The 72089-nt window shown below is 37.6% G+C and overlaps 1 protein-coding gene across 1 annotated transcript; it reads right to left on the bottom strand.

Annotated features, from left to right (window-relative positions):
• Positions 1 to 34194: 34194 nt before the first annotated feature.
• Positions 34195 to 70703, bottom strand: LOC138308747 (uncharacterized). The gene is made up of 16 exons (XM_069249771.1): positions 70697 to 70703; positions 70328 to 70471; positions 69878 to 69969; positions 66040 to 66151; positions 64592 to 64698; positions 62438 to 62564; positions 61801 to 61921; positions 58398 to 58483; positions 54810 to 55015; positions 54394 to 54453; positions 53303 to 53464; positions 52240 to 52368; positions 51631 to 51745; positions 50624 to 50767; positions 40256 to 40425; positions 34195 to 35201 (listed from the first exon to the last, which is right to left on the bottom strand). The coding sequence occupies exons 1-16, from the start codon at positions 70701 to 70703 to the stop codon at positions 35034 to 35036; spliced, it is 1950 nt and encodes a 649-aa protein (XP_069105872.1). The 3' UTR covers positions 34195 to 35033.
• Between the last annotated feature and the right edge of the window lie 1386 nt (positions 70704 to 72089).

Genomic DNA, 72089 nt, shown 5'->3' with positions numbered 1-72089 from the left:
GGCAAATTTTCTTACTTTTAGCTGGCCCACTTCCTGTTTTCAGGTTTCACTCTCTGATCTCAATGAAAATTGGTCTATAGGGGTTTTAATTGATGCCGAACAACGTGCAAACATTTTCGTAAAGATTATTGTATTCCAAGATGGCCGCTGGCCCACACTTCCTGTTTTAAGGTTTCAGTCTCTGATCTTAATGAAAATTGGTCTATAGGGGTTTTAATTGATGCCGAACAACATGCAAACATTTTCGTAAAAAATTTGGTATTTCAAGATGGCTGCTGGCCCACTTCCTGTGTTTGGGTTCATTTCAGATCTCAATGAAAAATTGGTCTAAAGGGGTTTTAATTGATTCAGAAGGGGGAACTTTAGGTGAGGACAATCATATTTTATAAAGGACCAGGCTAAGACCCATGGGGATAGTACGGCGGAGGTCCAAACTGGGAGCATAGCTGAAATTTGGCTTTAAAATCTGACTCCTTATATTAATCCTTGAATGGGTTACAACCATATATGGATGAAGGGCAACCGAGTTTGTTCAACAAATGACATTTACCTATTTCAGAAACTTACATATTCAACTAAGGAGTTCCTTGTACTATTTATATTAATTGTTAAAGATGCTCCACCGCCGACAGAGCATAACTGATATTCATCATTTGAACAATAATAGGTGTTTGATTTTGTATATATATGTCTAATTAACACAAAAAATAACATAAAATAATTTAGTTTGCCTTTGGTGCACGCGTAATCATTACTTCATTCCATATAAGAAATAGTGCCACGGAATTTTTTTCGGGATGCAATTAATTATTTTTCATATTTTTAACTTGAAGTAAAATTAGAAGCTCAAATTTTTCAATGGTGGTTATGATGTAAAGTAAGTTACTTTTGTAACTGAAGAAAAATGCTTAATCGTCTGCTTCTGTTTTTGATAGAGAAAAAATACCATTTGTCAGCGGTGGAGCATCTTTAACCACTACTTTATACTGTGACTTTGTTGTTTTGTGCCATGAGTCAGATGACCGTAAAGGCCCATGGGCCTCTTGTTTATAATATCTTTTTACATACTAGTTTGGTATCTAAAGTATCGTAATTAAAAATGAAAATTGATTCAACTAATTATTGAGAAAGTACATACATTTTTGAATAGAGTACAATTTGAATTAGATTGTAACTTACATTTGTCATATCTCTAGATCCAGTATGAAATTAGTAACTGTGTTACTGTTGTATCTATTTTACAAGTAATTTTGTATAGTTTTCTACTTGTTACTGATTGATTTATTTATAAATCTTTCCTTGATCATGTATATGTCCGGTATTTTGCAGTTAAACATCATAGTGATAAGTGATCCTTTACCCGTAGTTGATGTAAGCTACATATACATTATAGTTAGAATTGCTTTGTATATTGATCCAATAAAATAAGATATTATCAAATTTACTACAATCTATACGGATTCACACAAAAGATTGTAAACAAAATTTCTTTCATAACCCGATATAGTTAAAAAAAATAGTGATACCTATGCTTGTAATTAATTTTTCAGACTACTTGATGACATAAAATACGTTTAAACGTACGATTCCATTGACTTTTCAATGGATTTTTTTTTCTTAATCAATACGCAACATCGACGTCTCTATTGTGACGTCATGATAACGACGGGTTTTCGCGCCATTCTCTGATCTTTAAGTATCTGCCAATCAGAAAGTCGGATTTACTATGAAAACAAATAAAAATTAATTATTATTATTACAAGCAAATAATCTTGGCCTGTCGGTGACTGATCATACACTCTGGAAAAAAAGTCTTTAAAAATGTTATTTATTTATATTAGAACTATATTGATGTCGTTTTGGACCAGTTGTATATCCCTCACATTATGTATTTCAATGTTTGCGTTTTAAGGTTAATGAATATAACTAGAAAATCAAGAGTATCCATGTCTACGCTGAGTAAGGTTTGTTTTTAAAGATAGCTGCGTTAACACCGAATAGCTGCGTCAACAACTGCGTGTCATCGGCGCGCGTGCTTTTGACGAATCAAGCTACGCTAGAGAGCGTTACTTCGGCGAATACACACAAAATGTCGTTAGTGAAAGAAATTCGCAACAGGGAGATGGGAGAGAAGAAAATACCTTCGATTATACAGCTTTGTATCAGATGGATGGAATCCTTGAAATGTGAAGGAACTGACTCATACAAAAGAAAAATGGAGAGCTGCAGAACTCATATACAAGTTCTATGCGTAAACTACAGCTGCCATTTTGCTTGCGAATTGGTGAAAAAGGTACACATGATAATAAGTAATACTATGCTAAGTAATAGTCATGTCGAAACGGCATATAGGAGTAGATACAACAGTTGATTGATTTAATAGCACAATATTATACCATCAACGTCGAAAATTCGCATGAAACACGGAGAAGTTGAGCATTTTCATAATCGTTCAAGCACTTAACAGATAAACCCGATATTTAGAAGATACAAATGTTTATTTACAGCCGTAGAAAATCGTTAATCGAAAACCACCCAGAAAAATAACATTGGAAACATATTTTGCAGGGATTTTTTCCAAACTTTCACAGATGTTAGAAAGCCTGTAAGACCAAGACTAAAATTCTAAATAAAAAAATTGAAACGAACAATAAGGGAATCGCATCATTACGCGAAAAGTGCATTTTTAAATGCGGATTAATGCCTTCATAAACACGTCGTTATATACCAACAGTTGTAATTACTTACAGAAAGATATCAATTGTGATATTATTCTTTGATGAAACTCTTTGTAAAGTACGAACACATAACACCACAATTAATACATATCAGTAAGGGCAGATAACTCTCGAATATTCAGTTATGGAATATCGCCTTTCATTAAGTCGTGATAATGCATTTTGAAAAGTGGTTATAACGCATTATGAAAACAGAAATCATGAAAAGTGAAATAATGCCCTTTTCCGTAACCGTACCAAATGAACAACGTCATAATTAAAAATCTTTCATACGCATATTGTATTAGACTATGTTTTGAAAAGCAAATCATTTCTCATTTCAACAGAGAAATTACTATTTACACAAGCTCTCATTCTCCATATTTCCTGGGTTACTATCACTGTCTTAATGTTCATTAACTGACTACATGTATATCATAGGCAGAATGAAACACTGAGTGAGATAAAAACTACGAAAAAAACGTACTGGATAGTCAATTATTATCGCTAACGTTATATTCAGGAATTACACTCATGGATATTCAAAACTGGCAAATCTGAAGCCAGATCAGGAAAAAAAACCACTACCCAATCACAGGTCTCCAGATACCTTCTTTGAAGATTACAGAGAAAGCTATGCATGACTACATATACTATATTGTCCTGGCTGTATCGTTATTCAATTCTTTTGATGTATATCAAAGGATCAAACCATTCCTGCCTTAATTTTGACATTCTGGTGGCACGCCCTTTTTAGCTCACCTGGCCCGAAGGGCCGGTGTGAGCTTATGTCATGGCGCGGCGTCCGTCGTCCGTCCGTCCGTCCTTCCGTCGTCCGTCCGTCCGTCCGTCCGTCAACATTTCCTTTAAATCGCTACTAGTCATAGAGTTCTGCATGGATTGTAACCAAATTTGGCCACAGACATCCTTGGGGGAGGGGAAACAGAACTTGTATAAATTTTGGCTCTGTCCCCCCCGGGGCAGGAGGGGCGGGGCCCAATAGGGGAAATAGAGGTAAATCCTATAAATCGCTACTTGTCCTAGAGTTCTGCATGGATTGTAACCAAATTTGACCACAAACATCCTTGGGGGAGGGGGAACAGAACTTGTATAAATTTTGGCTCTGAACCCCCGGGGGCAGGAGGGGCGGGGCCCAATAGGGGTAATAGAGGTAAATCCTTTAAATCGCTACTTGTCATAGAGCTCTGAATGGAATGTAACCAAATTTAGCCACAAACATCCTGTGGGGAAGGGGAACAGAACTTGTATAAATTTTGACTCTGGTCCCCTGGGGGCAGGAGGGGCGGGGCCCAATAGGGGAAATAGAGGTAAATCCTTTAAATCGCTACTAGTCATAGAGTTCTGAATGGAATGTAACCAAATTTGACCACAAACATCCTTGGGGGAGGGGGAACAGAACTTGTATAAATTTTGGCTCTGGTCCCCCAGGGGCAGGAGGGGCGGGGCCCAATAGGGGAAATAGAGGTAAATCCTTTAAATCGCTACTAGTCATAGAGTTCTGAATGGAATGTAACCAAATTTGGCCACAAACATCCTTGGGGGAAGGGGAACAGAACTTGTATAAATTTTGGCTCTGACCCCCTGGGGGCAGGAGGGGCGGGGCCCAATAGGGGAAATAGAGGTAAATCCTTTAAATCTCTACTTGTCCTAGAGCTCTACATGAATTGTAACCAAATTTGGCCACAAACATCCTTGGGGGAAGGGGAACAGAACTTGTATAAATTTTGGCTCTGATCCCCCAGGGGCAGGAGGGGCGGGGCCCAATAGGGGAATAGAGGTAAATCCTTTAAATCACTACTTGTCATAGATTTCTGAATGGAATGTAACCAAATTTGGCCACAGACATCCTTTGGGGAAGGGGAACAGAACTTGTATAAATTTTGACTCTGGCCCCCCGAGGGCAGGACGGGTGGGGCCCAATAGGGGAAATACAGGTAAATCCTATAAATCACTTCTTGTCCTAGAGTTTTGTTTGGATTGTGACCAAATTTGGCCATAAACATCCTTGGAAGAAGGGGAACAGAACTTGTATAAATTTTGGCTCTGACCCCCTGGGGGCGGGAGGGGTGGGGCCCAATAGGGGATTTAGAGGTTAATATTAAAATTCCTTCAGAAAAGAAACGATGAACCTGTATTCAGATCATTACTTGGCATTACAAACCAGGTGAGCGATACAGGCCCTCTGGGCCTCTTGTTTTTACAGTGATTTAGTATGCATAATGCCATATTCATTTGTATGTGAATTCCAGAATATATGAGGCCCCTTAATTCTGATTAAATGGGCAACGAATCGATTATTCACATATTGCACATATGTGCAGCGGATATTTGACAGGGGAACTTGGACGAATACCATGATGAAAAAAAATCATGGAATGTAACAAAATCCCGACGTTATCGTTACTTCACAATACAAAAATTGACGCTGCGTTTTAATTAAAAAAAATAATCCCTTGGAAAATCAAAAGAATCGTACGTGTATTTTTTTTACTTTTATAAAGTAGTCTGGCAAAATAATTATAAGCATTGATGTCACTATTTTTTCTTCTTCTAAATTTCATCGTGTTATGAAATAAATTTTATTTGCAAACTTTTGTGAGAACCGCTACATTGACGCAGTTTGCAAACAAAATGTTTTTCATAACCCGAAGAACAGAAAATTAGTGACATCGATGCTTAAATAATTATTTTTTTCTTTATTTTCATATCAAATCTGGCTTTCTGATTGGCCAATACTATTTTGCATACCACTATAATTAATTTTAATTTGTTTTCATACTAAATCCGACATTTTGATTGGACGAATCTTTTACTACGAAGAAAAAATCCGAGAATGGCACGGACGTTAACATAACATCACAATAGAGACGTCGACATTGCGTATTGATTTAGAAAAAATAATCCATTGGAAAAGCAATGAAATCGTACGTTTACACGTAACTTTTTTACGTTATCAAGTAGTCTGGCAAATTAATTACAAGCATTGATGTAACTATTTTTTTTTAACTTCATGGGATTATGAAATAAATTTTGTTTACAAACTTTTGTGAGAATCCGCTACGCGATATGATATGAAGAATAAGAATATGCCAATCAAGTCGAAAAAGTCTGATTTAGCATGAAAACATAAAAAAAAAATTTGGCCTAAATGAAAAATACAAAAAAAAAATATATATAAATAAAAAAAAAAATTACGAGAATGGCGCGAAACCCCAAAGTTATCGTGACGTCACGATAGAAACATTGCCGCTGCGTATTGATTCGGAAAGAAACCCTAGGACAAATCACTAGAATGGAAAACTTAAAAATAATTAGAAAGCATTGGTAAGAAAAACATATATTACATTTTTTTTGTGTCGCCTGCAACGCAAGGGCGATACTTAGGTATCACTATGTCGGCGTCGGCGTCGTCGGCGTCCGGGAAACGGTTTCCGTGCCATAACTTAATTATTTATTTACCGATTTCAACCGAATTTGGTATAATGCTTTATATCAATAAGATCTTTAATGAGTTCGATAATTGTCAAAATCCGTCAATATTTGCAAGAGTTACGGGACTTCAAAACAGATAAATCCATGGTTTAAAATCGTCAAAAACATAGTTTCCGCTAGATATAACATTGGTGTTTATTGTCCGATTTCAGCCACATTTGGTGTGTTGCTTTTATTCAATGAGATCTTAGATGACTTCGATACTGGTCAAAATCCATCAATAATTGCAAAGAGTTACGGAAACTTGATACCTTCACTTAATTATTAACAATATTTTCATCTGTAAATAACTATTTTTTGTGATGATGTGCAGGCGACACACCACTTTCGTGGAATTCTTGTGCATTCTATTAATCATTATTATTTTCATGTATTTCAATTTCAGATGACCAAAATTGTCTGCAGTTCAGACATGGACGTTCTCCTGGATGAAGTACTCTGGTTGGTGAGCGAGGCTATGGAGGAGTGGATTAGCATGGAGTGTGTGGATATTTATATCCCACCTCCCATTCATGGCCTTTGTCCGTGAACTTTTTTGCCGCCTACGGCATGGCAGATACAATATTTTTGCTTGCATTCTTTCTCAGCCGTAACCATAAAAAAGTGTTTTAAGGTTCCAATGCAAATGCCATATTACCGCTCTTAAAGTTTATGTAAAAATAATAGTGTTTCATTACTGTGATTAGCAGAAATTGAAGGAAATTCAATTACCACCATTGATAAGAATTTTTGCAGCAGAATTATAATACTAGATTATCTCCCCTAGTTTGAAACATGTTATAAAGACAAAAAATATGAAGCAAAGTCTAGTAGGTACTGTATCGTGTTCATGACAATTGTATGTCATCATATGTGTCACCACATGTAGAACGAGTGTCATACTAGATATTGTTATTCATGAAAAACAAGAGCTGACAGTTACTCTCAGGATTATAGTCATGTTTTTTCTACACTGTATATAATTGAGCTATAATAAATTTGATTTCTTTGTAGATGTCGGAACTACTTATCGGAGGTTTCTGGAGTGACATGCCAGCCAAGAACTGCTAATAAATGTTTAACACCTGTAGAATCAATGTCTGTTTTAATTTATAAAAAAATGTGTTTACATGTATATAACATATGTCTTCAGTGTTTTTATCATATATCATATAAAACCAGACATTGATCTGTAAATGTATATGAAAAACAAAGATGGACCGTACATGCTTCAAAGTTCTCTATTTATAAATATATGCACTGCTGACAAGAAAACAAATCATTGAATTGAAAACTTAAGGCATCTATTTGTGGAATATTTGTGTTATTACAGCAGAAACTCTGAAAAGCATGTACCGAGGTTTTTATTTTTCACCAACGATATTATAGATATCAAAATCACCAATTCACGTCATATATAATGATGGCGTCGTATCATTGATGATGATAATATCCCGTCAAATAACTACAATATCACATCATATAATGACGAACTCTTATCATTAATATGAACTTTAATAACATAAGGCAGTTATGGCTGTTCATAGTTTTACGCAATGCAAACTACTGTATTCTTATAGCGCGTTTAGCCTAATACAACATTTGCATAGATCTCATCTTTCAAATCCAAGCTCATGTTAACTTCATTTCCAGGAGATTAATTTTCTTAATCGGTATAATATGCAAGCAACACAATTGATTTACAAACAATCTAAATAATTAAAGTTAAAATTGAAAAAAAGCTTACCTTTGATACAAATAACAACAAAATTGATGTTCTTAGACGCTTCCGTCGATTGCAAAATCTTGCATACGTGGATCAGAAATCTTGCACATGCGTGATTCGAAACTCTGCACATGCATGAATTCGACTTATTACACATGCGCAAATAAGAAAAACGGGCAATATTATACACTCTTCCTTTAATCTATTGTCAATATGCGTACAAAGAGATAAGTTAGATGAATCAGCATTCATAAATAAAATATTATGTTAAGTTATTCAAGATTCAAAGATCTTACAAAATTGTATACAACATTTCATTAAATATTATTCTCATAAAGCGTAAGGTATGTCCATCCCATGTGCAATACAGTTACATATAACGTAATATACATGTAGTTCAAAAAGTTCAATTTTTAAAATTAATGATCTAAGGCTCTTTACTACACCTCCTTTTTCTGATAAATGAAAACTTCTGCGTCCACGGTAAAACATAGTTCATTGTCAAAAGAGAGAGAAACAATATAGGAAATTTGACAGAGTTATTACAACTTTGGTTTACAATGTCGGCATATAGTTCGCTACAACTATATTAACTTGTATGAAACAGTAGCTTGGGAAGGACATGCACAATAATAAGTTATTGCGTGCGAACGCAATACTATTGCGCTTGAACACAGTGGTATTGCGAAAGTAAAAGTATTGCGCGTGAACGCAACAGTAATTGAACGCAAACTTATTGTGTCTGAATCCATTGATTGATTGACCAATGGCAACTTGAAAGTAAGTCAAGGTCATTCAAATACACAAAGTTATAAGTATTATTTTTAACATCGTGCAGGCTAAATATCTCCTTGAGTTTTAAGGTCTTTGAATCTTTAATGTCGTTTGTTTCTGTCATACAACATTAATTGTACTACGCCACACTACACGTAATGTTGTAATGCAACAAGATTTTAGCATACTACATATGACCTTTATAAAATTAAAGGTCAATGTCATTTATCTAAACGAACTTATTTGCCATTCGCGCAATCGTAATATAGACCAATATAGCTCTACAGACGTTTTAGTTATTAACAAGAAGTTTCAAATACTATTAGGTCACACTTCCACACGAAAGAGTCAACAGGGGTAAAATTTGTATAGTGTAATGATCACACATAAAAACGACAGGAGTCTGTATATTGTGAGGATCACATTTCAAAACGAGTGGAGTCTGGTTATTGTTAGGGTCACATTTGAACACGGGTGAATTCTGTATATTGTGAGGGTCACATTTGAAAACGGGTGGAGTCTGTATATTGTGGGGGGTCACACTTGAAAACGGGAGGAGTGTGTATATTGTGTGGGGTCACAATTGAAAACGAGAGGAGTCTATATATTACTAGGGTCACATTTGAAAACGGGGGTAGTCTGTATATTGTGGAGGTCACATTTAAAAACGGGAGTAGTCTGTATATTGTGGAGGTCACACTTGAAAACTGGAGGAGTCTGTATATGGTGGAGGTCACATCTGAACACGGGTGGAGTCTTTGTATTGTGGAGGTCACACTTGAAAACGGGAGGATTCTGTATAATGTGAGGGTCACATTTGCAAATGGGAGGAGTCTATATATTACTAGGGTCACATTTGAAAACAAGGTGAATCTGGATACTTTAGAGGTCTCATTTGAACACGGGAGGATTCTATATATTACTAGGGTCACATTTGAAAACGGGAGGAGTCTGAAATTTTGCTGGGGTCACACTTGAAAACGGTTGGAGTCTGAATATTGTGAGGGTCACAATTGAAAACGAGAGGAGTCTATATATTAATATGGTCACATTTGAAAACGGGAGTAGTCTGTATATTGTGAGGGTCACACTTGAAAACGGGAGTAGTCTGTATATTGTGAGGGTCACACTTGAAAACGGTAGGAGTCTGTATATTGTGGGGGTCAAACTTGAAAACGGTTGGAGTCTGAATATTGTGAGGGTCACAATTGAAAACGAGAGGAGTCTATATATTACTAGGATCACATTTGAAAACGGGAGTAGTCTGTATATTGTGAGGGTCATACTTGAAAACGGGAGGAGTCTGTATATTGTGGGGGTCACAATTGAACACGAGAGGAGTCTGTATATTGTGGAGGTCAAACTTGAAAACGGGAGTAGTCTGTATATTGTGGGGGTCACAATTGAACACGAGAGGAGTCTGTATATTGTGGAGGTCAAACTTGAAAACGGGAGTGTCTGTATATTGTGGGGGTCACATTTGAAAACGAGTGGAGTCTGTATATTATAAGGGTCACATTTGAAAACGGGAGTAGTCTGTATATTGTGAAGGTCACACTTGAAAACGGGAGGAGTCTGTATTTGGTGGAGGTCACATTTGAACACGGGTGGAGTCTTTGTATTGTGGAGGTCACGCTTGAAAACGGGAGGATTCTGTATAATGTGAGGGTCACATTTGAAAACGAGAGGCGTCTGTATATTGTGGGAGTCACAATTAAAAACGAGAGGAGTCTATATATTATTAGGGTCACATTTGAAAACGGGAGTAGTCTATATTGTGGGGGTCACAATTGAAAACGGGGGTAGTCTGTATATTGTGAGGGTCACATTTCAAAAAGGGGGTAGTCTGTATATTGTGGAGGTCACATTTGAAAACGGGAGGAGTCTGTATATGGTGGAGGTCACATTTGTACACGGGTGGAGTCTGTGTATTGTGGAGGTCACACTTGAAAACGGGAGGATTCTGTATATTGTGAGGGTCACATTTGAAAACGGGAGGAGTCTATATATTACTAGGGTCACATTTGAAAACGGGAGGAGTCTGTATATTACTAGGGTCACATTTGAAAACGAGAGGCGTCTGTATATTGCGGGAGTCACAATTAAAAACGAGAGGAGTCTATATATTATTAGGGTCACATTTGAAAACGGGAGTTTGTTTGTTTGTTTGATTAATTTACGTCCTATTAACAGCTATGGTCATATTGTGGGGGTCACAATTGAAAACGGGGGTAGTCTGTATATTGTTGAGGTCACACTTGAAAACAGGAGGAGTCTGTATATTGTGGAGGGTCACAATTGAAAACGGGTGGAGACTGTATATTGTGAGGGTCACATTTCAAAAAGGGGGTAGTTTGTATATTGTGGAGGTCACATTTGAAAACGGGAGTAGTCTGTATATTGTGGAGGGACACACTTGAAAATGAGAGGGTCACATATCTTAATATTTCTTCTATGTATTTTAATCAATGATCCTCAAAGTATCATAAACGGCACTCCGATGTGGTATCGTTATCACATTCTATTATACTGCACGAGTGTAGGCCTATACGCCTAGTATTAATGTTTTATATGTTATTCCTTGTATTTTTTTTAGGAAATATAAGTCTGACATCATTTAAGCACCATGTGTTTTTACATATATTGACTAGAATGTCAACATTTCCCTTTTGACGTTGTGGTAATACCCAATTTCGTCTGCTAGAGCTTTGCCAGTCCATGTATTAAACTATGCCATTATTTTTTGCCTCGCGCATGCGCAATACGTCACAGGTCACACTTGAAAACGGTCACAAATGAAAATGTCACACCGGCATTGCAACTTGCCTATCACTGCAATTAATTAACTCCTAACAGAGGAGAGCTATGCAAGGGGAAATAACCCCTGTCCTACAATAGCATGTAGGATATATGCGCTATACATGCATTTATGGCCATCATACAAAACTTAATTTTAATTACAAAAATTATCACTTTGACAGAGAATTTCAGGGACGAAATAGTTTGAAAAAACTGTCAGAATTATTTTGGTTTACGTAGTCATCTCGCCCAAAATGCACAATAAAGCTAGTTGTATACTGTATGTATACTGGGACGAAATATCGTTTTCAATGGATTTGACAAGTGTAGAAAATGTATCTGATATGAAGACCACGTGGTATAAAGGTCATCTGAACGTGACCCCCTATGGAATATTGTCAGATCCTTTATATAACGGAGTGGTTATAAAGATCTGTATTTTAATCAGATTGTCTAACCCACAACCTTGCAGAATGGACCCCAGGGTCTCAAAAGCCTTCTGTGGAACCTCTGCCCCAGCAAAATAATCAAAATAATGCAACACTTGGTATCCTAGCTGCGATGACGTAGCTCTGAACGACGGACGGAAGATTTCTGACAGATGGTCGTCGTCAGAGCTACGATTCCGTCCCATTGCCCGTAGTGTTGCAAAACATCCAGCGGTGAAAATGTTGCATTTCATGTGTGTCATGTAATTTTTTAATTAAAGTCAACAATATCAAACATTTTTAACATAAAATGATTATTTATTTACCCACCTTCATGTCTAAATTATGTTTTGAAGCACTTTTGAATGGCTCACATCTCCGACACGGCTCACTTGGCCGCCATGATGCTTCTCGTTAGAAAGTCTCGCGCTCCAAATATGGCACCTAGTACCATATATGGAATGACCTACAAATTTTCACTACGAAAGAAATAAATGTTACAAAGTTTTTAACATGAACTTTAAAAAATTCTTTTTTGCTTAATTCTTAATAATACTTACATTTGTTCAGTTTCACAATATTTGTTCTTAGTTTGTTGGCTTTTTAAAACTTTTAAACATATTTTACCTGTTGAGTGTTTCATTTTCGTCACGGTTTCCGGTAAATCAAACATGGCGGCGTATTTGAACAGAATTATACATGTGTTGTGTTTGCCTTGGATTTTACCACTAATAGTTGATGAAAGATTATAATCGAAAGGTTTGTAAATTGAATATTGATCATAGTTGTCAGAACAATACAGTTACATAAGATAATACCCGAAAAAAATATTTTTATCAGTCTCAAAGTGCCCGATGTGGATCACATCGGGGCTTGCAACACTAGCGGCAACGGGGTGGAATTCATACCCTGCCGGGAACCGGAGTGGAGGCAGGGTATGATTATTCGTTCTATTGGTATCCCGCCTCAAGGGCTAAGTAAGACACAATACTAGTTACCCCTTTGACAGATCTGAGCGGCTGACCTAAGGCCCATTGACAACACTCTGTCGAAATAAATAGAGCCTTGCCAAACATAACCTAAGTAAAGGGATATCACAAGGATCTACAGGTATTTGTCCGTATGTTTTTTTCCAGGTCCTTTTTAAAAAGAAGACATCCTCTCCCTGTCTCCTTAATTATGTCCACCAAATCATCTACCCTAGGATAAGAGAGTAACTGGCTTACCTGTCCTTAGGAATAACACTATTAACTGAGGTGCCCTCTGGCCAACTAAGATAAAGTATAACTCGCCTCTTATCCAAGTCCCTTTTGGCAACCGTGTTCAGCGGAGAGATAAACAATGTGGGAGTCAAAGGGGTTACTCTTGAAAGGGCCTAAAACTGTACCCTTGGCTACTTCTTCCCCTAGATACTGATGTATGTCTTTCGGGAAATCCCTAGTCCCCTTATGATTTCTGTGAAAAAAAACCACATCACCTGATTCAGCCAACACGTTCAATTCCCTAATAATACCTACAGGAAACCCAAATCTGATAAGGTCACAGACCTCCTGATCTTTCTATTCTCTCAATCCCTCCCTAAGAAAACTCTAGATTAAACTTAGATTAGACTGGAATCCTAGCACCATAAAAAAATACTATCTCTGGGGGCTGAACCTTGGCCTCCACTATCCACTTTACTACTATTTTTACATTCCAGCAACTCACCTTCTGAGCTTGGTTCTGAGAAATCAATAAAACTAGGGAGAAACCAATCAACACGAGGAGAGTCATGAGCCGAATTATTTGCCCCTGACTTGATTTTTTCCTGCTTTTTTGACGTCAACACGTGCTTTGCCAAAATGGGAACCTCAATAGAATCGGGGTCATCCCTTCTCTTTCCCAATTCAATTCTACGCAACCAGACTGCATACCATGACAACAATGCCTTCCATTCGTTAACATTACTGTAATATGTGATCTTTTTCAAGAGTGAGGTACTCCCAAACTTCTCCTCCTCAGATATCCGCTGCGGATATTGCTGCCTGTAACCGGAAGTTCCCGTCGCCACCAAAGTCCTCTCCTTGAGACGCTTGAAATTGGCAAGGCCTATTCTCCGGATCGTCCCGATCCGAAGCCTCATCAGAATCACACTCCACATTACCGCTTGGCCCTCGTCTGTGCCCCGATGCATAGCCTTATAATCTTTCGGAGGTAGTTTCCTCGTTTCCACGCCCGATTTATTACTGGACGCCATCACACTCACTCGGACTGATATCCCTGTTTAGAATCCTGACTATAGTAGTGCTTACACCTGAAATGTTGCACTTCTGATGTATGACCCGAGATGTTTTCAGGCCGTCGGACACGAGGATTTCATATTTATAGCCCACCATCACCAGATGGTCAAACTTGACCAATCGCGAGGAAGGTCACGTTTTGACACAGGTGAGAATTTCCTAACACATACATACCCAGAGAGAAGAAGTACTCAAAAGGCATCCAGATAGTATCGTGGAAAATTAGGCGATTTGCCAGGGTCAAATTTATACAATGCTGATTATATGAAAAAGAGTTGCATGGTATAGATGGTTTTAGATAAAACACATGAGAAAACACTTTGTTTGTTTTTTGTTTGTTTGATTTATTAACGTTCTTTTAACAGCTATGACCATGTAAGGACGGCCTCCCATGTATGTGGTGTGTTGCGTGTTGTGCGAGGTGAGTGTAATGGGAGACTGCGGTATGTTCATGTTTCGTCTTGTATAGTGGAACTGTTGCCCTTTTTATAGTGCTATATCACTGAAGCATGCCGCCGAAGGCCCCAAGCAACACACCCCACCCGGTCACATTATACTGACAACGGGCGAGCCAGTCGTCCCACTCCCTGTATGCTGAACGCTAAGCAGGAGCAGAAACTACCACTTTTATAGACTTTGGTGTGTCTCGGCCAGGGGACAGAACCCAGAGCCTTCTTCACAGGGGCGAACGCTCAACTCAAGGCCAAAAGTGAGGCGGTGCCAAGGGAGGCATTAGGAAAGATAAAGTCAATTAGGAAGAAGAGAAAAGATAATATCCTAAATTTAGTCGCCTTTTTACCATCATTCAATAGGGGCAGCAGGTACAATTCTAACGCCCTACCTGCAGGGCCATGAGAAAACACATGAAAAATGTTGATGAAATGTTGAGTTGATACGATGGTACATGTAAGATGAGAAAACGTTCAAATGTTGTTAAAAATTCCGATATCTTTCGAATACTTGGATTTATCAGAACCTTGAACAGCATGGGCGGAAGGATTCCATCTGGATCGTGGGAATGGAGGATACTTCAGAGAGGGAATTTGTAGAGGAGAGTGTGCAGAAAGTGGTGGACCTCCTGAACGACAAGCTGGATGTGGGATTGTGTAAGGATGCTATTAATATTGCACATAGACTAGGGAAATTCCGGAGAAACAAACCTAGGAATGTGATCGTAAAAACTCACAAGGAGAAGGATCAAACATGGCATTCTTCATAAACGCAGAAAGCTGAAGAACACAGGGTAAGTGATTTTCCAGGACTTGACTAAAATTAATCTGCAAATTAATCTGCAGATTTTCAAGGAAGCCTACCAATTGAGTTCTGTTTAGAACACATAATCTGGTACCCTCCTAACACTAGCCCGAGTGTTGTACCAACTGAGCTCACCGATGATTGATCCAGTCCAATCCCGTTACCATTACCGATATCTACCTGTTCATTAATATATCTATCATAAGCCATGCATCCATGCCTTTCATATATATACAATGTATATCTATCATACACCATGCATCCATATATATATATCTATCATACACCATGCACCCATATCTGTTCATATATATATGTATCAAACATAATCCATACCTAGCGCCAGGACTCAAACACACAGTCTTACTTTCAATTCTGTCACATATCGTCTGCTGTAACAAAATGGGCTGATAATTAGTGAAATTTAAGGGAAACTGAAGATAATTGAAATGATGAGTTTAAAGCACGATGGGTTAGGAATTATAGGAAAAATGCATCACAGATGGAACAATAGAGGTGATGGACATAGTATCTGTTGTGGTAAGTAGTTTTTGGTCCTGTAGCCACTAGACACTGACAGCCTGTAGATGATAGCAGTGATTGGGGGTGTGGTCAGTGTGAGGCCTGGCTGTCAGATGAGGGAGAGCGAACATGATAACGCAACGATGTTGAAAGGGTATGTTGGATGTTGGAATTTAAATAGTTATATACATGTACAAAATGGGCGGGGCGGAGTAGGTGTTATGTGCCCTGCAGGTAGGGCGTTAAAATTGTACCTGCTACCAATATTGCATGATCATAAAAGGCGACTAAATTTAGGATTTTATCTTTTCTTTTTTTCCTAATCTTTCCTAAGGCCTCCCTTTTGGCCTTGAGTTGAGCGTTCGCCCCTGTGAGGAAGGCTCTGGGTTCTGTCCCCTGGCCGAGACAAACCAAAGTCTATAAAAGTGGTAGTTACTGCTCCTGCTTAGCGCTCAGCATACAGGGAGTGGGACGAGAGAGACTTCAAGATGTAGGCCACAAGGCAACATCCCCCGGACGGGGGTCTCAGGGGTTAGGAACTGAAGCATGTAAGGGATATCGAAAACATAACGTGAAGTACTATTAAAGGGGCAATTCAGTCAAAGAGAACATTAGAATTTGTACATATATCGGGAAAAAAACAGTTCTAATGGAAATTAGATCAGTCGGTTTAACTGTGATATGCCTGAAAAGCCCATGGTGGTGACATGTGTGTGAAATGTTCAAACTCTCTCGCTGTCCACCATTACACACTGTGGTCAAACTTCTTGTATGTGGAACCCTGTCCCGTGCTCGTAGAGTAATGCAACTTCTGTCTAGAGCTGCTCAAATAGCTCTGACAGTAGTGTGTTTACCTTATTAGGTGAATTGTCTTGCCAAAAAATCATTTTATCACCATCTTAGTGGTTATGTAGTTCATTTGTTTAACGTGCGTGACTTTGGCTTGGGTATGGGTACAGTGTCCATATTGTACCTGCTTAATCGTATTGATCAACGATTTGATATTTAAACGATATTAATTAAAATACTTAACAATGTTGAGGAATTTGTCAATGTTTTACGTTATATGTTTCATAAGAAATGTAGAACAATTCATTTATGCTATATTTGGCTTCTTGGTTATATAAAATAATTAGCCTGAGTGAATTATCTCTTTAAAATAACTTTTAACTAAATACCATGTGTATGTGCTGTGTCACACTGCAGGAACTCGTGTTCTGTGCTCGTAGGTTTTAGGTCACCTGAGACGAAGTCATTAAAAAAGAAGAAAATACCTCGGCATCCCTCTAGAGAACATATTCGGCAACTAAATAAAGAATATAATACGTGTTCATTTAAGGATTTATAAGTTATTGGTTCATGTGAGGGCAATTACTCTGTAATTGAGTTAAAAGTCGAATCAATCTGATTTTCGAACTCGTACGAGATCTTTCCAATATTAGTCTACATACAAAGTTTCAATTAAGCTTGGTGCATATTTACACAAGTTATCGCATTCACAATGTCCAATCATAATGACTAGTGCAAAGGGCAATAACTCTGTAAATTACGGTTGAATCAAGCTTATTTTCGAAGATCTTCCCAATGTTCGTCTATATTCAAAGTTTCATTAAGCTCGGTTTATATCTACTCAAGTTATCGTGTTTACAAGGTCCAATAACAATTATTTGTGCAAAGGGCAATAACTCCGTAAACTACACTCGAATCATGCTGATTACCAAACTCACCCAAGATCTTTCCAATATTAGTCAACATACAAAGTTTCATGAAGATCGGTTTCTATTTACTCAAGTTATGGCGTTCACAAGGTCCAATAATAATTAAGGTCAAGGGCAATAACTCCGTAAATGACTGTCAAATCACGCTGATATCCGAGCTTGTCCGAGATCTTTCCAATGTTAGTCAACATACAAAGTATCATTAAGATCGGTTTATATTTACTCAAGTTATCGTGTTCACAAGGAAATGTTAAGGACGACGCACGACGACGGACAAAAGATTATCACAATAGCTCACCATGACCTATGGTCAAGTGACAGACCTAAAAATACGGATACTTATAACCACTGCATTCAATAGGACCTGACAACATCCCATAAGGGGGTCATGTTCGGCTGAAATGCATTTTCTACACCTGGATTAATTAATGAAAATCGTCATTTCATCACATAGTACGTATGTTATTTGCTTTGTTGTGCTCTTTGGGCGAGATGACTATGTACACGAAATTAATTCTGGCAGCTTCTTTAAACTATTCCATCTCCTGAAATTCATTTGCAAGAGTTTGAAGGTAGCAATTTGATTGTCACCGGAACGTGACTCCTAATGGGATGTTGTTTGATCATCTTATCAAACTAGTGATAATAAGGATCTGTAGTGATTTTGGAGATACAGATTGTTTTATTGGAATGGTTATATGTTTGGTAGAGATAGTGTATATATCGGTACAATGTGGGAACATATATTAGTTATTGTTAAGTTAATTCTTCTGAGTTGCCTCCCTTTAGGTGTAGTACGTATATTGTGAAGGCTTAGCTAGTGCTGTGTATAGTTGCTAGGACGTCTGATATAGGTTTACGCATCTCGCTCAGGTTTCGTTGATAGCGCTCTGCCATTTAAACTCTATAGTTTGTTTACAGGTAGTGGACTTTAGGTAGAGACGTATGGACAATTTCGGTCAGTGTTGCATTGCGGACAAGGCCTTGGTCCATATTAGGCATGGTGCTAAACACATGCTGCGTAAGGTAAAGGTTTGGATTGGTCAGTAGAATAATTTGGGAGTTATTGAATACTAATTGTTATTGAAGCCATATAAAAAGAGATGCGCGCTTTACATATTAAGAGAGTTTTTCCTGTAGTTTACTAGTATAATGTGACCGGGTGGGGTGTGTTGCTTGGTGTCTTCGTCGGCATGCTTCAGTGATATAGCACTATAAAAGGGCAACAGTTCCACTATATAAGAAGACACAACACGAACATACCGCAGTCTCCCAAAACACGCACCTCGCATAATATACACGTGTCACACCGCATACATGGAAGGCCGTCCTGACATGACCATAGCTGTTAATAGGTTGCTAATTAATCAAACAAACAAACTTGTAATTAATTATGTGAAAATGTTGTAAAAGGACTTTGTTATATGTGAATGTACGATCATGGAACAGTGAATCGTTAAATGTGTTTTGAAATTGCTGTGGATCAATAAAAATGTTAACTTTATCTATTGTGTCAAGTACTTTATCGCACCACATTTCATCCCAACAAGACCTTGTATGTCACATCGTCGCTAACACGCAGGCGGTCGGCATTACAGATCTGTTTCTAGCTCACCTGACCGGAAGGGTCATATATGACGTCATCTCTGTTAGGACCGAGTTCACAGTACCTGTGATTCTCATTGTATGCCATCACTTCACAACTCTTCCTCGCTTGGCAGGCCTTTACACACGACCGGAAAGACATGGACATCGCTGAGTACACCACATTGGTTCGTATTCTGTAGAAAGTCGTGCCGTACTGGTGGTCATGACGATGGTGCTGGCTTGGCAGGTCAACAGCATGAGGGCGGTCACAAACCGAAGAAATGTCCCCAACCTTGACATTTTCTTGTATCTTAATTGATTAATTATGCTGGCACAACGGTATCTTGATGTGGTCCGGAGTCCAGAAAACATGTTTTTTTTTTTACTTCTCTAAGCTTTTGGAAAATCCTTGTTTATTATCACTTTGGTGTTGAAGTAAAGACGGTTCTGGTTGTACAATCACTTTATCAGAAACGATGATAGAGTAATACGGTAAAAATGTCCGTTTGCGCTAGCCAAATCATATAATATATACTGCTACTGTTGAAAGACGTATTTTGAGTTCTGTAACCTTATCCTACAGTGTAGGTGAAGTTGACTGAAGTGTTCCACTACTTTGTAACCTTATCCTAGGTGAAGTTGACTGAAGTGTTCCACTACTCTGTAAGCGCCTGATATGCCTGTACGATATAGACCCTTTATATATAATACAATTAAATATTAAAGAGTGAAAACAGCGGTTGATAGGTGAAGTTGACTGAAGTGTTCCACTACTCTGTAAGCGCCTGATATGCCTGTACGATATAGACCCTTTATATATAATACAATTAAATATTAAAGAGTGAAAACAGCGGTTGATAGGTGAAGTTGACTGAAGTGTTCCACTACTCTGTAAGCGCCTGATATGCCTGTACAATATAGACCCTTTATATATAATAAAATTAAATATTAAAGAGTAAAAACAGCGGTTGATAGGTGAAGTTGACTGAAGTGTTCCACTACTCTGTAAGCGCCTGATATGCCTGTACGATATAGACCCTTTATATATAATACAATTAAATATTAAAGAGTAAAAACAGCGGTTGATAGGTGAAGTTGACTGAAGTGTTCCACTACTCTGTAAGCGCCTGATATGCCTGTACGATATAGACCCTTTATATATATACAAATTAAATATTAAAGAGTAAAAACAGCGGTTGATAGGTGAAGTTGACTGAAGTGTTCCACTACTCTGTAAGCGCCTGATATGCCTGTACGATATAGACCCTTTATATATAATACAATTAAATATTAAAGAGTAAAAACAGCGGTTGATAGGTGAAGTTGACTGAAGTGTTCCACTACTCTGTAAGCGCCTGATATGCCTGTACGATATAGACCCTTTATATATAATAAATAAAATAATATAAAGAGTAAAAACAGCGGTTGATAGGTGAAGTTGACTGAAGTGTTCCACTACTCTGTAAGCGCCTGATATGCCTGTACGATATAGACCCTATATATAACAATTAAATATTAAAGAGTAAAAACAGCGGTTGATAGGTGAAGTTGACTGAAGTGTTCCACTACTCTGTAAGCGCCTGATATGCCTGTACGATATAGACCCTTTATATATAATACAATTAAATATTAAAGAGTAAAAACAGCGGTTGATAGGTGAAGTTGACTGAAGTGTTCCACTACTCTGTAAGCGCCTGATATGCCTGTACGATATAGACCCTTTATATATAACACAATTAAATATTAAAGAGTAAAAACAGCGGTTGATAGGTGAAGTTGACTGAAGTGTTCCACTACTCTGTAAGCGCCTGATATGCCTGTACGATATAGACCCTTTATATATATAACACAATTAAATATTAAAGAGTAAAAACAGCGGTTGATAGGTGAAGTTGACTGAAGTGTTCCACTACTCTGTAAGCGCCTGATATGCCTGTACGATATAGACCCTTTATATATAATACAATTAAATATTAAAGAGTGAAAACAGCGGTTGATAGGTGAAGTTGACTGAAGTGTTCCACTACTCTGTAAGCGCCTGATATGCCTGGACGATATAGACCCTTTATATATAACACAATTAAATATTAAAGAGTAACATTATTACGCTCGATATTTTATCATTTTCTGGAGTGAATCAGTTAATGACTCGTTGCTAGGTGGATATGAAGGATGTGTTATCATTCCCGAGGATCACACAGTAAAGTCAAACTCATTGACAGGAATGAAAGAGTATTTTGCTCTAATACCTCAACATTTTTTCTACGGTTTTATCCCGTTATCCTGCTATTTTGAAAACTCTGTGGTACTTGGTTGTGAGAAGTCAATTCTCCATACATTATAAAACATAATATCAACTCCGCTGTTTGCCTCTCCTATAGTAAACCTGGTCTTGGTTCTGGAAACATCATTCAAGTTGTTGATGTCCCGAGATTTTATTGCATGGTTAATGATAACTTTTGTTTCTTTGATTAAACCAACGTCCCGATGTTTGCGGGAGACTTGTACATCAAAACGTGCATTCTTCTAATAGAGAAACTGCTGCCCCTTTTTATTTTACTATCCTTCTGAAGCATGTCGCCGATTGTAACCAATTAGATATATAAGGTACAGATTTGATACACATGTAGTAACATACCCCATACATGGGAGACCGTCCTTACATGACCGTAGCTGTTAAAAGGACGTAAATTAATCAAACAAACAAAATCACATGTAGTAATTTAATTTAGGATTATTCGGGGAATATCCTTGTAGTTGATTGTAGGTAGGAGAAAGAACTAATACATTCATCTTCTTTCATTCCGGAACTTTGAGTTATGCACAGGACAGTTCCACACAATGTGATTAAAATACTGATTCTTATTATCACTAGGTTATTTGACAACATCCCATTTGGGGTCACGTCCAGGTGACCTTTAGAAATAGCCAATCAAGTTGCTGGTGTCAGAATCCTCTGTGGGGATGATACGAAACAGTTAAAAAGCTGTCAGAATTATTTTCATGTACGCTCGAGGAACACAACAAAGCTAATTCTATATTATACTGGGAGGAAATGACATTTTCAATTGATGTCGCAAGGTATAGAAATTGCATTTGATCTGATGACATGTACAAGTGATATAAAGGTCATTCAAACATGACCCCTTATAGGATGTTGTCAGATCCTCTTTTGAACGAAGAGCTTATAAGGATGTGTATTTTCAGCAGATTGAGTTCCACAAAATTGAAGAGAACATATATACTAAACTCTGATCAATGGGCAAAGGGAGACAACACATCGCGATAGAATGCATACACAAGCAGTGGGCATAGTACAAATACACATAATGTCACAGGGCGAGAGTATAGTGTGCCGCCAGCCGGGCTCAAACCCGCAACACCGGACTTACTGGTCCGCCGCTCTGCCGACTGAGCTAAAGGGACATCCCTCCCACACACTAGCAGGTGACCATATTACTATGTGCAATTAAACCATGCTACACTACTCCCACTTTCAAAGTGTTTGCCCCCCAAACCGACCAACCCAGGTTCTGTCTCCAACGAAGCCTCTCAATCTGGTATAGCTTTCGCTTGGAGTGGTCTACGGCACCAAATGTAACAAGGCGACAGTAGTGTGCTGCCAGCTGGCCGCGAACCCGCGACCCTGGACTTACTGTTCTGCTGCTCTACCGACTAAGCTAAAGAGAAATTCCCACTAGCATGAAGCTAGAAGGCGACCGTATTACTATTTACAACTAAAACCTGCTACAATAACATACAATATTGTAGGTGACAGATTGTGGATTGGACATAACTCTTATAAGTTATAACAGAAACAGACACTTGCTCATACATAATTTATTACAAAATTCTGTATAAAAAAATACATTCATACAAACTTTCCTATTTAACTTCTATATTAAATCATGATTTCTTCTTCTCATTGAAACACTATTTCCATCTTACTATTTATTAAAAACAAATGAATCATTGTTTCTTGACATATTTTAATTATCTATCGAGGTAGCGATTCAAATGTAAATAAATGCGCAAAATGTTAAATAGCTAATACAGGATATCAATACCAAATCAAAATCATCCTGTTGTTTGACGAATGTAAAAACAAGAAGAAATTTCAACATCTGAATACAAAATCAATTAATGTTAAAACTTAAACTTAGACAAGGTATGACATTATATGTTTGGAACAAGTTTGGCACGTTCTGATTATAAAGAATCAATATGACATATTAGATTAGATAAGAATAAATATATTAAAATTAATGATTTAAGATAATGGTCCTATTTCTGAATTCAAAAACATATCAATAATTAACAAATTATGTAACAAATTATTCTAATATAGTCCAAACAATTCCACTCGTCGGCGATGGAGCATCTTTAAGAGTTAACATTATCAGAAAAAAACAAACATTAATGCTATAAGTCTTGTGTAGAAAACGTTTGGCACCATACAAAGAAGGATAAGCAATATTATATGATTTAAACATGTATAGGATACATATATGGTAAACAATTCAAGGTAAATGATAACAAGCATTCATAAAAGATTTAATTAGAATTGTAATCATGTACATAAACTTTGGCATTTAAATGTAGTCAAACGGATTAACCTTATTGAATTAAGTCAAGCAAGCTAACCTTATTAAATACAGTTAAAATGACTAACCTTATTGAATACAGTCAAGCTGACTAACTGTATTGGATAAAGTTAAACGAGATAACCTTTGAGAACTCCAAAAGTCCACTTTTGACAAAGTTAATCACATTTCATTGACATGCAATTTGGTCAAATTACGTACTTCTTACATCGGTCAATTGCAAAAACATATGGACAAAGATTCATAAAGATCTACATAAAATGTAGTTCTTTTAGCTTAAAATTCAAAATCATTAAAGATGCTCCACCGCCGACAGAGCATACATGTAAATGGCATTCATCATTAGAACAACAATTGGTGTTTGATCTTGTATATATATGTCTAATAGTATAAGATAATTTCTTTTGCCTTTGGTGCATGCGCAATCAGTACTTCATTCCATATGAGATATAGAGCCACAAATTTTTTTCGGGATGCAATTATTTTTTATATTTTTTCACTTGAAGTTTTCAATGGTGGTAATGGTGTAAAGTAAGTAACTTTTGTAACTCAAGAAAAATACTAAATCGCCTGGTCCTGTTTTTAATAGTGAAAAAATATCATTTGTTATAGGTGGAGCATCTTTAAAAAAAATAGAATTTGACTAAATTATTCAAAGCAGATCTGACAGAGACAAGGTATCTTCTTAATTAATACATATCTGCCCTGGTTTTTTTTTCTTTTGTCAAAATAACTTTAATGTTATATGCAAAGCAGGATTTGCGAGACAAACACTTACACTACATACAAATAGACATCTCCCATTTTCCCCAACACGGAGTACGGACACTGACACCGACACAGTCTTCCGAAATTCGGGGGTTATCAAACATCTAATTCAACAAATTAAACTCACCTTACTTTTTCATGTTCATTCCATGTTTATCCGAACATATATGCATATAGAATAATAGAATAATGATTATAATTTAATTCGGATAACTCAATCAGGTACTAATTAGGCATAAATTTCCGTGATTTTACTTGCTTTTACAATAAAACAGTCGAATCATGTACATGTATATGGCGCATTGATATCTTATCCAATAATTCAGTTTGACCATTGACTGCGCTGCTTTTTTTTTAAATTTCCCGCGAAAACGATCTGTATATGCCATCCTATTAGGTCATAATACCTACCTGTAAAAGATACGACACGACAAGTCTATTCTATTTATAACGTATTTGTTACTATTTTGCCTATTTTACATTTCGAGGCGGCCCCCAAATATCCGTGTCGGTTACCATACTCCGTGTCGGCAAATTGGGAGATGTCTAATAGCACCTAAAAATTTGTTGAATAATATATGTAATAAATAATGTTGATTGAATTATTAGTTAGGCAAGTGTGACATTTATGAAAGGCCCTGGGTATTTTAGCACCATGTCATTGAAAGCAAACATATTCTCAAATTAGTCAGAATAACAACTTTTCAAATATACTAGCACCGTACAATCTTATATAAAATCAACAAAGTATAATAACACAAAATACAAAATTATTATTTTGATTCTTGTTTATATAGAAATATAAAATTTTGCTTGGATAAGAATATTGTGCATACAAAATTCTTATTTTAATTGTTGTTTATATAAAAATATATACTTTTTCTTGTACAAGAATATTATGCTTACAAAATTCTTATTTTAATTGTTGTTTATATAAGAATATGTACTTTTGCTTGTTGTACAAGAATATTGCGCATACAAAATTCTTATTTTAATTGTTGTTTATATAAAAATATATACTTTTGCTCGTACAAGAATATTGTGCATGCAAAATTCTTATTTCAATTGTTTTTTATATAAAAATATATACTTTTTCTCGTACAAGAATATCGTGCGTACAAAATTCTTATTTTGATTGTTGTTTATATAAAAATATATACTTTTGCTCGTACAAGAATATTGTGCATACAGAATTCTTATTTACCTGTTGTATATGAATATATATAATTTTGCTCATAAAACAAATAATGCACACACACTATTCTTATATTGATTGTTGTTTATAGAAAATTACTATTTTGCTCGTACAAGAATATTGTACGTGCATAATTCTGATTTTGATTGGGTTTTTTTAATATGTAACATATAATCAGTGAGAATATATAACATCTGTTATTTGTAATTTTATGTTTAATTTGTATTTATAACATGTTGTACATTATTGGAAGGGTGGAAAGGTTGATACAGGCACTGCCTGTTACCCAATCCCATAGTGTATAATTTATGTATACAATCAACTATTTTGAATTGAAATGGAATTGATAACATCTGTATAATCATAAACATAGTACGTACATATACAGCACTAGCATCAACACACCCAAAGACAACTTTAATTCATAACTAGCACATTCTGCCACACTGCTTGGGAAGAACAAACATACAAAGATAGTAATTGTCTATACAACCGTCTGTAAAATATGGTAATGTATAACCAAATATAATCAACTTGACAAAACATAGAAACTTCCTTATTTAAACATTGGTCAGTGGAAAAATAATACTTTGCACTAGATTTTGTTGTAAGTAAAATGTTAAAGATAAATTTATACATCATTGTAGAAATCATATTTGGTTGACAATGGCTCATACAACCTGATTGGTTGACGACAGCTCATACATCCTGATTGGTTGACAACTCATACAATCTGATTGGTTGACAACTCATACATCCTGATTGGTTGACAACAGCTCATACACCCTGATTGGTTGACAACTCATACATCCTGATTGGTTGACAACTCATACAAACTGATTGGTTGACAACAGCTCATACATCCTGATTGGTTGACAACTCATACAATCTGATTGGTTGACAACAGCTCATACAATCTGATTGGTTGACAACAGCTCATACATCCTGATTGGTTGACAACTCATACAATCCTGATTGGTTGACAACAGCTCATACAATCTGATTGGTTGACAACTCATACACAAAACTATTGGTTGACAACTCATACAACTGATTGGTTGACAACTCATACAAACTGATTGGTTGACAACTCATACAAACTGATTGGTTGACAACTCATACATACAACTGATTGGTTGACAACTCATACATCCTGATTGGTTGACAATCATACAAATGATTGGTTGACAACACTCATACAACTGATTGGTTGACAACACTCATACAACCTGATTGGTTGACAACTCATACAACCTGATTGGTTGACAACAACTCATACAATCCTGATTGGTTGACAACAGCTCATACAACTGATTGGTTGACAACAGCTCATACAACCTGATTGGTTGACAACTCATACAACCTGATTGGTTGACAACTCATACTCCTGATTGGTTGACAACTCATACAACCTGATTGGTTGACAACAGCTCATACAACCTGATTGGTTGACAATCAACACACTCATACAACCTGATTGGTTGACAACTCATACAACTGATTGGTTGACAACTCATACATCCTGATTGGTTGACAACAGCTCATACAACCTGATTGGTTGACAACACTCATACACCCTGATTGGTTACAACTCATACACCTGATTGGTTGACAACTCATACACCTGATTGGTTGACAACTCTCATACATCCTGATTGGTTGACAACTCATACATCTGATTGGTTGTTGACAACTCATACAACCTGATTGGTTGACAACACTCATACAACTGATTGGTTGACAACAGCTCATACAACCTGATTGGTTGACAACTCATACAACCTGATTGGTTGACAACTCATACAATCCTGATTGGTTGACAACTCATACAACCTGATTGGTTGACAAACAGCTCATACAACCTGATTGGTTGACAACTCATACAACCTGATTGGTTGACAACTCATACAACCTGATTGGTTGACAACTCATACAACCTGATTGGTTGACAACAGCTCATACAATCTGATTGGTTGACAACTCATACATCCTGATTGGTTGACAACTCATACAATCTGATTGGTTGACAACTCATACATCCTGATTGGTTGACAACTCATACAATCTGATTGGTTGACAACTCATACAATCTGATTGGTTGACAACTCATACAATCTGATTGGTTGACAACAGCTCATACATCCTGATTGGTTGACAACATCATACATCCTGATTGGTTGACAACTCATACAATCTGATTGGTTGACAACTCATACAATCTGATTGGTTGACAACTCATACAATCTGATTGGTTGACAACTCATACAAACTGATTGGTTGACAACTCATACAAACCTGATTGGTTGACAACAGCTCATACAACCTGATTGGTTGACAACAGCTCATACCTGATTGGTTGACAACTCATACAACCTGATTGGTTGACAACAGCTCATACAACCTGATTGGTTGACAACAGCTCATACAACCTGATTGGTTGACAACAGCTCATACATCCTGATTGGTTGACAACAGCTCATACAACCTGATTGGTTGACAACAGCTCATACATCCTGATTGGTTGACAACTCATACAATCTGATTGGTTGACAACTCATACAACCTGATTGGTTGACAACAGCTCATACATCCTGATTGGTTGACAACTCATACAACCTGATTGGTTGACAACTCATACAACCTGATTGGTTGACAACAGCTCATACAACCTGATTGGTTGACAACAGCTCATACATCCTGATTGGTTGACAACAGCTCATACAACCTGATTGGTTGACAACTCATACAATCTGATTGTGTTGACAAACTCATACAAATGATTGGTTGACAACAGCTCATACAAATGATTGGTTGACACAACTCATACAATCCTGATTGGTTGACAACTCATACAATCCTGATTGGTTGACAACTCATACAATCTGATTGGTTGACAACAGCTCATACATACAATCTGATTGGTTGACAACTCATACAATCTGATTGGTTGACAACTCATACAATCTGATTGGTTGACAACAGCTCATACATCCTGATTGGTTGACAACTCATACAATCTGATTGGTTGACAACTCATACAATCTGATTGGTTGACAACAGCTCATACACCCTGATTGGTTGACAACTCATACAATCTGATTGGTTGACAACTCATACAACCTGATTGGTTGACAACAGCTCATACATCCTGATTGGTTGACAACTCATACAATCTGATTGGTTGACAACTCATACAATCTGATTGGTTGACAACTCATACAATCTGATTGGTTGACAACTCATACAATCTGATTGGTTGACAACAGCTCATACATCCTGATTGGTTGACAACTCATACAATCTGATTGGTTGACAACTCATACACCCTGATTGGTTGACAACAGCTCATACAATCTGATTGGTTGACAACTCATACATCCTGATTGGTTGACAACAGCTCATACACCCTGATTGGTTGACAACTCATACATCCTGATTGGTTGACAACTCATACAATCTGATTGGTTGACAACTCATACAACATCCTGATTGGTTGACAAAACTCATACAAATCCTGATTGGTTGACAACAGCTCATACAAACCCTGATTGGTTGACAACTCAGATACAATCTGATTGGTTGACAACTCATACTCCCTGATTGGTTGACAACACGTCATACAAGAATCTGATTGGGACAACTCATACACAACAGCTCATACATCCTGATTGGTTGACAAACTCATACAACCTGATTGGTTGACAACTCATACATCCTGATTGGTTCACAACAGGTTGACTCATACAATCTGATTGGTTGACAACTCATACACCCTGATTGGTTGACAACTCATACAATCTGATTGGTTGACAACTCATACACCCTGATTGGTTGACAACAGCTCATACATCCTGATTGGTTGACAACTCATACAATCTGATTGGTTGACAACTCATACATCCTGATTGGTTGACAACTCATACAATCTGATTGGTTGACAACGGCTCATACAATCTGATTGGTTGACAACTCATACAACCTGATTGGTTGACAACTCATACAATCTGATTGGTTGACAACGGCTCATACAATCTGATTGGTTGACAACTCATACAATCTGATTGGTTGACAACGGCTCATACAATCTGATTGGTTGACAACGGCTCATACACCCTGATTGGTTGACAACGGCTCATACAATCTGATTGGTTGACAACGGCTCATACACCCTGATTGGTTGACAACGGCTCATACACCCTGATTGGTTGACAACTCATACAATCTGATTGGTTGACAACTCATACAATCTGATTGGTTGACAACTCATACATCCTGATTGGTTGACAACTCATACATCCTGATTGGTTGACAACTCATACAATCTGATTGGTTGACAACTCATACATCCTGATTGGTTGACAACTCATACAATCTGATTGGTTGACAACTTCATACACCCTGATTGGTTTGACAACTCATACAAAACTGATTGGTTGACAACTATTACAAATCCTGATTGGGTTAGACAAACTCATACAATCCTGATTGGTTGACAACTCATACAATCTGATTGGTTGACAACAGCTCATACAATACCATGATTGGTTGACAACTCATACAATCTGATTGGTTGACAACTCATACAATCTGATTGGTTGACAACTCATACAATCTGATTGGTTGACAACTCATACAATCTGATTGGTTGACAACAGCTCATACATCCTGATTGGTTGACAACTCATACAATCTGATTGGTTGACAACTCATACAATCTGATTGGTTGACAACAGCTCATACACCAGTGATTCCTGTTGACAAGATCTTACATCCTGATATGTTGACATACTCATACAAACTGATTGGTTGACAAAGCTCATACATACATCCTGATTGGTTGACAACTCATTACAATCCTGATTGGTTGACTACTCATTACAATCTGATTGGTTGACAAAGCTCATACAATCTGATTGGTTGACAACTCATACACCTCCTGATTTGGTTGACAAACACTCATACACCCTGATTGGTTGACAACTCATACTCTGATACAACTCACTGACATTCCTGGTTGCGTCTGACAACAGCTCATACACCCTGATTGGTTGACAACATTCTGATGGTTTGACAATCATACATCTGATTGGTTGACAAACAGCTCATACAATCTGATTGGTTGACAACTCATACAACCTGATTGGTTGACAACTCATACAATCTGATTGGTTGACAACAGCTCATACATCCTGATTGGTTGACAACAGCTCATACAATCTGATTGGTTGACAACTCATACATCCTGATTGGTTGACAACAGCTCATACACCCTGATTGGTTGACAACTCATACAATCTGATTGGTTGACAACGGCTCATACATCCTGATTGGTTGACAACGGCTCATACACCCTGATTGGTTGACAACAACTCATACACCCTGATTGGTTGACAACTCATACAATCTGATTGGTTGACAACTCATACAATCTGATTGGTTGACAACTCATACAATCTGATTGGTTGACAACTCATACAATCTGATTGGTTGACAACTCATACAATCTGATTGGTTGACAACAGCTCATACATCCTGATTGACTTAGACAACTCATACAATCTGATTGGTTGACAACTCATACACACCTGATACAACCTCTGATTGATTGACAACAACACGGCTCATACAACACTGATTGGTTGACAACTCATACAACCTGATTGGTTGACAACAGCTCATACAATCTGATTGGTTGACAACGGCTCATACAATCTGATTGGTTGACAACTCATACAATCTGATTGGTTGACAACGGCTCATACAATCTGATTGGTTGACAACGGCTCATACACCCTGATTGGTTGACAACGGCTCATACACCCTGATTGGTTGACAACGGCTCATACACCCTGATTGGTTGACAACTCATACAATCTGATTGGTTGACAACTCATACAATCTGATTGGTTGACAACTCATACAACCTGATTGGTTGACAACTCATACATCCTGATTGGTTGACAACTCATACACCCTGATTGGTTGACAACTCATACATCCTGATTGGTTGACAACTCATACAATCTGATTGGTTGACAACTCATACAATCTGATTGGTTGACAACTCATACAATCTGATTGGTTGACAACAACTCATACACAACCCTGATTGGTTGACAACTCATGTCATCTTGATTGATTGGTTGACACCCTGATTGGTTCACAGGCTCATACAATCTGATTGGTTGACAAAAACACTCATACAACTGATTGGTTGACAACAGCTCATACAATCTGATTGGTTGACAACATCATACAACCTGATTTGTTTACAACAGCTCATATAACATGATTGAATGACAACAGCTCACACATGCTAATTGGTTTGCAACAGCTCATACAACATGTTACTACACACGTCCGTTTTGGTTCTTGACCTACAACTTGTTTGATCCGAGATCTACAACCTGGTTGGATCCCATGGGGCCCAGTCAAGTACTTTAGACAGTATTAGGTTGTCACTGTTAACTGTGTTAGGAACAGCATCAATAGACTGTAAGGAAAGTTGGGCCGCCAAAAGTCCAGTCTTAACACAGAGGTCCACATCCAGTCCTTGTATCATCCCAGTATTATACCAGCGTTCAGGACTGCTAGTTGGAATAAAACCCTAAACACGATCAAGGGTGAAAAGAAACAATTATTCATAAACTTTAAGTGTATGTGTGTATTGTAAATCTTAAAAGGGCTCCTGGGTTCCTGTACCCTGGCGAGACAAATCAAAGTCTATAATCAAAGTTCTCAAAGTACTGCAAATACAATGCAGCAAGAAACAGAACAAGAGAGGCCCATGGGCCTCTTAACGGTCACCTAGGACATACAATATATAGTAATTTGTCAATTTAAGCGGCCAACTTAATAGCTAATGAGGGACTTTAATACATGGTGTGTTAATTTTTTCCCTCCTGTATTCAAACACAGAAGCTGATGTAAATATGAACTGATGTTGTTGAAACTCTGTATGCAATGAGGTCTTGGATGAATTTGCATACTGGAACAAATTTATTCATAAAACTGACAATATGGTTGTTATTTTTCTTTCTAATTTTATCATCCTATTGTCAGGTGACCTAAACATTTAAGCCATTTGGACCCCAACTGGGCTCCCACCCCTCAGCCTTTGGGGATGAGGACTCAGGAGTCAAAATGACATATTAGGCAAAATGTCCTCTAGTGGTTATATGGGAATCTAAAAGTTTGAACAAATTTCCAGTAGAAAATAAACAAAAATATACCCAAGAAGTATTCAATATAAATCATTATAGCAAAACTTAGCCTCCTCCCCAAGGGGCAAACCAAAAGAGGCGCTAGGGTTTTAGATAAATTCACAATTCTGATAAAGCAACCGACAATATCTTTAGAACACAGGTTCTCCAATGATAGCATTATTACAAAGGACTGAACTATATAATATAGTTACCGTCGAAAAATTCCCAATTTTTGAAACTCGTACGAATCTTGTTGATATAAGGCTACATACAAAGTTTCATCATCCTCGAGTTAACATGTTACTCAAGTCGATCATGTTCATGTAAAGTTCACAAACAAGTTAAAGTTAACACACGATGGACAATAGGCTCTATTTGCAGTAGGTCCACTATGAAATATGGTCAGGTGACCTAAAAATAGTATAACCAGTGACCTTGACCTTGACCTGGCAATCCTGAAACTGTAATTGCGTCGAAAATATTATGGTACTTTAAAATTTGTGTGAAGTTTGATCAAAATCAACTCAAGGAATGAAGCGGCTAGAGCACTGAATAGGATGTTTCTAAAAATAGTAACGGTGACCTTGACCCCTGCCAACCTTGAAACTCAAACTTTTTCAGTCCTTTGCATTTGTGTGCAGTTTGATCCAAAATCACTCAAAGAATGAAGCCCCTATAAGTGCTGACAAAGAAATTATCTTAAAAATAGTAACACAGTGGACCTTGGACCTTAGTCTGGCAATCTTCCACACTCAAAACTTGTCTGAGATATTTTATGATCCTTTGTCTATGTGTGAAGTGTGATCAAAATCACTCAAGGAATGAAAGCCGCTAGAGTGCTGATAGGGATTTTCTCAAAAATTGTAGCAGTGACCTCCGGATCTTGTACCCCTAGCATACCCTGAAACACTCAACTCGTCCGAGATCTTGTTAATATTAAGCTACATACAAAGTTTCATCAATCATTGTAGGCCAAGTCCTACTCAGTCCTAAAAGGCATCAATAGTAAACCGGATAGTATTAATACAAACGCTAGTCGCGTTGTATTAAAAGTGGTAGTTTTGTGCTCCTGCTTAGCGCTTAGCATACAGGGATTAATACAATACGTGAACAACTGGTTCGCCTGTTGTCAGAATAAAGTGACGGGGTGGGGTGTGTTGCATGGTGTCTGATATATTAAAAAAGTTTCATGGAGCTGCGATGAACGGTTTTAGAATTATTGTCCAGAAACAAAAGGAAACAGTAATTTAGTATTGTTGACTAAGTGTTTTCATGGTAACGTAAAACATTCCTGAAATGGAAAAAGCAAAATCCACAACTAGGGCTCTTGTCTGTTGTATAAAGAAAGTTTACAGGAGCTGTTTTGAACGGTTTTGGAGTTATAGCCCGAAAAAGGATCTCAGATGGAAATGATGGATCCCAAAACAATATCCCCGGCGAATGAGTTTCGCCTGGGATAATTATACCAGCATTCAGACTGTAAACAGATATGGTTTATCCCAGTGTCCAGATTATAAAATGCAGGGTCTGAAGGGTGGGGCCAAAAGGCATCAATTTGATGATTTTCATATAAACATCTAAGCATGGCCGTATATTGCAATGGTAGTATCCCTATGGGATGGGGACTCAAATTGTACAAATAGTTGGGTTGACCCTAATGGGGCCTCTGGTGTAGTGTCAAAGGGGGACATTGGTTAAATTCCATAAAAAGGGACTTACTCTCTGAAACACAGCCCTGATATTGCAATAGTTGCACCTCTATGGGTTGGGGATTCAAAATTGTACATGTGATTCTGCTTACCCTCACGGTGCCTCAATAAGAGATATGGGACAAAAGAGGTCAAGTTGGCTCTTTCCATATAAACGACTTCCTCTGAGAGACTTAGCATGAGAAATAGCAATCATACCCTATTCGACCCACCAATATAACTTTATGATTAACCAACTAATCAACCAAATATTTCCTTATCTAATTATTGAATGTGTTACTAAATTTAATATTACATAGTGACTCATAAATGTTATAAGTTCAAGTCCTACTGACCAGTCTCCGGCCCCAGATACACTGACCAGCTGTTTAGGCATCTTGTCTGGACTGGCCGCAGGGTAGTGGACGAAGGAATGGTCACCCATCTACAATAAACAAACAAATACTGTAAACATTTTGTGTGTGATTTACTGATGAGAATTTTGTGATCAAAATAAATTTGTCTATCTATTCATATTCAATATCAATTTTAATTTTTTTAAAGTTTAAAATATGCAAATGTTAAACTTTGTGAATCTGTTTAAAAACTGAAATTGTGAAATTTTAACAGCTGCGAAAAAAAGTAGATTTATCACAAAAACTGAATAATTCAATCATTCTCATGTTAAACGGAGGATGTTATATCTTATGGCGGTCATATGTCATCATTATAACGACTGTCATGTCATATGGCCATGTTTTACGGCCATGTCATACGGCGGTCATGCAGTCATGTTTATATGCCACCAGCCCTAAAATCAAATTATTGAACTCGCTGTACATGTATAAAGATCCTTTATCTAAAGGGGTGGACAAAGAAAAGATGATTTATCTGTAACAGGGTACTAAAATTGAAACAGATGACAAAGAGGAAATAGTCATGCATTGCTTAACCCAATTATCAAGTTTACACATTTACATATATATCAAGTTTGCTAAAATAAATATGGATATTTACATAATTTAGCCATTTTGATATCTGTTAGCCTGGTATAATGGGCAGACTCTTTGTTACCATTCCTCCTTCCTTTCTGAAGGCCAAATGTCAGACCCCTGGACACCGGAGTGCCTTAGTTTAAATTAAGACTTGCATTTAATACATTTATTTCAGCATCATACAGGAATTTACGGCATCAAGCAAAGTATATATCACAAGGCCTGTGAGCATATTCAAGATTGGAGTAATTTTATTTAACACCCATATCAGAACAAAGTACAACATTAACACAGTACTGCTTTTCTTGTATCAGAACATGGCACAACATTAGCACTGTAGTGATATTCTTGTCTCATAACAAAGTAAAACATTAGCACTGTAGTGCTATTTTATCAGAACAAAGTACAACATTAGCGCTGAAGTGCTATTTTATCAAAACAAAGTACAACATTAGCACTGTAGAGCTATTTTATCAGAACAAAGTACAACATTAGCACTGAAGTGCTTTTTTATCAGAACAAAGTAAAACATTAGCACTGAAGTGCTATTTTATCAGAACAAAGTACATCATTACCACTGTAGTACTGTTTTATCGGAACAAAGTACAACATTAGCACTCAAGTGCTATTTTATTAGAGCAAGGTACAACATTAGCACTGAAGTGATACTCTTGAGGGAAAAAAATAACTACAGTAAAACCCCTCTAACTCGAACCCGGATTCCTCGAATACCCCCTATTCATCGAACTGGTCCTACGGTCCTGACCGTCTCTCTATATATAGTATGTAACAAAACCCCGGATAGCTTGAACAGCTATTCGTCGAATACCCCTTATTCCTCGAACAGAAATATGTCCCCGTTTCATCAAATAAATAGTATTTACCCATGTATTTGTCGAACAAGTGTTCAGCCATTGAGATTATTTTACCTGTGTCACACCTGACTGCACCGACAGACATGGATAATTGTTAACGATCTTGTGTTTATACAGTTGGCGTGTCAAGCCTTTAGGTAATTAAGAGATTAACGGTGTCATTATTACCTACCTACACGATCGCAAGTCGTTGTTTGATGCTAACTTTATTTAAATACTTCAGAAAAGATATTGCTGACGTCCGCCTAATTATAAAAGTTTATTTTTTTAAATTTCTTTGTTAGTTTCATTCGACAGGCTAACAATAATGTTGTTTGCCGAAAAACAATATTAAACGACATATGCAAAGTACATTTTATCAGTGCGTTCCGTATCTTTTCCCGTAAATTGTATTTTGTAACTTTACTCGTAAATTTACTAAATAGACATCTATAAAATATAATTTCTTATGTCCGTAAATATGCTGGTTAATAACCCTATTGTGAGTATGTATTTTGTAAATGTTTTAAATGATTTGTGATAATTAAATAATAGAAAATGTACTCCTTGTTGACCAATATGGATAAATGACGATCGCTTACTCTGATGTGAATGACATTTTACATTTATGGGGCCGCGGTGGCCGAGTGGTTAAGATGTCCCGACATATTACCACAAGTCCTCCACCTCTGGGATGCGGGTTCGAATCCCATGTGGGGCAGTTGCCAGGTACTGACCACTGGCCGGTGGTTTTTCTCCAGGTACTCCGGCTTTCCTCCACCAACAAACCTGGTATGTCCTTACATGACCCTGGCTGTTAATAGGACGTAAAACTAAACAAACCAAACCATGTTATTTTTTTCAACTTGATATTGCTATCAATAAAACAATTAAATAAAGAAATCCAAAATGCTGAAAGATAGGGTAATCAAAATGTCATTGCCGTGCATTGTTAGTCATAGTTTGAAACCGGACATTTTGACTGTCGTTCGTGACCAACCTCGGATGAGTCAAATACCCCGTATTCCTCGAACTATTGACCTGGTCCCCTGCTGTTCAAGTTATAGGAGTTTTACTGTAATTTAATATCAAACATCAGCAGTCACCGATAGACTTTACAATGAAGCAGAAGCTTTTCTAAACAAGTGCCCCCAGGGGGTCAGAGCCAAAAAGTTCTGTTCTCCTTCCCCTCAAGGATGTTTGTTGCCAAAATTGGTTACAAATCATGCAGAACTCTAAGAGAAGTAGCGATTTATAGGATTTACCTCAAATTACCCTATTGGCCTGTCCCTCCTGCCCCCGGGGTAAGAGCCAAAATTTATACAAGTTCTGTTCCCCTTCCTCCAAGGATGTTTGTGGCCAAATTTGATCATAATCCATGCAGAACTCTAGGACAAGTAGCAATTTATAGGATTAACCTCTATTTCCCCTATTTGGGCCTGCCCCTCCTGCTCCCGGGGGTCAGAGCCAAAATTTACACAAGTTCTGTTCCCCTTCTCCCAAGGATGTTTGTGGCCAAATTTCATTACAATCCAAGCAGAACTCTAGGACAAGTAGCGCTTTATAGGATTTACCTCTATTTCCCCTGTTTGGGCCCCGCCCCTCCTGCCCCCGGGGGGTCAGAGCTAAAATTTATACAAGTTCTGTTTCCCTTCCCCCAAGGATATTTGTGGCCAAATTTGGTTACAATCCATGCAGAACTCTATGACTAATAGCGATTTTAAAGGAAATATTGACGGACAGACGGACGGATTGACAGACGACGGACGACAGACGCCGCACCATGACATAAGCTCACTGGCCCTTCGGGCCAGGTGAGCTAAAAATGTTATCATGTGTGATGAAAGTATTGTCAAAGGGAATAAAACAGTAAATTATTATTGAACACTTAAAGTTATATGTGCCGTATTTTTCATACTCACGAATCAAGATGAGCTTTTAATATGTTATTCATCACCAAAAATTACTAACTTTTTTGAAAATTACAGTACTTTCAATGCATAGGTTTTAATTCTACATGTACAAATAAGAGTTGAAAATATGATTTTTGGCAGTACTGCCAAAAATCATATATTTACATCAATAGAGAAGTGAAATGAGTACATTCGGACAGATGACATATGAAGCCAAATTTTGGTCTACAATTTCATTACACCATTTTTACAGTGTTATTAGTAATTGTAAAGTGATTTCTGCGGATATGTTTCCATGTAAACACATTTAAGGTATAAAAAAGAACAATTTTACAGTACAAAATTTCTGTGTTTTAACGTACGTGTTACAAGTCATCTGAAGCCATTTGAATGATTTTAACAGATTTATTCATCAAACCTTATGGTTTTTTAATAGATTAACGATGAAAAAAATAGAATGTCAAAATTTTCACCAAGTTACGGCACATATAACTTTAAATGTAAAATAATAAATATAATTAATATATGGAAATATGGCAAAAAGAAAAAAAAAATGAAAGAGTAAACACTAAAAACAAAGTGTAAATTAAAAAAAGAGACTTTAAAAAAAGAAACAAAATTGTAAAGCTATAAAGATAATTGATTAATGTTTTGAACTATGTGACTATTTGATATCTACAATGGACTTAAAGGGAAATATGTCAAAGGGGGGACAACTCACATACCCAGATAATATAGAGAATACTTCCTTCTTTTCAATCAGATCATTTGAAATAGATGGAGATATGCTATTTCAAATCTTAAAAACTTCAGCGGCCATACATATTTGTGTAAGTCTAGTTACATGTAAAAAATCATATTGATTTGTATTAATTTTCTCAAAGCCAGTAAATATTTAATCATCGCTTTCTCTTTCACTACCCGGTTTATGATGACATGACACAACCACATATTCCTCAATTATATTTCCATGGAGGGGCCACGATGGTCGAGTGGTTTTAAGATGTCTCGACATATTGCCACAAGCCCTCCACCTCTTGGTCGAGAGTTTTGAATCCAGTGTGGGGTATTGTATATATATACATAGTTGCCAGGTCAGTGATTTTTCTACTGATTACACTGATTTTCCTCCACCAGCACACCTGGACGGTCCTTACCTGACTCTGGATGTTTGTAGGACATTAAACTAATAAAACAAACTCAATATATCTAAGGTAAGTGTTATTGACGGATGTTAGGTGTCAAATTTTAGACATCCATACGTTACAAGAATTGACGATAGTTTGGACAATATAATACCTTATTTGTCACATGTGATTGCTATAGATACAGACTTTTCTTTTAGATTATATCAACAAATGTCATTAGCCTCTTAGATTTTAATAACAAAGGAGGAAATTATAAAAGTGAACCACACACACCACACAATAAACAAGCTGGAATTATTATACTCACACAAGAGTTGCCTCCCCTGCGATATATTTTTTCCATATAAATAAATGAACATTTACTGAAACTTGAGAATATGATTATTTATTTTGAACTAAAACTGAATAAATTGGTAATGAAAACGTGGCACAAATGCTGAACATATTTTTAATAAAATGAGAGTGATGCAAGTAAATGTTTCAAGATATACATTAAATATAGGAAATGAAGTGACAGCCCTTCTACGAAACATGATATTTCACATTGATTTATTGAATATGAGTTGTTTTAAGAATGAAAAAAGTATACCTTAACATGATCTCCTCTGATGGGAAATTTTGATGTGTTGGCGTTCTGACATAACAACATGCCATGCTGTCCTAGTGTAGCTATCAGAACTGGGACTTTCTCCAGGACCGGCTTACACAGGCGTATACACTCCTCCAAAACCACCTCAAGATTGTCTTGGATACTCAGTTCTGTGGGGCATAAGGGACAGAATTAACGATGAAGGAAAGACTAACATTGCTTCAACATTTTTGTCTGTATAGATTATTGCCAATTATTTTGCAATACTTGACTATTTTCCAGAAGGAAATATAACTAGGAGTAACTAGTATTCATGTCATGTGGGAGGACTTTTGGAAATTCTGCAAGCAAGCCTTTGACCCACTAGTAATTGTCAGTCTTGTGTGTCACGGCAAATAGATATTGTTTTCATTTGGCTTGATGAAGTAAAAGAATACTTTCCTCTATCTGCGAAGGCCGCGCGAGACAACGAAATCACAACCAGAGTGATAATTCATGAACGTTCAAGACCCGAGGCTTGCTGAGGGTTGGACATTCATCCCCGAGGGTTGTGATTTCGTTGTCACACCCCTCATAGGTTGCAAATGATCATTTTTCTCCCATATTACCAAAGAAAAATGATGAGGTAAACCTAAAAGAAGCATTTTCACTGCGACTATGAACATGCTTCTGTTGACTCTGGACATCAATGATACTGATGACATTATCGACAATAAACAGCGCAGTTACACCACATGAAGTCATGACTTCATGTAATTTTTTTCAGGTTCAAAAGGTTAGCACATGCCAATCTGTCATAACCTAGGGGTTGACAAGGAAATCTCCTCAGTTGTTTTGTTTTGGAAGTTTGTGATATACTTGTGTTGTTTATTCTTGTATAGTGATACTCCATGCCCTTTTTATAGTGCTATATCATTGAAGCATACACTGACGACAGACACCAAGCAACCCTTCCCATCCCGTCACATTTATACTGACAATGGGCGAACCAGTCGTCCCACTCCCTGTATATATGCTGAGCGTTAAGCAGGAGCAGAGAAACTACCACTTTTAAAGACAACGGGTGTCTCGGGTGCCAGGGGACAGAACCCAGAGCCTTCCTAACAGGGGGAGCTCTCAACAAAAGGCCAAAATGTGAGGCATGTATTGGATTTGACTTTTGACCCTATGCATGTGTAAAAGGATATGTTCAGTATTTAAGCTTGTTCGTCCTGTCCTGTCCACAGCTACATGTTTTATGTACAATGTAAAGGTTGTAAAAATCATGTCATGGGAATTGATTCGTAAACATCACAGTTTTTTTTAAATTTTCTTTGTGGTTTTACCTGTTTTGGAGCTGTGATTGGCCTGTTTAGATTTTTTCTTTGTGATTTTACCTGTTGGTAGCTGTGATGAGGCCTGTTTAGATTTTTACTTCGTGACTTTACCTGTTTTGCGTAAGCTGTGATTTGGGCCTGTTAGATTTTCCTTTATGACTTTACATGTGGTAGCCCCTGTTAGATTTTACCTTTGCGTGCTGTGTATTTGGCTGTTAGTTTCCTTTGTGATTTTAGCCCTGGTTGCGAGCTGTGATTGGCCTGTTTGAGATGTTTTCTTCTATGCTGGTGTGACATGTTTTCTCGCTTCTTGGTCGGTTTTGGTAGCTTGTGGCCTATTCGGTCCCATTAGAATTTTCCTGTGGTGAATTTTACACACTGTTAGTCTCGCTGTGCAGTTTGGCCTGTTTAGATTTCCTGTGTGATTTTACCTGTTGGCAGCTGTGTTGGGCCTGTTATGATTTCGCAATTTCGCCGTGTGGTGATTTTTACCGGTGTTGGATCGAGCTGTGATTGGTGCTGTATCTATTTTTCTTTTTGTTGACTTCTACCTGTTGGTAGCTGTGATTGGCCTCTGTTAGATTTCCTTTGTGATTTTAACCTGTTGACTGAGCTGTGATTGGCCTGTTAGTTTCCTGTGTGATTTTACCTGTTGGTTAGCTGTGATTGGCCTGTTAAATATTTTCTTTGTGATTTTGCCTGTTGGGTAGCTGTGATTGGCCACTGTTTAGATTTTCTATGTGATTTATACCTGTTGGTAGCTGTGATTTGGCCTGTTAGATTTTCTTTGTGATTTTACCTGTTGGTTAGCTCTGTGATTCGGCCTGTTTGATTTCTATGTGTTTTTTCCTTTGTAGATAGCTGTGATTTGGACCTACAGTTAGATTTCCTTTGTGATTTTACATGATGCGAGCTGTGATTGGCTGTTAGATTTCCTTTGTGATTTTACTTGTAGATTAGATGTCGATTTGGCCTGTGCTAGATTTGTTTTCCTGTGTGATTTTACCTGGTTGACAGCTGTGATTGGCTGTTAGATTTCCTCGTCGTGATTTTACTTGTTACGGTAGCTGTGATTGGACTCCTTGTTAGATTTTCCGGTGTGATTTTTACCTGTTGGGACAGCTGTGACTTGGGCCTGTTGTAGATTTCCTTTGTGATTTTTACCTGTTGGTAGCTGTGATTGGCCTGTATAGATTTCCTGTGTGATTTCTACCTGTTGGTAGTGTGAACTGTGATTGGCCTGTTAGGATTTCCTGTGTGATTTATACCTGTTGGTAGCCTGTGTGATTGGCCTGTTTGATTTCCTTTGTGACTTTTTTACCTGTTGCCGAGCTGTGATTGGCGCTGTTTAGTTATTTCCTGTTGTGATTTTACCTGTTGGTATTGCTGGTGATTGGCCTATTAGATTTCCTTTGTGATTTTACCTGTTGCGAGTGTGTGTATTGGCCCGGTTTGATTTTCCCCATTGTGTGATTTTTGTACCTGTGTACGTACGTAGATTTCTGTGTGATTTTGCCTTGTTACGACTGATTACCTGTTCGTTGTCCTTTGTGATTTTACCTGTTGGCCAGCTGTGATTGGGAGCTGTTAGATTTCCTTTGTGATTTTACCTGTTGGTAGCTGTGATTGGCCTGTTAGATTTCCACTGTTGTGATTTTAGCTGTTGGCAGCTGTGATTGGCCTGTTTAGATTTCTTTGTGATTTTACCGGTGTGGTAGCTGTGATTGGACCTGTTAGATTTACCTTTGTGATTTTACCTGTAGATAGCGTGTGATTGGCCTGTTTAGATTTCCATTTGTGATTTTACCTGTTGGTACGCTGTGATTGGCCTGTTAGATTTCCTTTGTGATTTTACCCTGTTGCATTGCTGTTGAATGGCCTTGTTAGATTGCCTTTGTGATTTTACATGTTGGTAGCTGTGATTGCCTGTTAGATTTCCGGTGTGTTTTTACCTGTTGGTAGCTGTGATTGGCACAGGTTAGATTTCCTTTGTGATTTTACCTGTTGGCAGCTGTCGATTGGCCTGTTAGATTTTCTTTGTGACTTTACCTGTTGGTAGCTGTGATTGGCCTATTAGATTTCCTTTGTGATTTTACCTGATGCGAGCTGTGATTGGCCGGTTTGATTTCCTTTGTGATTTTACTTGTAGATAGCTGTGATTTAGCCTGTTAGATTTCCTGTGTGATTTTACCTGTTGGGAGCTGTGATTGGCCTGTTAGATTTCCTTTGTGATTTTACCTGTAGATAGCTGTGATTTGGCCTGTTAGATTTCCTGTGTGATTTTACCTGTTGGGTAGCATGTGATTGGCCTGTTAGATTTCCTTTGTGATTTTACCTGTTGCCGATAGCTGTGATTGGCCTGTTAGATTTCCTTTGTGATTTTACCTGTTGGCTAGCTGTGATTGGCGGTGTTTCTCTAGATTTCCTTGTGTGATTTTACCTGTTGGTAGCTGTGATTAGCCTGTTAGATTTCCCTTTTACCTGTTGGTAGCTGTGATTGGCCTGTTAGATTTTCCTGTGTGATTTTTCCTGTTGGTAGCTGTGATTGGCCTGTTAGATTTCCTTTGTGATTTTACCTGTTGGTAGCTGTGATTGGCCTGTTAGATTTCCTTTGTGATTTTACCTGTTGGTAGCTGTGATTGGCCTGTTAGATTTCCTTTGTGATTTTACCTGTTGGTAGCTGTGATTGGCCTGTTAGATTTCCTTTGTGATTTTACCTGTTGGTAGCTGTGATTTGGCCCTGTTAGATTTTCCTTTGTGATTTTACCTGTTGGGTAGCTGTGATTGGCCTGTTAGATTTCCTTTGTGATTTTACCTGTTGGATAGCTGTGATTGGCCTGTTAGATTTCCTTTGTGATTTTACCTGTTGGTTTAAGCTGTGATTGGCCTGTTAGCAATTTCCTTTGTGATTTTTACTTGTAGCGCTAGCTGTTGATTTGGCACTGTGTAGATTTCCTTTGTGATTTTACCTGTTGGTAGCTGTGATTGGCCTGTTTAGATTTTCCTTTGTGATTTTACCTGTTGGTAGCTGTGATTGGCCTGTTAGATTTCCTTTGTGATTTTACCTGTATTGTAGCTGTGATTGGCCTGTTAGATTTCCTTTGTGATTTTACCTGTTGGTAGCTGTGATTGGCCTGTTAGATTTCCCTTTGTGATTTTACCTGTTGGTAGCTGTGATTTGGCCTGTTAGATTTCCTTTGTTGATTTTTACATGTTGGCAGCTGTGATGGCCCTGTTTAGATTTCCTGTTGTGATTTTACCTTGTTGGTAGCTGTGATTTGGCCTGTTAGATTTCCTGTTGTGATTTTACCTGTGATTGGCCTGTTAGTATTTTACCTGCTGTGATTTGGCCTGTTAGATTTCCTTTGTGTGAGATAGCTGTGATTGGCCTGTTAGAGTTCCTTTGTGATTATACCTGTTGGTAGCTGTGATTTGGCCTGTTAGATTTTCTAGTGTGATTTTAACACTGTTGGTTAGCTGTGATTGGCCTGTTAGAATTTTTCCTGTTAGTAGCACTGTGATTGGCCTGTTAGATTTCCTGTGTGATTTTACCTGTTGGCAGCTGTGATTGGCCTGTTAGATTTCCTTGTGATTTTTACCTGTTGCGAGCTGTGATGGCGCCTGTTAGATTTCCCTTCTGTGTGATTTTACCTGTTGGTAGCTGTGATTGGCCTGTTAGATTTCCTTTGTGATTTTACCTGTTGGCAGCTGTGATTGGCCTGTTAGTTTTCTCTATGTGATCTTTACCTGTTTGTAGCGTGGATTGGCCTGTAAGATTTCCTTTGTGATTTTACCTGTTGGGCAGCAGTGATTGGCCTGTTAGTTTTTCTATGTGATTTTACCTGTTGGCAGCTGTGATTGGCCTGTTAGTTTTCTATGTGATTTTATGTTGGCCGCTGTGATTGGCAACTGTTAGCGCCTATCTATGTGATTTGACCTTTGTTGGTAGCATGTTTGGCCCATTAGATGAGCTTCGTGTTTTTACCTGTTAGTAGCTGTGATTGGGTTCTGTTAGATTTTCTAGTGTGATTTTACCTGTTGGCTGCTGTGATTGGCCTGTTAGATTTCCTGTGTGATTTTTACCTGTTGTAGCTGTGATTGGCCTGTTGAGTTTTTCTTTCATGATTTTACCTGTTGGTAGCTGTGATTGGCCTGTTAGATTTCCTGTGTGATTTTACCTGTTGGTTAGCTGTGATTTGGCCTGTTAGATTTCCTTTGTGATTTTACCTGTTGGTAGCTGTGATTGGCCTGTTGATTTTTTTTTTTCTTTGTGATTTTACCTGTTGGTAGCTGTGATTGGCCTGTTAGATTTCCTTTGTGATTTTACCTGTTGGTGTTGTGATTGGCCTCAGTTAGATTTCCTATGTGATTTTACCTGTTGGTAGCTGTGATTGGCCACTGTTAGATTTCCTGTGTGATTTTACCTGTTGGCAGCTGTGATTGGCCTGTTAGATTTCCTGTGTGATTTTACCTGTTGGTAGCTGTGATTTGGCCTGTTAGATTTCCTTTGTGATTTTACCTGTAGGTAGCTGTGATTTGGCCTGTTAGATTTCCTTTGTGATTTTACCTGTTGGTTAGCTGTGATTGGCCTGTTAGATTTCCTGTGTGATTTTACCTGTTGGCCAGCTGTGATTGGCCTGTTAGATTTCCTGTGTGATTTTACCTGTTGGCAGCTGTGATTGGCCTGTTAGATTTCCTTTGTGATTTTACCTGTTGGTAGCTGTGATTGGCCTGTTAGATTTCCTTTGTGATTTTACCTGTAGAATAGCTGTGATTGGCCTGTTAGATTTCTTTGTGATTTTACCTGTTGGCAGCTGTGATTGGCCTGTTAGATTTCCTTTGTGATTTTACCTGTTGGATAGCTGTGATTGGCCTGTTAGATTTCCTTTGTGATTTTACCTGTTGGTAGCTGTGATTGGCCTGTTAGATTTTCTATTGTGATTTTACCTGTTGGTAGCTGTGATTGGCCTGTTAGATTGTCCTGTGTGATTTTACCTGTTGGTTAGCTGTGATTGGCCTGTTAGATTTCCTGTGATTTTTACCTGTTGGTGTTTGGCCTAGATTTCCTTTGTGATTTTACCTGTTGGTAGCTGTGATTGGCCTGTTTAGATTTCCTTTGTGATTTTACTGTTGATAGCTGTGATTTGGCTGTTAGATTTCCTTGTGTGATTTTACCTGTTGGTAGCTGTGATTGGCCTGTTAGATTTCCTTTGTGATTTTACCTGTTGGCAGCTGTGATTGGCCTGTTTAGATTTCCTGTGTGATTTTACCTGTTGGATAGCTGTGATTGGCCTGTTAGATTTCCTTGTGATTTTACCTGTTGGTAGCTGTGATTGGCCTGTTTGATTTCCTTTGTGATTTTTACCTGTTGGTAGCTGTGATTTAGGCCTGTTAGATTTCCTTTGTGATTTTACCTGTTGGTAGCTGTGATTGGCCTGTTAGATTTCCTTGTGATTTTACCTTGTACAGCTGTGATTGGCCTGTTAGATTTCCTGTGTGATTTTACCTGTTGGTAGCTGTTATTGGCCTGTTAGATTTCCTTTGTGATTTTACCTGTTGGTAGCTGTGATTGGCCTGTTAGATTTCCTTTGTGATTTTACCTGTTGGCAGCTGTTGGCTAGCTTTGTGATTTTACTGATTGTGATTGGCCTGTTAGATTTCCTTTGTGATTTTACCTGTTGATAGCTGTGATTGGCCTGTTAGATTTCTTTGTGATTTTACATGTTGGTAGCTGTGATTGGCCTGTTAGATTTCCTTTGTGATTTTACCTGTTGGTAGCTGTGATTGGCCTGTTAGATTTCCTTGTGATTTTACCTGTTGGTAGCTGTGATTGGCCTGTTAGATTTCCTTTGTGATTTTACCTGTTGGTAGCTGTGATTGGCCTGTTAGATTTTCTTTGTGATGATTTACTGTGTAGCTGTGATTGGCCTGTGATTTTATTTTACCTGTTGGTAGCTGTGATTGGCCTGTTAGATTTCTTTGTGATTTTACCTGTTGGTAGCTGTGATTGGCCTGTTAGATTTCTTTGTGATTTTACCTGTTGGTAGCTGTGATTGGCCTGTTAGATTTTCTTTGTGATTTTACCTGTTGGTAGCTGTGATTGGCCTGTTAGATTTCCTTTGTGATTTTACCTGTTGGTAGCTGTGATTGGCCTGTTAGATTTCCTTTGTGATTTTACCTGTTGGTAGCTGTGATTGGCCTGTTAGATTTCCTTTGTGATTTTACCTGTTGGTAGATGTGATTGGCCTGTTAGGATTTTCTTTGTGATTTTACCTGTTGGTAGCTGTGATTGGCCTGTTAGATTTCCTTTGTGATTTTACCTGTTGGTAGCTGTGATTGGCCTGTTAGATTTCCTTTGTGATTTTACCTGTTGGTAGCTGTGATTGGCCTGTTAGATTTCCTTTGTGATTTTACCTGTTGGTAGCTGTGATTGGCCTGTTAGATTTCCTTTGTGATTTTACCTGTTGGTAGCTGTGATTGGCCTGTTAGATTTCCTTCGTGATTTTACCTGTTGGTAGCTGTGATTGGCCTGTTAGATTTTCCTTTGTGATTTTACCTGTTGGTAGCTGTGATTGGCCTGTTAGATTTTCTTTGTGATTTTACCTGTTGGTAGCTGTGATAGGCCTGTTAGATTTCCTTTGTGATTTTACCTGTTGGTAGCTGTGATTGGCCTGTTAGATTTCCTTTGTGATTTTACCTGTTGGGAGCTGTGATTGGCCTGTTAGATTTTCTTCGTGATTTTACCTGTTGGGAGCTGTGATTGGCCTGTTAGATTTCCTTTGTGATTTTACCTGTTGGTAGCTGTGATTGGCCTGTTAGATTTCCTTTGTGATTTTACCTGTTGGTAGCTGTGATTGGCCTGTTAGATTTCCTTTGTGATTTTACCTGTTGGTAGCTGTGATTGGCCTGTTAGATTTCCTTTGTGATTTTACCTGTTGGTAGCTGTGATTGGCCTGTTAGATTTCCTTTGTGATTTTACCTGTTGGTAGCTGTGATTGGCCTGTTAGATTTCCTTTGTGATTTTACCTGTTGGTAGCTGTGATTGGCCTGTTAGATTTCCTTTGTGATTTTACCTGTTGGTAGCTGTGATTGGCCTGTTAGATTTCCTGTGTGATTTTACCTGTTGGTAGCTGTGATTGGCCTGTTAGATTTTCCTTTGTGTGATTTTACCTGTTGGTAGCTGTGATTGGCCTGTTAGATTTCCTTTGTGATTTTACCTGTTGGTAGCTGTGATTGGCCTGTTAGATTTTCTTTGTGATTTTACCTGTTGATAGCTGTGATTGGCCTGTTAGATTTCCTGTGTGATTTTACCTGTTGGCAGCTGTGATTGGCCTGTTAGATTTCCTGTGTGATTTTACCTGTTGGTAGCTGTGATTGGCCTGTTAGATTTCATGTGTGATTTTACCTGTTGGTAGCTGTGATTTAGCCTGTTAGATTTCCTTTGTGATTTTACCTGTTGGTAGCTGTGATTGGCCTGTTAGATTTCCTGTGTGATTTTACCTGTTGGTAGCTGTGATTGGCCTGTTAGATTTCCTGTGTGATTTTACCTGTTGGTAGCTGTGATTGGCCTGTTAGATTTCCTGTGTGATTTTACCTGTTGGTAGCTGTGATTGGCCTGTTAGATTTCCTGTGTGATTTTACCTGTTGGTAGCTGTGATTGGCCTGTTAGATTTCCTTTGTGATTTTACCTGTTGGTAGCTGTGATTGGCCTGTTAGATTTCCTTTGTGATTTTACCTGTTGGCAGCTGTGATTGGCCTGTTTGATTTCCTTTGTGATTTTACCTGTTGCGAGCTGTGATTGGCCTGTTATATTTCCTTTGTGATTTTACCTGTTGGTAGCTGTGATTGGCCTGTTAGATTTCCTTTGTGATTTTACCTGTTGGTAGCTGTGATTGGCCTGTTAGATTTCCTTTGTGATTTTACCTGTTGGTAGCTGTGATTGGCCTGTTAGATTTCCTTTGTGATTTTACCTGTTGGTAGCTGTGATTGGCCTGTTAGATTTCCTTTGTGATTTTACCTGTTGGTAGCTGTGATTGGCCTGTTAGATTTTCCTTTGTGATTTTACCTGTTGGTAGCTGTGATTGGCCTGTTAGATTTCCTTTGTGATTTTACCTGTTGGTAGCTGTGATTGGCCTGTTAGATTTCCTTTGTGGTTTTACCTGTTGGTAGCTGTGATTGGCCTGTTAGATTTCCTTTGTGATTTTACCTGTTGGTAGCTGTGATTGGCCTGTTAGATTTCCTTTGTGATTTTACCTGTTGGTAGCTGTGATTGGCCTGTTAGATTTCCTTTGTGATTTTACCTGTTGGTAGCTGTGATTGGCCTGTTAGATTTCCTTTGTGATTTTACCTGTTGGTAGCTGTGATTGGCCTGTTAGATTTTCTTTGTGATTTTACCTGTTGGTAGCTGTGATTGGCCTGTTAGATTTCCTTTGTGATTTTACCTGTTGGTAGCTGTGATTGGCCTGTTAGATTTCCTTTGTGATTTTACCTGTTGGTAGCTGTGATTGGCCTGTTAGATTTCCTTTGTGATTTTACCTGTTGGTAGCTGTGATTGGCCTGTTAGATTTCCTTCGTGATTTTACCTGTTGGGAGCTGTGATTGGCCTGTTAGATTTCCTTCGTGATTTTACCTGTTGGTAGCTGTGATTGGCCTGTTAGATTTCCTTTGTGATTTTACCTGTTGGTAGCTGTGATTGGCCTGTTAGATTTCCTTTGTGATTTTACCTGTTGGTAGCTGTGATTGGCCTGTTAGATTTCCTTCGTGATTTTACATGTTGGTAGCTGTGATTGGCCTGTTAGTTTCTCTATGTGATTTTACCTGTTGGTAGCTGTGATTGGCCTGTTAGATTTCCTTTGTGATTTTACCTGTTGGTAGCTGTGATTGGCCTGTTAGTTTCTCTATGTGATTTTACCTGTTGGGAGCAGTAATTGGCCTTTTAGACTGTCTTCGTGATTTTACCTGTTGGGAGCAGTAATTGGCCTGTTAGATTTCCTTTGTAATTTTACCTGTTGGTAGCTGTGATTGGCCTGTTAGATTTTCTATGTGATTTTACCTGTTGGTAGCTGTGATTGGCCTGTTAGCACCAGGAATAAACGTCGGAGTTCGTTAAGGTTAGGTGATATATATGTAGGTAGATGTTGGACTCCAGCACCAAAAGGCTTTTCTATAGCATGTATATCTGTTGGTTCAAACCACACTAAAAAAATAAAACATAAAACATTAAAAAGAGGCATGTGGTCCATATTGGCCATATTCAGTCTAAATATAAATATTCTGTCTTTGCACAGAGTGTCCTATCTTGCAGGTACTAGTATCGATTGTTACGTCATTATTTTGTTTTCTCCGAAAAGTATGACATTAAGCACAAAAACACATGATGTCATAATCTTTACCTAGCCGCAAGTGCAAATAACTCTGTAATATGCCAATACAGAATTTATATATTACAGAGTTATCTGCTCTTGTATTCTATGTGATGTCATGTAGTAGCAAGACTTAGTGTAATGTCATATGTTTCAGAGAAAAGGAGGTGAATTTTACTCACAAAATCGACGTACCAACTGATACCAACCCACGAGGGAGGAAACAGTGTAATATGCATAGAAGGAATAATATAAACTGCTAATATAATGAAGACTCTCTCCAGCCTTCTGTGGTGTTATATTAGTGACCTCAATGCATGGTCCACCAATTGTTCCCTTTATTACATACATTGATCAAGTAAACATGCACAGATTTCTTTGTGTATGTCTCCAATCATTAAGCTTTTGATAAATGGTTTTTATTAGAGTGACTGGGTATTAACACTTTGTTATTTTGCCTTTCTTCTGAGAAGGAATATCAAGAATGCTAATATTACATTTTCACACAATTTATCACAATCCATGAAATTTCCCATCAAATTATTCTCCATAAAATACTGGGACCATTTGTCATTATTATTTTAAAATGTTTTGAATCAAGTCGATTGCTGGCGACCTCATTGCTAAATCGAAGTTCTGAGTCTGAATCCCAGTCTGTCTGGGCACTATTTCACTCATGTTTTATAAGTGTTTATACCTGGAACCGAGGCCTGGCTACACACTTTACACACGTGTTGTATCGTCTCGGCAGGGATATTACCGTCTACACATACAATTGGGGCACTGGTTAGTTCCTCCTCAAACTCCGATACCTGTAATAAAGGGAGGGTAATCCTGATAAATATTATAATGTCAAAAGGGGGATAATCCTTATAACCGTTACAGTGCTAAAAGGGAGATAATCCTGATATATGTTATAGTGTTAAAAGCGAGATAATCCAGATAACTGTTAAAGTGCTAAAAGCGAGATAATCCTGATAATTTTCAAAGTGTTAAAAGGGAGATAATCCTGATAATTTTCAAAGTGTTAAAAGGGAGATAATCCTGATAACTATTATAGTGTTAAAAGGGAGATAATCATGATAACTATTATTGTGTTAAAAGGGAGGTAATCCTGATAACTATTATAGTGTTAAAAGGAAGATAAAAGGGATATAATTATGATCATCCAGACATAGTGTTTGAAAAAGGGGAAATAAGTGGCAATCACAAGAACTTTTAAAGCTCAAAGTTATTTCTATATTGATGTGAATTTCCCATAAAGACCAAAGAGAATTTAGAAATCAAACAACAGGAGTCTACTCACCATGTCTGGTGTGACTGTTTTATGAATGTCCATATCACCAATACCAAATATCAGTTCTCCGGTACTCTTCAGTACAGCACAGTAGGTAGCTGTGGCCTGGTCTGGTCGGACAGCTACACCGTTCAGGTCCTGTCAAGGTTAAATGTGACACTTTGAGATGACACAACCACATTGTATGTACTAATTATAACAGAATTTCAGTGGTGTTTTTGTATGCCATACTTTTGACTTTGATTTTGTCAGTTAATGTGAACTTTAAGGCCTTTCTGTGCCATGTGAACTTTAAGGCCTTTCTGTGCCATGTGAACTTTAAGGCCTTTCTGTGCCATGTGAACTTTAAGGCCTTTCTGTGCCATGTGAACTTTAAGGCCTTTCTGTGCCATGTGAACTTTAAGGCCTTTCTGTGCCATGTGAACTTTAAGGCCTTTCTGTGCCATCCGTACAAAGATTAATAATGTACTTGGTAAGTTGGTTTGGTTTATCATACTTATGTCCTGTTAACAGTCAGTCACTTAATGATCCCTTCACTTGTGGTGTCATGTGTGTGTAAGATGTGTATTTTAACAACTCTTGCCCTTTCATAATTATCTACCACCACTAATTATCTACCACCACTGTTTAATAATCAAACCCAAAAACCTTTCATGTTACCATTTAAGTCCTCATATTAAGTACATTGTTATCAGGTACCTCCAACTGAGCTTGTTTTGTCTGTATAATACATGAAAAACAGCATCATCGTTATACAAATGTATATTTACATTTTAACTGCAGTCCCACATTAACCTTACCAAATGCAGTTGGCATTCATTAGTCTATGAACTGCCATCTGTCTATTATGGCGTCATAATTATTGTGACATCATAAATGATGTGCCTGCATATTCACAGAAGATGGCTACTCAAATGGCCTGTTCTGTGTTTGACGATAATAAATTGTTTATTCTTTAGATACAAAATTTCTTCGGATTTCATAATACAATTGTTATCAAATGTAAATATAACACATTTTGAATGCCAACTGAAAGACTTTCAAAGCCTAAATAAACTAGATAAGAACTCACCATGTGACTACAGTAGAGCTGGAATCCTGGTCTGTGAGAATCGTCCCCAACAGCAGAAATAAATAGTGGGTCGACTCCGACACGACTCAGACCATCGGCGAGGTTTCTGCCCACACCGCCAAAGGATTGTCGTACACCTCCAGGATAAGTCCCCCCGTCAGCCTACAGTAAAACAAGCTCCAGTCAACCATTAACTTAATATACTGTCAAAATTATCATGTACGTAAATGTCTTCTAAGATGATGAAGCATTTAATTAAAGGTTTGTAGCATAATATTTACAATTGCCACTTTTTCTGTATCAATGGATTATGTTGGGTGAGATCTGTTTATTTCCAAAAAAACTTGAGTGCAGAACGTGACCCAATTCGGTGCGTATGAATACATGTAAACATTGGCAGACTTCATTTGACGTTCAACCATTTACACAGTTTATCTCATGCTCCATTAGGTTTATCATCTCATAAACTAAGCAAAGTAAGAGGTTAATCCGTAATTAAACTTGTTGAATAAATATCTCATCACATAGTCACTCACATAAGGTCCTGTGTTTTAGCTATGGTTTGATTGCTCTCTACAATAGGGTCAACTAACCCACCTTACACTACCTGGTATTTTCTTTATGTTTGAATGTAAAATTAAATAAATATAAACTTTATCTATTTAACATCGATTACGAAACAAGTTATACAACTTATGCATATCACTCTCGATGGCCCGGATGTTAGCGCGCGAGGGATCTTAGTGTGGGAGGAAACCGGAGTGCCCCGAGTAAACCCACGTGATCGGGCAGGTGACCCCTGACCTTTTCACGTCCGTGCCAGGGATCGAACCCCGGCCGGCTAGGTGAAAGGCGAGTGGCTTAACCACTACACCACCCAATCACCCTAAAATTTGTTTAAGAAAAATTAAAATTAAATAGAAGGTGCAGGTTTCCAACCTCCTGTAGGTGTTTCATAATCGTAAAATGTATCGGCAGAGGGATCAAAGGTGTAAACCAGAGTATTTTAACAGCGCTCCAAAGACGGTGTAGAAGTACAAGTATGAAGAAGGATTGAGCATCAACGACAAAGATTGTGTCTGAGTGTTTACCTTCAACTGTTCTTTGTTTACCATCGCATAAAAGTCTACATTGGTTCCTCCTATCACAACCTGTGGTGGAAATCAAAATGATCTTATCATATTTAACAAGCACATGATACATTAATTAATTTTAATATAAAATTTGTTAATTAAGGTTTCCTGAAAAATGGTTGTTAGTTGAATGAAAAAAAATGGTTCCTAAAATCAAGAATATGAACAACATATGACAAAATTAGTATTTTCAAGGACTTTTTGATAGATTGCAATAACAATAACACAATGTTTCAAATAATTATCATTGTATATAATTATGCACTAAACATATTTTGTTTGTCTTCCTGAGAGGAAGGAAACTTAAAACTTCCAATACTATCAAAGCAACTGTTTATATAGAAATGTGTTGGTAATTAATCCAAAGTTCATACCACTCTTCCCTTGCCTTTGCTTGGCTGTAGAGATTTTGAACTTGACTGTTGAGATTTTGACCTTGACTTGATACGTGGTGCTGTTACCATGGTGATATCCTCACTTCCTGTTTTGCTGTTGCCATCTGGTGAAGCTTTTCTAAGGGCAGACAACTGATGTGCTATCTGACTACCGACCTTGGCGTTGTTTCTGATCAGAGCTACATCTTTACTGATGTAAAGGATAAGATATTGTACACATTTTGTAACATATCTATGTTCCTAAACATCAAATATAGGCTTTGTTTTATAAACCAACTTACTTTTTGTGTGTGATCAAATTTTAATGTAATTTTATCGGCAATTTGAAGTCATGAAAATTGATTATAATCATAACAAGAGGCCCAAGGGCCTTAATGGTCATCTGACAACCATGGCAACAGTGGTATAAGAATTCCATTAGCATAGGTATGATTTCCTGGTGGCCACCTTTGATTTAGTAACGACTGAAAAATAAAAACACTTGGTGGGACCATGTAAGGATCATTTCAGGCAAGTTTCAGCCAAAGCACACATGTAGAACTTGAAAAGAAGTTCAAAATGTGTTTTCAAGATGGCAGCAGTGGCAACCATCTGAGATTTCAGATCAACCCAAAAAGTAATAACTGCCTTCCCCTAATGATGTTTCACACCAAAAAACGGATGTAATCCACTTGAGGCTTTAGGTTAGTACTGTAGAGTTTAAAAGCCAAATTTCATCAAAGTTCCCCATCTTGAGCCCCGCCCTTTTGTCTCTAGTGGTTGAATCTAACTCGTTATTACAATTAAAATTGTCCTTCCCGAATGATGTTTCATACCAAATATGAATGTAATCCACTGAAGTGTTAAGGTATTTCAAAGCCAAATTGTATTAAAGGTCCCCCTTCTGAGCCCCGCCCCTCTGTCCCCTGGGGTCAGACCTAATATTTTATTTATAAAATATGGTTGTCCTTTTCAAACAATGTTTCAAACCAAAGTTGGTTAATTTTAAAGCTCATATTAAGAAAATTTTGCCTTTTAAAGCTCCGTCCCTCTGCCCCAAGGAGTCGGACCAAACTCATTGATATGAAATATGATAGTCCTTTTCAAACAATGTTTCAAACCAAATATGGTTGCCATCCATCCAAATGTTAAAGAGGAGTATTGTTTTAAAGCTAAAATTAAGAATTCTTTTCTTTAATTGGTCCTGTTCCTCTGCCCCTAGGGGCCGGACCAAAGTCATTGATATGAAATATGATAGTTCTGTGCCAACGATGTTTCAGACCAAATATGGTTGAAATCTGCTTTGCGGTTAAGGAGGATTAGCATTTTAAATGCAAAAGTTTAAGCACGATGAATGGCAGACGGTGCATAACTATTTGTCATCTTTATTCTTCAAATGAACAAAAAGGCTTTCATGCAAAGGCAATTTACATGTATATTTATATTAGTAACAAAAATTGCTACTATAAAGAAGAAGAATAATACTGTAAAAACATTGCCTATGAAGAAGTTTCATCACTATCAAAGATTCCATGTTTAACAATTAAAGTTTGATTTGCTTGTTTGCCATATGTGCTACCAGTAATAGTCAATATCTGTGCAGTAATGATGACAACGCCGGGAAACATAAGAAGATAAACTAAGAGACATTTTGTATATGATGTTTATCAATATCTTGCTTGATGTTTTAGGATATTATCATCATTAGATAACAAGAGATCCCAGAGGGATCTTGGCACCTACCAAAGAATTATCTATGTCTGACAAACAAAAGAGGGATCTTTTCTCTGCTTTTCAAACTTTTCCTAAAGCTGTACATATTACTACATATGCAATTTGAGAAAGATCCTTTGAGTACTTTCTGAGTAACAAACTTCAATTATCAAAATCCAAGATGGCTACCTGTCGGCCATCTTTTTGACTGATCAGTCCCAAAATGCAATATGCACAAATAAGGTCATAGGGGAACTTACATATAAAATTTGAGACAGATCACTTCAGTACTTTCTTAGCAATAGTGGTAACAATCTTCAACTATCAAAATCTAAAATGGCGGCCTATCGGCCATCTTGTTCATCAATCAGTCCCAAAATAAAATATGCACAACTAGACCCCTAGGGGAACCTGCTAATGCAATTTGAGACAGATCCCTTTAGTACTTTCTAAGAAATAGCGTTAACAAACTTCAATTGTCAAAATCAAAGATGGGGTCAAGATGCATAACCAGGGACCAAGTACCTAGGGGAAACAGCACATGGAATTTGAGACATATCCCTTCAGTACTTTCTGAGATATTAGTGGTAACAAGCTTCAACTATCAAAATCCAAGATGGCGGCCTGTCGGCCATCTTGTTCATCGATCAGTCCGAAAATGTGATATGCACAACTAGACCCCAAGGGGAACCTGTACATGCAATTTGAGACAGATCCTTTCAGTACTTTCTGAGAAATAGCGTTAACAAACTTCATTGTCAAAATCGAAGATGGCTTCCTCTCGGCCATCTTGTTAACCGATCTGTACCAAAAATGCAATATGCATAACCAAGGACCTAGGGGACCATGCACATGAAATTTGAGACAGATCACTTCAGTACTTTTTGAGAAATAGTGGTAACAAAGTTCAATTGTCAAAATCCAAGATGGCATCCTGTCGGCCATCTTGTTGACCGATTTGTACCAAAATGCATGCACAACTAGATCCCTAGGGGAACATACATGTAAAATTTGAGAGAGATCCCTTTAGTACTTTCTGAGAAATAGCGGAAACAAACTTTAACCATCAAAATCCAAGATGGCTGCCTGGCGGCCATTTTGTTGACTGATTAGTCCCAAAATGCAATATGCACAACTAGGGCCCTAGGGGAACCTTCATATGAAATTTGAGAAAGATCCCTCTAGTACTTTCTGAGAAATAGCAGTAACAAGAATTGTTAACGGATGGAAGATGATGGTGGGCTAAAAATAACATTTGAGATTATTTATGTATATATACATGTTTATATTGATTTGTATGTACTGTTAATATGTAGGGAGAGGGCATGTATATATATATAGGCATGTTGCCTGTTGCCCAATTCCGATTATCTTTAACATTTGACAATAAAATATTCTGAAATGAAAAAAAAAAAACAACATAAGAATATGCAGAAATTAATTTATCACATAACTGGCCCGTCTAGCCACATCATAAACATTGAAGACACATGTGTAATAACACTATTATGATGTAATGTTTTGATGTCATATTAAAAATATATATATGACGTCGCATGATTGTTTCTGCAAACAAAATGTCACATCTAATCCGGATTTCTAGTGTTTTATATAGAGACGAAATTTAAAGTTTTGCTTATATTTCTATTAACAAAAGTAATGTGATAAATAGAATCTTACACTCATGTTTATTAAATTTATCAAACTCGTTGAATAATTTGATATATACCATATCAGATAGCCACTCATGTAATAATCTATAGCATCCCTATATTAAAGTGGGAGTGGGACCTGACAACACCATGTGCCCCACTATTTCATGGCAAGGACGTCCACTACACAATAGATATTGCAACAATAATGTATAAAGGATACTAGCCTCCAGAGATGCTCCCTGAGTGATCTCATTTACCTGCTGTAGTATAAAAGGGGTTACTTCCTTACCAGATACACCCATCACACTGAAAATAAAAACAACAGAAACTAATGTTACTGTCTAATAACGGAATATAAAGCTCATACCAGATACACCAGCCTCACTGTAAACAACAACAAAAACTAATATTACTGTCTAGTACCTAATTATATAGCTCACATCCATTCCATCCATGGCTGTATAATGTATAAGGTGTTGATGTTCTGTTAAGGAATAGCTTTGGTATAATGATTATTTACCACTAAATCATGTTATCCTGCCAAAGCCAGAAGCTTAGAATAGACAGGGCTTATAACATAACTTAAACAAAATCAAAGTTTATTCCTTATATTAGAATAGACAGGGCTTATAATAACTATATCTTAAACAAAATCAAAGTTTATTCTTATTAGATGACTTATATTCATATTTTTCTTTGTAATTTAAGCTTAACATAACTTAAACAAAATCAAACTTTATTCCTTATATTCATATTTTTCTTTGTAATTTAAGACTACAATGTATTTCCTTTGTCAGAAAATTCTTTAATTTCTAAATACAAGTGTCACCTTTGTACATACAAACAGCTTGTCCGATCAGAACTCATTATCTTGTACCTGGGACAGGAAAATCTCACATGATAGCCAGTGCTAGATTTTTCTATCTCATCCTATCTGTCTGGCACCTTTATACAATTTCCAGCGGAATTTTAGCCCATTCATACATCCTTCCTAGCATGTGACATCATACACTTGAATCGGTGATGTCACACTCTTGAAGGTGATATTTCCCTCAGTCTTCAGCCTCGGGGAATATCACCTTTCTTACGTTTAACAATTCCTCGAATTAACCTACAAAAAATCAATATTTGTTAATTGTTGGTTGTGGTTTTTAATTATTAAATCATTGTGTACTGATTGATCATCGTTTTTCTTCGAACTATAGTTTTACGTGCAATGATTGAATTCGAAGCGCAGATGAGATGGTTGAACCAGGAGGCCCAAGACAGCATAATTTTGTACTCTGAACACACACACATATATATATATATATAGATGGTTTTTTCTATATCTTACAGGTGTGCGAAAAAAAAATCAAATATTTGTAAGTGATTGAGATCAGGTATCTAGGTCTTGGGTTAAGATTTTGTGACATTTTGTTATTGATTTATTAGTCTGTTATAGGGGCCAAGGTATTCTGATGCAATGCACCGCGATTTATTGAAATAAATATTGACTTCACATCATATGACATCACGTCATTTCATTACATCATTTCATCACTCACTAATACTACCATCTTCATTAGTTTTCAAAAGTATGGCTAATGCAGATAATGCCAATGAAAATTGTAAAGATCTTTAATCAATAATATATATCTATATATATATATGTTTCCCTAATTTACTGTATATTAAACAAGTTGTTGTGAAAATCTGTGATTTGCCTATTGGTAAATAAGAGGCCCAGAGGGCCTGTATCACTCACCTACTTTTTACCTCTATTTCCCCTATTGGAACCCTCCCCTCCTGCACCCTGAGGGTCAGAGCCAAAATTTATATGAACTCTAGATCTGTTCCCCTTTCCCTAATAAGATGATTCTGGTCAAATTTGGTTACATTCCATGCAGAACTCTAGGACAAGTAGCAATTTATAGGATTTAACATCTATTTCCCCTATTGGGCCCCGCTCCTCCTGCCCTGGGGGGTTAGAGCCAAAATTTATACAAATTGTTTCTGGCCAAAAATTGGTTACATCCCATGCAGAACTCTATGACTAGTAGCAATTTATAGGGTTAATATCTATGTCCCCATATTGGGCCCCGTCCCTCCTGCCCCTGGGGGGTTAAAGCCAAATTTATATAAATTTTGTTCCCCTCCCCCACGGATGTTTCTGGCCAAATTAGGTTACATTGTTTGCAGAACTCTATGACTAGTAGCGATTTAAAGGATTTACCTCTGTTTCCTTTAAATGGCCCCGCCCCTCCTGCCTCCGGAGGGGTCAGAGCTGTTCCCCTTCCCTCAAGGATATTTTTTGGCCAAATTTGGTTACAATCCATGCAGAACTCTCTGACTAGTAGCGATTTATAGGATTAACATCTATTTCCCCTATTGGGCCCCGCCTCTCCTGCCCCCGGGGGGGTCAGAGCCAAAATTTATACCAGCTCTGTTCCCCTCCCCCAAGGATGTTTCTGGCCAAATTTGGTTACATTCCATGCAGAACTCTATGACAAGTAGCGATTTAAAGGAAATAATGATGGATGGACGGACGATGGACGCCGCGCCATGACATAAGCTCACCAACCCTTTGGGCCAGGTGAGCTAAAAATCTGAAAAGCTGTCTTTGAAAATCATAATCGTCTGCCTTACTCAGATGTCAGTAAAGTTCCTTTCCTTTGACTTAGTGAGATGTCAGTAAAGTTCCTTACCTTTGACTTGGTGAGATGTCAGTAAAGTTCCTTACCTTTGACTTGGTGAGATGTCAGTAAAGTTCCTTACCTTTGACTTTGTGAGATGTCAGTAAAATTCTTACCTTTGACTTGGTGAGATGTCAGTAAAGTTCCTTACCTTAAACTCTGTGAGATGTCAGTAAAGTTTCTTACCTTTGACTCTGTGATATGTCGGTAAATTTCCTTATCTTTGACTTGGTGAGATGTCAATAAAGTTTCTTACCTTTGACTCGGTGAGATGTCAGTAAAGTTCCTTACTTTTCACTCTATAAGATGCCAGTAAAGTTCCTTACGTTTGACTCTGTGAGATGTCGGTAAAATTCTTACCTTTGACTTTGTGAGATGTCGGTAAAATTCTTACCTTTGACTTTGTGAGATGTCAGTAAAATTCTTACCTTTGACTTGGTGAGATGTCAGTAAAGTTCCTTACCTTAAACTCTGTGAGATGTCAGTAAATTTCCTTACCTTTGACTTGGTGAGATGTCAATAAAGTTTCTTACCTTTGACTCGGTGAGATGTCAGTAAAGTCCCTTACTTCTCACTCTATGAGATGTCAGTAAAGTTCCTTACGTTTGACTCTGTGAGATGTCGGTAGAGTTCCTTAAGTTTGACTCTGTGAGATGTCAGTAAAGTTCCTTACCTTTGACTTGGTGAGATGTCAGTAAAGTTCCTTACCTTTGACTTGGTGAGATGTCAGTAAAGTTCCTTACCTTTGACTTGGTGAGATGTCAGTAAAGTTCCTTACCTTTGACTTGGTGAGATGTCAGTAAAGTTCCTTACCTTTGCTGTGAGATGATAGTAAAGTTCCTTACCTTTGACTTGGTGAGATGTCAGTTAAGTTCCTTACCTTTGACTTGGTGAGATGTCAGTAAAGTTCCTTACCTTTGACTTCGTGAGATGTCAATAAAGTCTTACCTTGCTTTTGACACAGCGACCTGAATGGCTTCCTCTATGATCTGGCCCTGCCCAGATTGTTCCTCTGGTATGGGTACAGCTAACAATATACCACTGTCTAGGCCGAGTCTGTGATGGGTGTCTATACACAATAAAGGCAAATATAATGTATCAGATTATTAATCCTTGTCACTAATAAAAATGCATACTAATTAAACACTCTCACAAATCATCAAACAAAAATGAAACAAACACTAGGCCCAGAGGGCCTGTATTGCTCACCTGGTTTGTAATGCCAAGTAATGTGCTAAATACAGGTTCATTGTGTCTTTTCTGAAGGAATTTGAATATTTACCTCTAATTCCCCCATTGGACCCCGTCCCTCCTGCCCCCAGGATGTCAGAGCCAAAATTTATACAAGTTCTGTTTCCCTTCACCCAAGGATGTTTGTGGCCATATTTGGTTACAATCAATGCAGAACTCTATGACTAGCAGCGATTTAAAGGAAATGTTGATGGCCGGATGGACAACGGACGACAGACCCCGCGCCATGACATAAGCTCACCGGCCCTTTGGGCCAGGTGAGCTAAAATCCCATATTATTCCAATATGGGCACAAACAAATTATTTCCACTTCCAAAAATGAACCCATATTCACCTATCAATCTCGCTGCGTTTCCTGGGTCCTCGACATTGTATGGTGCCTTAAGTCCACTCCTCGGCGTGAAGAAGGCTGGGAAGTCCTGACCTGGTCCATAACTAGCTACACATACCCCTTGTGTCTCCTACAAATAAAGTCAAATTTTACTTCATTTTAGTTAAACTTTGTTTTTGTGGCGTTTTCATTTTGCACTTTCACTATGTCCATCCAACAAATCAGCAATTATTTTATTTTAATTAATTTCCTGAGTTCTAACTCAATGAGAAATATTGAATATTAATTGTTTTTATTTGCATTCAAATTCCTGGCAGGTTTTTTTTTTATATTATTATTTTACTCATAAAATTTGCAATATCATATTCATAAAAATTTCTGTGATCTCAAAAAAAATCTGAAACAGTAACCACCCAAGAACTTATGATCACAACATCTCAAACTCACACAACTTAGAATCTCACCAAGGACTCTCACACTCAAACAGAATTTACAATGTCACCATGTACTGCCAAACTTACATAGAACTTACAATGTCACCAGGTACTCCCAAACTTACATAGGACTTACAATGTCACCATGTACTGCCAAACTTACATAGAACTTACAATGTCACCATGTACTGCCAAACTTACATAGAACTTGCAATGTCACTATGTACTGCCAAACTACATGAATACAAAGTTACATATTACTGCCAAACTTACATAGATGTCACAATGTCACTGCCAAACTTACATAGAAACTTACAATGTCACCATGTACTGCCAAACTTACATAGAACTTACAATGTCACCATGTACTGCCAAACTTACATTAGAAACTTACAATGTCACCAATGTACTGCCAAACTTACATAGAACTTACAATGTCACCATGTATGGGTACAAACTTACATAGAACTTACAATGTCACCATGTACTCCCAAACTTACATAGAACTTACAATGTCACCATGTACTCCCAAACTTACATAGAACTTACAATGTCACCATGTACTCCCAAACTTACATAGAACTTACAATGTCACCATGTACTGCCAAACTTACATAGAACTTACAATGTCACCATGTACTCCCAAACTTACATAGAACTTACAATGTCACCATGTACTGCCAAACTTACATAGAACTTACAATGTCACCATGTACTGCCAAACTTACATAGAACTTACAATGTCACCATGTACTGCCAAACTTACATAGAACTTACAATGTCACCAAGTACTGTCAAACTTACATAGGACTTACAATGTTCACCAAGTGTCACTGTCATTAGCACTTACAAGTGTCATAGAAACTTACATAGAACTGTCACCAGGTACTGCCAAACTTACATAGAACTTACAATGTCACCATATACTGCCAAACTTACATAGAACTTACAATGTCACCATGTACTGCCAAACTTACATAGAACTTACAATGTCACCATGTACTGCCAAACTTACATAGAACTTACAATGTCACCATGTACTGCCAAACTTACATAGAACTTACAATGTCACCATGTACTGCCAAACTTACATAGAACTTACAATGTCACCATGTACTCGAACTGTCAAACTTACATAGGACTTACAATATCACCAAGTACTGTCCAAACTTACATTGGGGGGATCGTACAATGACACCATGTACTGTCAAACTTACATCTTACAATAAATGTCACCATGTACTTCCAAACTTACATAAGAACTTACCATGTCATCAGTACTCTGCCAAACTTACATAGAACTTACAATGCCACCAGGTACTGCCAAACTTACATAGGACTTACAATGTCCACCATGTACGGCCAAACTCATAGGACTTAACAATGTCACCAAGAACTCTAAATACTCCTAAACTCACTCTCACACTCAAATAGAACTTACAATGTCACCAACTCCTAAACTCACACAGAACTTACAATCTCACTAAGGACTCTCAAACTCACAAAGATTTCAGAATCTCACCAACGACTCTCAAATGCACAAAGAAATACAATCTCACCATGGACTCTCAAACTCACAAAGAACTTATAGATCTCACCATGGCTCTCAAACTCACAAAGAATTAACTATCTCACCAAGGACTGACAAACTCACATGGTATAGAAATTTTATGATATTAATCAAAACTCACTCTTCAGAGTCACACAGAACTTAAGAACTCACCAGAAACTCGAGTGTCCTAGCGATGTCCAGTATAGATTTGACACCAGATGAGATGACAGTGACCGGTGTCCGTCCCAGCTCGGTGAGGTCAGCACTAACGTCCATAGCTGGATAGAAACACATCAATATACCTAACTGTACACTTTAGCTATGGATTGGTAACTGCTTGTTGTACATGTATCTGTGCTGTTCAAACGATTGTAGAAATGAATGGCAGTACCTTACACTTTTAGGAGATCTTTGTTTTCTTTTCAAAAGATGATTCACCGCTGACAAATGGGGTTTTTTTTCATTATCAAAAACAGGAGCATACAGTTTATTATTTGTCTTCAGTTACAAAAGTTACTTTCTTTACACCATAATCACAATTGAAAAGTTTGAGTTTCTAATTTTACTTCAAATTAAAAATATGAAAAATAATTAATTGTATCCCGAAAAAATTCCATGGCACTATATTCTATATGAAATGAAGTACTGATTGTGCATACATCAAAGGGGAAACAAATTATTCTATATTAATTTTTTCGTGTTAATTAGGCATATATATACACGATTAAACACCAATTATTGTTCAAATGATGAATATCACTTATGTTTGTTGGCAGTGGAGCATCTTTAACAACTTTCATAATAGTTGTATTGTTAGAGCTCAGTTTCATTGACATTCCTTACCTTGACAGAATTCCTTAACTTCAATTTCTTACTTCATTACAGAAGTTAAGGAAACTAGAATTATGTCAATATGACATTATAACAATATAAACAGAATGATGACATAGCTATCGTTTGTTTATCTGGCGAACTGTCAATACCAAAAGTCAGCAGATGCGCACGCATCAACAGGAGATGGGTCCAACACATACCTATCTTAATAAAGGCTTTTAGTTCAGCCATAAGCAACTTTAACAAGAGCTGTTGGCGACCAGCAAAGCTCGCCTATTCAGAAGAAGTTGATGTTCAAGTATTTACTATTTAAACATGGAAATATGACAAATTAACAGACTCAAAAACCCCTTAAAGGGCCCGCAATTGGTTGTATTATCACGTTCAGCATCCATACACATTAGGAAAATAAAATCATAAATATTTATGATGACTTATGCTTAAACAATTGACAAAATAGAAACTAGCTCAAAAACTTTAACATGGAAATATATGACAAATTAACAGACTCAAAAACCCCCTAAAGGGCCCCAAATTGGTTGTATTATCACGTTCAGCATCCATACACATTAGGAAAATAAAATCATAAACATTTATGATGACTTACATGTATGCTTAAACAATTGACAAAACAGAAACTTGCTCAAAAACTTTAACATGAAATGGGACGCCAACGCTGACACCGACACTGACGCCGACGCCAGGGTGACAACATTAGCTCCCCCTATTCTTCGAATAGGCGAGCTAAAAATTTGAAACTTGAGTTCATTAGTGTATTTACATACTGTCTTCCACTCCGCGATGAACACCACCAATCCCGCCCGTCACAAATATGGAGATCCCGGCCATGTTGGCTATCACCATGGTACCGGAGACAGTGGTCCCTCCGTCTCGCCGCTGTCATATAGAACATATGTACGAGTACAATATTACTTGTCAAGACCATGCAGCCCTTGTTTAATGCAGATCCATGTCTATACCTACATACTTACATGCATTCTTTTAAGGTAGCTTAAGTTAAATGCACTAAAAGTAATAAACTATTTATATAATGATATCATTTTTTTTGTTAATAAGACATGTCTATACATGTTTAACACCAATTAATGTTCAAATAATGGGTACATGTATCATTTATGCAGTGTCGGCGGTGAAGCATCTTTAACTTCTGTTGACAAATGTTAAACTTAACACTAGATATTTTTACCACTATCTTAGATAACTTAGCTTAGTAAATAAGGAGACTCATTAGTTTCAACTAATCTACAGTTCCAGGTAAACTAATGTACAATGAAAGGTAGAGAGTGACACTACATGCAGCATTGTAAAATTGGACCGATTAATAACAAATAAATGTAATCAAATGCCACATATTAAATGTAATAGAAAACTTCAATAATACATATTATTACATATTTTCTGTTTTATATATTGATTCGTGGACATCAGCATAAATCCAATCACATCAACCACAACGCATAAAATTACTCCTTGTGTTGAAAATCAAGACTCTTTAGTATTTCGACAGCACAGGAATTCCTACAATGAAGTTTTAATTTTAGATAGATATGTGTACTTTCTTTCTTTGAAAATTGAATGAATGCTTTCGGTATATTTCCCAATAATTTCTCTGTTAATTGATTAATTTCTTGAATACATACACGTAACACATAAATCCATGTTTCCCAAATTGAATAATTTTGGTATAATTCCTTATCCAAGAATCACACAAAGCTTACTGAACAAATTTGAAATTTTAAGCTTTTTTTTTCATCACTTTGTTGTTTTCACTGAATTTCAATGTAGTTTCCTTTAGGATCCACTAAATCTTGATATTATGTTTTAGGACCAATCATATTCTTCATTTCATAACGTAGAGCGGTATATTCAAAATTAATACGTTTCAATGGAAATCATCCATATCTTGTGAATTTCTGACAAGTTATATCCAAATGAATGGTATGGACCTCTGACATAAAGAGCAGTTAAATTTAACAATTCATCACAAAATAAACTCTCTTATGGAAGTTTTTATTGGAAGTTTGATAATCATTTTAGATAGTTTGTCTTCGTAAAGATCTGATCTGCACTGTCTGACATGTTTCCTCTTATAGTGCTCCACTCATAGAGTGATGAGAACTCGAGCTCACAAAAAAATCTCTGGTAATAACATTGGTCATGGTAATTTCATGAAAGATTCATGCAATGCATGCACGACCAAAGACATATTACAACATTTACTGTGCTGACATGTTCAGTACAAACTTGGTTGAAGGAGTACACAATGATTCTGCAATCAGAGTGCATAGTAAGAGAAACAACCTCAGAGTAAGTCACATATTACCTGATCACATGACATTGAATAAGTTAGATTTTCAATTGTAACCCCAGGGAAAATACCACCCCGAGGGAAATAACCCCCATTGAAATAACCCCTTGTTGAAGGCCTCGTGCACCAACCAACAATGGCAACGTTGTAGATTAGTTAAACACAAATAGCCAGATGTACAGAGATTTTTTTTTCATTGTTCGGTATAATCATGGTCAAGATACATCTAGCCTCCCTGGAAAAGTTTTAAGAAAGAGCTTCGCGCCTCAGAAACACTCTTTCCAGAGACAATTCTAGATGTATCCCTCCATAATAATGTACAATATAATAAACAATGCTCCGCCCTTCAGGCCTCGCATTGTCCATTATCTTGACTTATCTAATTTTCGGTGTTTCTCCTATACTTAAGACGAATTAGCTTAGTAAATAAGGAGACTCACCTCTGCTATAACCACAGGGAGATCACGTCTAGATGTTTTTACCACTGTCTTAGACGACTTAGCTTAGTAAATAAGGAGACTCACCTCTGCTATAACCACAGGGAGATCACGTCTGGATGTTTTTACCACTGTCTTAGACGGCTTAGCTAAGTAAATAAGGAGACTCACCTCTGCTATAACCACAGGGAGATCACGTCTGGATGTTTTTACCACTGTCTTAGACGGCTAAGCTAAGTAAATAAGGAGACTCATCTCTGCTATAACCACAGGGAGATCACGTCTGGATGTTTTTACCACTGTCTTAGACGGCTAAGCTAAGTAAATAAGGAGAGACTCACCTCTGATATAAACCACAGGGAGATCATGTCTGGATGTTTTTACCACTGTCTTAGACAGCTTAGCTAAGTAAATAAGGAGACTCACCTCTGATATAACCACCGGGAGATCACGTCTGGATGTTTTTTACCACTGTCTTAGACGGCTTAGCTAAGTAAATAAGGAGACTCACCTCTGCTATAACCACAGGGAGATCACGTCTGGATGTTTTTACCACTGTCTTAGACGGCTTAAGCTTAGTAAATAAGGAGACTCACCTCTGATATAAACACAGGGAGATCACGTCTGGATGTTTTTACCACTGTCTTAGACGGCTTAGCTAAGTAAATAAGGAGACTCACCTCTGCTATAACCACAGGGAGATCACGTCTGGATGTTTTTACCACTGTCTTAGACGGCTTAGCTAAGTAAATAAGGAGACTCACCTCTGCTATAACCACAGGGAGATCACGTCTGGATGTTTTTACCACTGTCTTAGACGACTTAGCTTAGTAAATAAGGAGACTCACCTCTGATATAACCACAGGGAGATCACGTCTGGATGTTTTTACCACTGTCTTAGACGGCTTAGCTTAGTAAATAAGGAGACTCACCTCTGCTATAAACAACTTACCACAGGGAGATCACGTCTGGATGTTTTTACCACTGTCTTAGACGGCTTAGCTAAGTAAATAAGGAGACTCACCTCTGCTATAACCACAGGGAGATCACGTCTGGATGTTTTTACCACTGTCTTAGACGGCTTAGCTAAGTAAATAAGGAGACTCACCTCTGCTATAACCACAGGGAGATCACGTCTGGATGTTTTTACCACTGTCTTAGACGGCTTAGCTAAGTAAATAAGGAGACTCACCTCTGCTATAACCACAGGGAGATCACGTCTGGATGTTTTTACCACTGTCTTAGACGGCTTAGCTAAGTAAATAAGGAGACTCACCTCTGATATAACCACAGGGAGATCATGTCTGGATGTTTTTACCACTGTCTTAGACGGCTTAGCTAAGTAAATAAGGAGACTCACCTCTGCTATAACCACAGGGAGATCACGTCTGGATGTTTTTTACCACTGTCTTAGACGGACTTAGCTAGTAGGAAGGAGACTCACCTCTGATATAAACCACGGGGAGATCACGTCTGGATGTTTTTTACCACTGTCTTAGAGGACTTAGCTTAGTAAATAAGGAGACTCACCTCTGCTATAATCACTGGGAGATCACGTCTAGATGTTTTTACCACTGTCCTAGACGGCTAAGCTAAGTAAATAAGGAGACTCACCTCTGCTATTACCACAGGGAGATCATGTCTGGATGTTTTACCACTGTCTTAGAGGACTTAGCTACAGGAGACTCACCTCTGCTATAACCCCGGGAGATCACGTCTGGATGTTTTTACCACTGTCCTAGACGGCTAAGCTAAGTAAATAAGGAGACTCACCTCTGCTATTACCACAGGGAGATCATGTCTGGATGTTTTTACCACTGTCTTAGACGACTTAGCTAAGTAAATAAGGAGACTCACCTCTGCTATAACCACAGGGAGATCACGTCTGGATGTTTTCACCACTGTCCTAGACGGCTTAGCTAGATACTCTAACTCTTCAGTGCTCAGACCTGTAACACAGTGTCAGTTTAGATTACAACACACTAACTACACACGCAAACTTCATCAGAATGAAAAACTCACCAAAAAAAACCCACCCTAGACGAAATTGTTACCATCCTCAATATTCCACGAATTACGATATCACTATATTGATATCCACTCCTGAACTGAAATAAATAGACCTGTACTCTGAAGATAACAGAGACTTCCTCTGAAGATTTTTGTAGAGACTGGCTCTTGTTAAACTACAAACTAAGATTCAGATGACTTAAAAAGCCTGGACCGAATGATCACATGATGTGTTCAACACCTCAAAAGTTTGAGTCATTGATGTTTAATTTATCCAACTTCTACTATATTACCTACCAACTTTGATTTTTCCTGCCAGGATTCCAATGGTAGCTGGAACTGATCCATGTTGTCGCACAATGGTCTCAACGTCACACGCCGTCCTGCACAATATAATCACTAATAAACTGTACCTTATATAAAATGTTAAAGCCGCACCAACTCATTCCTTTTACATCTTAAATCTAATTGAAGGATTTTTTTTCTTTATTTTTTATTTTTAAAAATAAATGTAGCGGGATTGCACTCGGTCGATCATCAGTGACCAGGTAGCTCAGTCGGTAGAGCCATCTGCTAATGTTCAAATGGTTCCAGTTTGAAATCCCAGTCCGGGGCGTTACATTTTCTCTTCTCCTGTTACAAAAATATATAGTAGTTAAAAATTACCTGACATTTTCAGGAAATGGTATCCCATGTACAATTAAACGTTACCTGACATTTTCTGGGTATGGTATCCCATGTACAATTAAATCGTTACCTGACATTTTCTGGGTATGGTATATCCATGTACAATTAAACATTACCTGACATTTTCTGGGTATGGTATCCCATGTACAATTAAACGTTACCTGACATTTTCTGGGTATGGTATCCCATGTACAATTAAACGTTACCTGACATTTTCTGGGTATGGTATCCCATGTACAATTAAACGTTACCTGACATTTTCTGGGTATGGTATCCCATGTACAATTAAACGTTACCTGAACATTTTCTGGGTATGGTATCCATGTACAATTAAACGTTACCTGACATTTTCTGGGTATGGTATCCCATGTACAATTAAACGTTTACCTGACATTTTCTGGGTATGGTATCCCATGTACAATTAAACGTTACCTGACATTTTCTGGGTATGGTATCCCATGTACAATTAAACGTTACCTGACATTTTCTGGGTATGGTATCCCATGTACAATTAAACGTTACCTGACATTTTCTGGGTATGGTATCCCATGTACAATTAAACGTTACCTGACATTTTCTGGGTATGGTATCCCATGTACAATTAAACGTTACCTGACATTTTCTGGGTATGGTATCCCATGTACAATTAAACAATTACCTGACATTTTCTGGGTATGGTTATCCCATGTACAATTAAACGTTACCTGACATTTTCTGGGTATGGTATCCCATGTACAATTAAACGTTACCTGACATTTTCTGGGTATGGTATCCCATGTACAATTAAACGTTACCTGACATTTTCTGGGTATGGTATCCCATGTACAATTAAACATTACCTGACATTTTCTGGGTATGGTATCCCATGTACAATTAAACGTTACCTGACATTTTCTGGGTATGGTATCCCATGTACAATTAAACGTTACCTGACATTTTCTGGGTATGGTATCCCATTCGTACAATTAAACGTTACCTGACATTTTCTGGGTATGGTATCCCATGTACAATTAAACGTTACCTGACATTTTTTTCTGGGTATGGTATCCCATGTACAATTAAACGTTACCTGACATTTTCTGGGTATGGTATATCCCATGTACAATTAAACGTTACCTGACATTTTCTGGGTATGGTATCCCATGTACAATTAAACGTTACCTGACATTTTCTGGGTATGGTATCCCATGTACAATTAAACGTTACCTGACATTTTCTGGGTATGGTATCCCATGTACAATTAAACGTTACCTGACATTTTCTGGGTATGGTATCCCATGTACAATTAAACGTTACCTGACATTTTCTGGGTATGGTATCCCATGTACAATTAAACGTTACCTGACATTTTCTGGGTATGGTATCCCATGTA

Source organism: Argopecten irradians, chromosome 15, assembly GCF_041381155.1.
Source record: "Argopecten irradians isolate NY chromosome 15, Ai_NY, whole genome shotgun sequence".
Classification (NCBI taxonomy): Eukaryota; Metazoa; Mollusca; class Bivalvia; order Pectinida; family Pectinidae; genus Argopecten; species Argopecten irradians.
Note: the sequence above shows the minus strand (reverse complement) of the source record. Positions and strands in the feature narration are given on the sequence as shown.

Bases quoted from the DNA above. Each gene is read 5' to 3' on its own strand.
- LOC138308747 (XM_069249771.1), bottom strand. The intron at 62,565-64,591 runs GTGAGTTCTTAA...CTTTATTTGTAG, and splicing joins CTAGGACACTCGAGTTTCTG to GAGACACAAGGGGTATGTGT. The intron at 54,454-54,809 runs GTATGAACTTTG...TTTCCACCACAG, and splicing joins GCAAAGGCAAGGGAAGAGTG to GTTGTGATAGGAGGAACCAA.